At 31.7% G+C, this 62,073-nt stretch overlaps 6 protein-coding genes across 9 annotated transcripts; 5 read left to right on the top strand and 1 right to left on the bottom strand.

Moving 5' to 3' along the window:
- Positions 1-14,096: 14,096 nt before the first annotated feature.
- LOC11415570 (uncharacterized) lies at positions 14,097-15,364 on the top strand. Of its 2 annotated transcripts, XR_005646455.1 has the most exons (3): positions 14,097-14,408; positions 14,488-15,052; positions 15,124-15,364. XR_005646455.1 is itself a non-coding variant. In XM_003613069.4 (2 exons), exons 1-2 carry the CDS (start codon positions 14,246-14,248, stop codon positions 14,994-14,996), a joined length of 672 nt encoding a protein of 223 aa, XP_003613117.1. In that variant the 5' UTR covers positions 14,097-14,245; the 3' UTR covers positions 14,997-15,364. The 2 variants fall into 2 exon arrangements, 1 of the variants encoding a protein (XP_003613117.1); XM_003613069.4 differs by having other exon boundaries at positions 14,488-15,364.
- A 17,077-nt stretch (positions 15,365-32,441) lies between these two features.
- On the top strand, positions 32,442-35,130 carry LOC11409435 (plant intracellular Ras-group-related LRR protein 3). The gene is made up of 3 exons (XM_003613065.4): positions 32,442-33,075; positions 33,980-34,146; positions 34,260-35,130. The coding sequence occupies exons 1-3, from the start codon at positions 32,518-32,520 to the stop codon at positions 34,903-34,905; spliced, it is 1,371 nt and encodes a 456-aa protein (XP_003613113.1). The 5' UTR covers positions 32,442-32,517; the 3' UTR covers positions 34,906-35,130.
- A 149-nt stretch (positions 35,131-35,279) lies between these two features.
- LOC11407874 (protein DMR6-LIKE OXYGENASE 2) lies at positions 35,280-38,516 on the top strand. The gene is made up of 3 exons (XM_024784692.2): positions 35,280-36,031; positions 36,239-36,563; positions 38,147-38,516. The coding sequence occupies exons 1-3, from the start codon at positions 35,586-35,588 to the stop codon at positions 38,369-38,371; spliced, it is 996 nt and encodes a 331-aa protein (XP_024640460.1). The 5' UTR covers positions 35,280-35,585; the 3' UTR covers positions 38,372-38,516.
- Positions 38,517-39,492: 976 nt separating this feature from the next.
- LOC11413494 (protein DMR6-LIKE OXYGENASE 1) lies at positions 39,493-45,543 on the top strand. Of its 3 annotated transcripts, none has more exons than XM_024784691.2 (3): positions 39,493-40,040; positions 40,544-40,868; positions 45,110-45,543. In XM_024784691.2, exons 1-3 carry the CDS (start codon positions 39,571-39,573, stop codon positions 45,356-45,358), a joined length of 1,044 nt encoding a protein of 347 aa, XP_024640459.1. In that variant the 5' UTR covers positions 39,493-39,570; the 3' UTR covers positions 45,359-45,543. The 3 variants fall into 3 exon arrangements, with proteins under 3 accessions (XP_024640459.1, XP_024640458.1, XP_003613110.1); XM_024784690.2 differs by lacking the exon at positions 45,110-45,543 and adding an exon at positions 41,373-42,181; XM_003613062.3 differs by lacking the exons at positions 39,493-40,040; positions 40,544-40,868 and adding exons at positions 42,934-43,492; positions 43,942-44,266 and having other exon boundaries at positions 45,110-45,512.
- A 4,425-nt stretch (positions 45,544-49,968) lies between these two features.
- On the top strand, positions 49,969-51,126 carry LOC11405835 (ATP-dependent DNA helicase PIF1). The gene has a single exon (XM_024784751.1). It carries the CDS (start codon positions 49,969-49,971, stop codon positions 51,124-51,126), a length of 1,158 nt encoding a protein of 385 aa, XP_024640519.1.
- A 4,865-nt stretch (positions 51,127-55,991) lies between these two features.
- On the bottom strand, positions 55,992-57,434 carry LOC11405834 (ethylene-responsive transcription factor ESR2). The gene has a single exon (XM_003613058.3). It carries the CDS (start codon positions 57,316-57,318, stop codon positions 56,230-56,232), a length of 1,089 nt encoding a protein of 362 aa, XP_003613106.1. The 5' UTR covers positions 57,319-57,434; the 3' UTR covers positions 55,992-56,229.
- Between the last annotated feature and the right edge of the window lie 4,639 nt (positions 57,435-62,073).

Below are 62,073 nucleotides of genomic sequence, written 5' to 3'. Positions count from 1 at the left end.
GTGGAGACAATAGCTTAACCCATCTTCGGGCATATTAGGAGCGGCCAGAATCATTCGGAAGTCAATGAATCATCAACCGATGAACCTTTATTTATGTGTTTCTTTTCATATTCAACAATTTATGTTTAGGAAGCATGAGTAGCAAATTCTCTAGGTTAGGTCATTAAGGTTCTCTATAATTGTTGGATCATGTAACTTTTAATATCCTTTGAATACAATTTATTGCTTTCATTTTATTCGACTAAATCTTTAATGTTTTTTATGTGTTTACGGATGTTCGTAAATCAGTCAATGTCTCAATAACTACTAACTCTAACTCTGGGGCTTGACCTAATTTAATTATTCAACCTTTTTATTGGCACAAAAATTGTTTAACCTTAATTAGTTTTAGAAATATTATAATAAGGGAAATGTTAACCGGTGCTCCCGAGGCACAGGTTAAGGATAATAAAAAGGGAAATTATATGTTAATTATTGCATTGAAAATTGTTTAATTAATCCATAAATAAGTCAACAAAACTTCCTTTTATGGTAAGAATTTCCTTTTTTTGTATGCTTAACCGGTGTCCCGGGGGCACCGGTTAGCATACCCTTATAATAATACTGTTAAAAAATATATATATATTATAATAATATATTTTGTGACTATAATTTGGCATTCTTTCAAACCTCTAATGTTTTGGACTCATCTAAGACATTAGGGTCCCATAAGCAGTGGATAATGTTAATGACCAAGACATTGGCCTAACCATTTTATTCAAATAGCGTAAAATCAAGTTATCCATGCAATTATGTTCATTGTGTTTAGTTACCAAATAATTCAGAGAAGGGAATTCAACATGACCTAGTCGTTTAACCTATATTCTTAAACTCATTCTAAGGGATATAAGTCCTTTGTATTTACTCTTATTTGAAAAAAAAATCTCTGGGTTTGAAATAGAGTGGAAGAAAATATGAAATGAGTTCGTGAGAGTTTAGATTTTAATCCATGGGGGATTGAAGTGAAGGTAGGAGGCTGATAAACAAATATGGTTATTACCTTTAATTTATTGTTATAATTTAATGGTGTCTCGAGTGATTACATGGCTTAAATAATCAAATATCTGTATATTTAGGAGTTTAATTAGTTTTAGTTGTTATTTAATTATTTTGAACCGTTGATGCTTGTTATAGTTGGTTGTATGGACATGTTGCATATTTTTTGGGAAGCCGTAAGAAGATGCAACTCTAGAGTAGGAGGTTAAAACTACGTCGCTAGAAGACTTCTAGTATGGGTCATACAATCGTACGAGCTTGGGTTCATTGCTAGCAAATCTTGGGGACGAAGTTTCATGAGTCACCAATGATTGTTAGTATGAGGAAGGATAACAAAGGGGGGTGAATTAGGTTTTTGACTTTTTCGGAGTTTAGCGTTCTTATTATTTTTTTGGAAAATAGTGTTGAATGTATGAACAAATGCCAAAAACTAAAGAGAACGTGAAAGAGAAAAGACACAGAGAATTATAATGGTTCTTGTAACACCATGTATCCCGTCGGTAAATTTAAAAAATAATAATATATTTAATAACAAGGATGTTACACAAATCAATATTATATCACCAAAGAGTCATAAAGTACTTTCATTAGATAAATTCATCGTAGCGGAATAAAATATCCAATAAAGGTATACTTTGTAATTTCTTACCTCGATCTGCAATAAAGGTATACTTTGTAATTTTTTTAATCCAAACGAAAGAAAAATATAACTAACGAGGACAATAAAAGAAATTAAAGTAAAATAGAAAATAAAAATATGATCCTATGGTAGTTTCCTAGACATACAAATTTTAATTTCAAATTTGTTTTTCGAAATTTTGTTTTTAAATTCCAGAATTTTTTATTATTTTTTTTAAGAAAATTCGGTTCTTTTTCGAAAATATATTGTTTTTTACGATTATTTTTAATTTAGAAAATTAATTTTCAGATTTTTTAAATTAATATAATTTCATTAATATTATTTTTTATTTTAAAAAATAGGTAAATTGACACGTGTGCCCTTAAAAAAACTAAATTAATTATATAGTCGGCGTGCCACATAATCAGATATGCACAGTCAGCGTGCCACTCAGCATGCCATGTCAGCATTTTGTCTAGTCAGATGACCTCAGGGTCTAAAACGAAAGAATCTTAAATTACAAGGTTGGAATCTAAACTTTTTTTTTTACAGGGGGCTAAACCGAAACTCACCCAAATTACAGGGGGCTAAAGACATATTAACCCTAATTAAATTTGTGCCGGTTTTTCAATGATCATAAATAGAAAATAGTAGGCTTAATTGATCATTTGGTCATTTAACTTAATTCTTTTTTTCATAATGGTCCCATAACTAAAAAACGTCTGGTCTCATAACTAAAAAATGTCTCAAATTGTCCCTTATGTATTATATCGTTACCTATTTTAGTCCTCTTCGTTAATTTCTTAATGGCTAATATTTTTTATGTAATTTCAACCATTCGATTGCAGGTCCATTATACACAACAGTGAACTTCTTCTTCTTCTTCTTCTTCTTCTTCTTCTTCTTCTTCTTCTTCTTCTTCTTCTTCTTCTTCTTCTTCTTCTTCTTCTTCTTCTTCTTCTTCTTCTTCTTCTTCTTCTTTTCTTCTTCTTCTTCTTCTTCTTCTTCTCTTCTTCTTCTTCTTCTTCTTCTTCTTCTTCTTCTTCTTCTTCTTCTTCTTCTTCTTCTTCTTCTCTTCTTCTTCTTCTTCTTCTTCTTCTTCTTCTTCTTCTTCTTCTTCTTCTTCTTCTTCTTCTTCTTCTTCTTCTTTTCTTCTTCTTCTTCTTCTTCTTCTTCTTCTTCTTCTTCTTCTTCTTCTTCTTCTTCTTCTTCTTCTTCTTCTTCTTCTTCTTCTTCTTCTTCTTCTTCTTCTTCTTCTTCTTCTTCTCTTCTTCTTCTTCTTCTTCTTCTTCTTCTTCTTTCTTCTTCTTCTTCTTCTTCTTCTTCTTCTTCTTCTTCTTCTTCTTCTTCTTCTTCTTCTTCTTCTTCTTCTTCTTCTTCTTCTTCTTCTTCTTCTCTTCTTCTTCTTCTTCTTCTTCTTCTTCTTCTTCTTCTTCTTCTTCTCTTCTTCTTCTTCTTCTTCTTCTTCTTCTTCTTCTTCTTCTTCTTCTTCTTCTTCTTCTTCTTCTTCTTCTTCTTCTTCTTCTTCTTCTCTTCTTCTTCTTCTTCTTCTTCTTCTTCTTCTTCTTCTTTCTTCTTCTTCTTCTTCTTCTTCTTCTTCTTCTTCTTCTTCTTCTTCTTCTTTCTTCTTCTTCTTCTTCTTCTTCTTCTTCTTCTTCTTCTTCTTCTTCTTCTTCTTCTTCTTCTTCTTCTTCTTCTTCTTCTTCTTCTTCTTCTTCTTCTTCTTCTTCTTCTTCTTCTTTCTTCTTCTTCTTCTTCTTCTTCTTCTTCTTCTTCTTCTTCTTCTTCTTCTTCTTCTTCTTCTTCTTTCTTCTTCTTCTTCTTCTTCTTCTTCTTCTTCTTCTTCTTCTTCTTCTTCTTTCTTCTTCTTCTTCTTCTTCTTCTTCTTCTTCTTCTTCTTCTTTCTTCTTCTTCTTCTTCTTCTTCTTCTTCTTCTTCTTCTTCTTCTTCTTCTTCTCTTCTTCTTCTTCTTCTTCTTCTTTTCTTCTTCTTCTTCTTCTTCTTCTTCTTCTTCTCTTCTTCTTCTTCTTCTTCTTCTTCTTCTTCTTCTTCTTCTTCTTCTTCTTCTTCTTCTTCTTCTTCTTCTTCTTCTTCTTCTTCTTCTTCTTCTTCTTCTTCTTCTTCTTCTTCTTCTTCTTTTCTTCTTCTTCTTCTTCTTCTTCTTCTTCTTCTTCTTCTTCTTCTTCTTCTTCTTCTCCTCCTCCTCCTCCTCCTCCTCCTCCTCCTCCTCCTCCTCCTCCTCCTCCTCCTCCTCCTCCTCCTCCTCCTCCTCCTCCTCCTGATCTTCATCATCTTAAATGTTAAGTTCATATAAACTCAGAAAAATTTGAACAAACAAGCCCGGAAAAATCAAGAATTGATTGAATTTTTCACCATTCATTTAATTGTATCCCAAAATTAATATAAAAAAAATAAAAATCACCATCACATTAGCTAGAATTGAAACGCAGCAAGAGATTCATAAAGTTAGAAATTGGATTCAGATTCATTTCTTCCTCCATCATATTAATCTTCTCAGATTTATTTCTTCAATTACAACCACCAACAACAGAGAATTTTTTTTTTTGGACAAAAATAAAGGATATTCATTCATTCAAATTGATATAATACATCATAGACAATAGCATGATCAATATCGCTAAAAACGTATAGGGTGAATCTGCGAACAAACTCACAACACCCAAGTTAATAGCATACAACAGAAAAATGCCTACAAATAATATGATGAAATCTAAATCACCAGAATACCCATGCTTCTGGATCTGCAACGTTGACGTCCAAATCATTGATTGCATTTGTGATTGTCTGAAGCTGATCTTTCAATACGAACCAAACGAACACCGCACAACAAAGGATGCGAAATCAAACAACGCCGCACAAGACGACGAACAACACAATGTCGCACTAAGACGACGAAATCACGAAATAAAAACTTGATGTATGTGAAAATCACTTATTTAGATTGAAAGAAAGGGAAAAAGATGCAGAGGGGTGATTCTAGGTCAAAAATTGACCTAAAATCACCCTCCTCGATGAGTGAAAGAGGAAGAAAACTTAGAGAGAAGACAGAGTTTCTCTCACTAAAAAATTAGGTTTGGCTATTGATGTTTTAATACAAATGAATCACCATAAATTTAGTGTTGCATAAATCACAAAACACATGTGCCAGAAGAACTAAAATTAGAAAAAGAAAAGGGTTGAAAACAGAGGTATGCAACACTCATCTTCCTCCTCTTCTCCCATTTCCAATTCCAAAGATATGCAACACAACAATTGCGATTGCTAACAGTGGAGATGTAAATGAATCCGAATCTGATAGTGTTGATGTGAATGAATCTGAAATCTGAACACATCTTATAAGTGGTTCGAAAAGGGTCAAAGAAAGAGGGGAAAAACAACAAAAGAAGAAGGAGGATTGAAGGAAAATTGATGTGGTTGATTTTGCAAAAGAAGAATTTGTGTGTTGTTGTTTGTGTGTTACTAGAAGGAAGAAGAGGTGTGGACGTCCTATAAGGAATCTGAATCTGTACAACAATGGAATGAGGAACTAGAAGGAAGAAAAGGGGTGGCCGAAAATTGAAGTTTTTTTTTTTTTTTCTGGGTTTGTGTTGCTGTTTTTCTGGGGTGGTATATGTTGAAGATTATGAAGGATAGGAAGGAAGAAGATGAAGAAAGGAAAAAAATTAATTGTAGATGGTTCATTGTTAGATACAATACACTTGCATGATCCAATAATCATTATTTTTAAAAAAGATCAAAAGGTTAAAATAAAAAATTTAATGAGGTCTATGATGGACCACTTATAATGTTAGTTCACCTAAGATATTTAGGGTTAAAAACTAACAGAGAGGATCAAAATAGGTAACGGCAGAATGTCTAAGGGACCAATTTGAGACGTTTTTTAGTTATGGGACCATTGTGAAAAAAAGAATTAAGTTAAGGGACCAGATGATCAATTAAGCCAAAATAGTAATATTTCCACAATCCAACTCAAAAATGCAAATAAAAGTTCAATCGTTGTCCCCAACCATAGTGTTAGAGGAAACAAAACTCGTAGCGACTACATTTTATTTCTGCGAATAATAAAAGAATTAAATGGAGGCATCTCTCGTCTTCACCTTCTAAATCATTTTACGGCTACTCTTAGTCGACCTGAGTATTTGAGTTCATCTTTGCTCCATTTTGCTTAACTCCATTTACTCCTTTTTAATACACAGATGACTGCCATGTGGAAAATCCAAGGGTTGTAATTAAAGGAATTAATATAGTATTCTTTGATACACCAGTACACTTCCATCTTCTCTCCTCATCTTCTTCACTGCTGCCTCTGCCTATTTCTCCTCCTCCTCCGTCGCCGTCGCTGCCCTTCCAAAGGTGTTGTTGTTTCCGCACTTGAGGTAAGACTCTCGGTGTTTATTAGCGACATCCGCAATTGCCACAAATCCAAGGGTTTTTTCGTTTCATTTTTCACTTCAATTTTTCCAATCTTTGTCGTTTAAAACCTACAAAATCGAAAATTATTATATAGTTGAGTTTCATCGATTTGTGAAATTTCATGGAACTAGCTTTGATTTTTACCTTGTTTTCAATTAGATGCTCAAATTTATGGAACCTTGAATAGGACTTGAATTGGTATACGATGAGTTACACTCGCACGTGAACATTCAATTTATGCTGGTATATGGTGTAAGGGAAAATAAAAAGCTAAATCATGATAATCTGTGTATTCATGATTCTTAGGAAAAACCTTTAGCTGAATTGATTCCAGAGGGGTTTAGAGGAGACATTTTAAGTAGAGTAGTTTGATTTTCTACAAAGCTTCTTACACTTCTTGGGAAGTGGTGACGGAGGAGACGAGAGGAAGGGCGATGGCGACGGAAGAGGAGGAGAAAGAGGTAGAGGCGGCAGTGGAGAAGAGTGGGAGAGAAGATGGAAGTGTACTGGTGTATCAAAGAATACTATATTAATTCTTTTAATTACAACCTTTGGATTTATTTTTTCCACATGGCAGTCATCTGTGTATTAAAATGTGCATTAAAAAGGAGTAAATGAAGTTAAGCAAAATGGAGCAAAGATGGACTCTGAGTATTTGTACTCAAAGTACATCCACCACAAAGGATAACAACACAACAAATAAGGGGTGAGAAATCCAGTTATGACATGGTAATAGGGAAAACAAGCACAACATTAAAATATCATAAGAACATGATTCCATCATTACAATATCATCAACAATTATTATCCTTCCTGAACATATTGTACATCACACCATCTCATTCTTTTCGAATTTAATAACATCAAGTACATATATCGTCAATTAAATGCATATAGACTCTTCATAAGACTTTTATGAATGCGGTACCACACCTATCATCACCAAGTTGTCAGAGGTATATTACTGGACCTTCCAACACCATTTTTCTAGACTCAATTCTATTATGCATACATAGGAACGACTCGCCAAGTAAATATACATTAGCACATCATCAACACGTCATTTATTAATGCACGACTCTCCCTATTTATGAACAAAACCACAACAGAAACAAGAACAACATCGTGGCTAAAATCATCATTTCCATCACCGAATATAAATATATCTCACAATTTCATCACCATACTTTCTAAACATCACCGTATATAACCATCAATGTTTACATCACCAATCATTAATAAACAATTAAACATCACCAATCATCGTCACCGTAATTATTTTTAAACCCTTATAGTTTTCTCGTCATTTTAGTACACGCGTCACCATTATTACCTTTATACTATCTAACACCGCCGCGTACTTCATTTTGTTTAAAACACTACACCTACGTTTTAATATCAGCATCTCCGTTCCTCTCACATGCCACCATTTAACATTATTATTATTAACCTTATTACATTTTGATTATGGCCCTCTTGCAAGTCACATTCTATTTAACTCTCCATACCTCTCATCACATCCCTTTCTACTCTCTTAACTCCTCTTACGTATATGTTCTTTTCTATAACATATGTTTGATGAAGCATATTAGGATTGATGACCCTAATTCCATATGAATCCGACAGTAGTAAATTACTTTTTTTTTTTTTTAAAAATAAATTCTTTTAATTGAATCTAAGTATGAATTTAGGGTTATTATTCGTCTTAAGGAAACGCCGCAATTGTAACTGGTTAAATTGCGGCAAGATTAAAATAAAACTTCCATTGATACATCATGTGTCCATGTTCTACTTTCTTAAATCGAAAGACATGTCATAAACTAATGATCGAAAGACACCATTAATAAGCCGGTGAGATCAAACTTAATTAAAATCTCAAAAGAAATATTAAGTTAAAAGCTTTCTAAAATTTATCACTCATCAAGATTCATATCAAAATTGAAAGTTAAGCAAAGTGTGTTTTCTTTACAATAATTAGATGCAATGAGATAATTGTAATATCCAACTGCTAACTGAACTAAATGTAATAAGATTATAAAATTTAGAAGCAAAGAGTTGGGAAAACTCATATGATAGAAGGAGTTGTATGAGATACAATTCATATGATAAGATTATAAATAGTCACTTCCAAAAATGAATAATATTCAAGAGTTATATGAGATACAATTGAAAGGAGTTCCTACATAAATAATTAAGTTTTGGGTGATAAGCCAACATCGACTTAAAACAAAGTGAAATATGGATCTCAACCCATTAAAAAATCTTCCTACAGGATTTTTCAAACCAAATATTGAGGATCATTTGATTCGAGTAAAATAGTGGGAAGCCTATTAAATTAAAGAATTAACTAAATATGTTTAAATCATGATACTTACTTTATTCACATTTTTTAATGTAGACTACCATGACAACAAACACGTCAAATAATATATTGTAATCAATCTTTGAGAAAGATAAGTTGTTTGGAAAAAATTATCTGGACTGACACCGAAATTTAGGGTGTGTTTGTTTCAAGTTTACAAAATTTATTCCTAGGAATAACATTCATTGGAATATAAAGATGAGAATTTTATTTCAAGGAATTTAGGAAAAATATGTTTGGTTAACTTTATAATATTCCTAGGAACCATAAAAATAGGGATTATAATAGGTAAACTATTTATGAATTTATTCCCATCTCCATGGGAACTTTATTCCCACCCTTTTCCTTGGGAAATTTTTTCTATTCCCAGAAACATTTTATACCAAGGAATAAATTTTAGTAAACTTGTAACAAACATAGGCATATACATTTCTATCATTTTATTCCCGGAAATCAACAATTATAACTTGAAACAAACACACCCTTAAGGATTGTCCTCTAAAATGGAAAGAAAAAAAAAAAATCTCATTTCTCAAGGGACTCCTAGGGTTGAAAGAGATCCTTATAAGAAGCAGCAAGATAACGCCCTAAAAGTTGGTTGTCTCGTGTTGATTATGATGAACTCTGAGCTTCAAAAGCAAAATGAAAACATGGAGGTGTTTGATATGATGGAACACCTCAAGATGTGTTATCAAGAGTTAGCTAGGAATGACCGCTATAAACTTTTTTTTCGAGGAGTGATATTTGAACAACCATTTCATACAATTTTTGGTGACAGTTTTTTTTCTCTCTCTTTTCATTGGTTAAAAACAATGGAGAGAGAAAAATGAAGAGAGATAATAAGAGGATAATGTGAGTATGAGAGAGAAAGTTGTCAAAAAATGGTTGTACAAATATCATTTCTCTTTTTTTCCTTCTAGATCCTTACATTGAAATTTCTAAATTCAATATATATTGTTCCAATAGTCTTAAAATTAAGAATATATTATTCATAAACATTAATTTATGATTTTCTATAAAAAAAAAATAAAATAAAATTACTCTTGCAAAAAAATATGAAAGATTTCTTATTTTTTCCTAAATTTCTCTCACCCACAAAACCTTCTCTTCCCTCTTTCTCCCAAACAAAGCACAAAACCCATTCATTCCACTCCCATCCAAACTTTCAAATAAAGCTTTAATGCTAATTTTAAGATTTTCATTGACTATGTAGTCTCCAAGTCTATTGTGTAGTTGATAGAGTATACCCCATGTACACACTCATTGATCGACAGGACCACATGATCCATTCTCCAATTAAAAAACGTTAAATATGTTTAAATTATGCATCCTCTCTTCATCATCTCCGGGCATTATGCACCATATCTTTGGTTTACCTCCGTTTCCTTTTTTGGTATTTTATAGAAGATAATTTTTTAAAGAATAAAGCAGCATCACAAAAAGAGAAATAAAACTAGAAAACGATTCATATTTTCCTTTGAAAAAAATTAGTGTATATATAAAATAATAATAGCATATAATTATGTGTATTATCTGAAATTGAGTCAAGTAATATACTAATAATTTTTTTCGTTACTTCCTTATTAAAAATGGTTACAATATTTGTTCAAAAAAAATAAAAATGGTTACAATATACTAGTAATTTTGCTTCTTTGTCAAACGAGAATAGAAGAAAAAAGAAAAAAAAATTGAAAAGGAAAATAGATTAAGGTACCGTTTGGCCAGACTTTTTTTCGGTCTAAAAGCTACTTTAAAACAAAGTTAAAATAAAGCTCTTTAAGAAAAAAGTTAAAGTTGTTTGGTTTCTTTATTTTTTTTTAGTTCTAAAGTTATTTTTAATTTAAAAGTTGTTTGGCAAAATATTATACAAAATTCTGAATGGTTTGTTTTTTCTTTTTCAATTATATTGTATAAAAATTTTTGTTATAAGAATACTATATTTTTGGTGTCATTTAAAAAGATAAGAATTTATATTATATTTCTTACAGAGTTCGTGTCATTGAAAAAGATATTTTTAGTTTTTTTTTTTTTACAAAGATATGTTTAGTTTTTTAAATAAGAAAAAGATATGCATAGTTTGTTACAATATGAATGTGTAAAATATATATAATATAATTTTTTTAGGCATCTATACTTGTACTTTTGATTAAAATCAAAATTTTATAAAAATAATTATACGCATTACACAACACTAAAAAAATTATATGCATTAGTGTAACAAAAAATAGACATACAGACATAAAGTATTACTCTAAACACTAATGTGTGTGTATATTTGTGAGGTTGAAGAAAAACAATAAAAATATTTGGTGTCATTCAATGATAACATGAATTTTTATTTTTTTTTGAGAAGCTGTGATAATTGAACGATATTAAAATTAAATATATAAGTGATAAAAAGATAATAAAATTTCTTCAAAAATAGATAATAAAATTAAATGGACCTTCCTTTAAAAAAAAATTATATGGAGTGGTTAAAAAAATAAAATAAAATAAAATGGAAGAAAAAAGAAAATTGAAATATAATATTAAAAAATAAAAGAAAAGATTATCAATGTGAGTTGAAAGAGGTGCTTGTGAAATAAATTGTGGAGAAGTAGTTTTCTGAAATAACATTCAACGGGTTTTGATTAAAGCTCATTCCATTCAATATTATGCATTCTAGAAAAAATACTTTTTTTCGAAGATACTTTATTGATATTGTGTTTGATCTAACTTCTCTTTAAAAATGTAGAGAAGTTAAAAAAAACGGGATCAAACGGTATTAAGTCCTTAAAAAGATACTCCTTAAGCATGAGTTAGGAGGGCTAGTGTTTGGCGCCAACTCATAAACGATAGGAAGAGATTGTGAACTATTAATTTCTATTTTCACAAGAATATCCACACAAATATTTCCTTTATGAAGAATACCGTAGATAGACATTATGTCCTAATTTTCAACTCAAAATAAATTACTTTCTTGAAACCTGCCTCCTATCACAAGTTGATCTTAACCAAAAGAGCTTAATTTTTTATTTTTTTTATCTCAACCAAAAGAGCTTAAAAAAATAATTTGGAGCATATTAGACCAACCCACACTCCCGTGGAAATCAAACTCAGAACATCTATCATGAGAATGGATGTGCCAAAATATGCTTTGATTAAGATTCGTAACATGTTGCCCTCGACATCCGAAACCATAGTTCGGGCAGAATGAGTAATGGAGCCCACATTCCCTTGTTCAATATAACACCATAAGTTGGATGTGAATTAATCACCTAAAATATTAGTCACACTAATAATATGGTTAAAAAATACAATCAAGATTATAAGAATCATTTTTTATTTTTTTATTTATAACAGCATTACCAGAGTCATTTGCAATGATTACAAAGGATATGGATATATACATTAAAGATTTGTTTTAACATATAATAGAAATATATTATTATATTAAAAAAGAGGTATGGCATCCAAGAGCATTATTCCATCCAAGAAATAGACCGATGAAGAATCTCTCAGCGCCGGGTCAATGTTATTATCCCTTCAAACCAACTGTATGTGGAACCCACAATATATAGTTCCATCTAAATTGCTAAGCATGAATTGGATTGTGGCTATATATTGTTGCAAAGCAAGACGTGGCCTTACAGTTACACCATATAAACTCATGTGATGGGGTATTATTTACAGTTAAATTCCATATTTATGACAAATTTCATATTCTGCCATCCTCTCCTTATCGATCTTCAAATACTTGGCTTTCACTCAAGGAGGAATTCATGTGGCCTTTAAATCTTCTCTTTTCAATCAAGAATTTGATCAATCTAACTCTTTCTGCCAATATTAAATAATAAATGTTTCATGTCGTTGATCATTCCGCATTATCGGATTTTTTTTTTTATCAAGTCAAAATGAGATATATATTAACACAACAAAAGTGATCCTCTTGCATCATCAGATCATATGACACATCAAATAAAATATGTCACATCATCATCTTTGAGTTCAAAAACATGATAAAGTGACCAAACCTTGTGATTTTAAAATAAATGGACCAATTTCGTGAGTGAGTTAAAATATAAAGACCAAAACTATAATTAGGTCATGTTTCTTTTATTAACCCACCAAAATTAGAGTTTTTGACCCCCAATAGACGGTTTAAGATATCCCTATGACTTTATGTCTTTTGAACTTTCTTTGAAACTAATCCTCGAGTTAGTAGTGAGATATCTTTTTTCCCCTCCGGCCAAATTGATATGCCTCTCAAACTCTCAGATACGAAGATTGAATACTCCAAAAAATGGAACTTATTTGTATATGACATCAATACTTCGTGGATATGTATCGTAGTAGTATCAGGAATTCCTTTTTTTAATTTTTAAAAAATCTTTCATCGGATACTTATAAGATATTTCATAAATACTCTATAAAAGATGAAGGGTATAAAAAAAAACGTGAGACAATGTTGTGAGAATTATGTTGATATGTACACGATTTTATTCGAGATGACGCCAGTCATCTTGAAATCGGTAAAGTTGTCTCTTGATGAACGAGACTTAAAGGTCGTATATTTTTTTTTATAGATGATGGTAATGAAAGAGAAGATACTTAATCGGTCAATAGACAACTTATTTTGAGTTTTTATTAAGGATGCTTTTATTGATATCCTAATGGATGAGATCATAAACTATGATATACACATTGAAATTTGGAAGATCATAATGATCCGGTAAATTACCCTAAATTGAATGGCCGTGATTTACAAGTTTGTTTGCACAACAATTACCTTCTCTGAACACATGAGAATGAATAACCAACGAATTTTTTTGACATACAAGCACATGGTGGTGAATAGACTGATGACGAATTAAAGCACAAGAGGAGACATAACACCAACAGTCAATCAAGCTTCCTTGCAAATAACCCTATCCAATCGGAATGAAACGCTACCAAGACCCAATCTACCACATAACCAAGTGAATTGAGCACCCATAGTTGCCGATGAGAGAGAAGATTTGCATCCGACCAAGCTAAAAAATCACGACAAGAGGTTGCGAGAAGGGGCATCCATATTTTCTCATGCAATTCGAGTACAACATTAAAATTACCAATAAACAATCAAAGACCTTAGAAGCGGCCTAGCAAATTAGTAAGCTCAGCCCAAAGTTGCCATCTATTCAGATAAAAAGTATTAGTCAATCAATGACACTCTTCGATTAGAGTGTTTAAATATTTTGATAAAAATTCAAACGTGCTCTTGTAAATTTTTTAAACGGTTTTTATTGAGAATAATCTCAAAGCTTTGGGAATGGTACCAAAGTCATGTATGTTTTTTTTTTTTTTTGACAAAAAAGTCATGCATGCTTTGAATTTAGGTGTCTTTGTATACCTAAAATGAAAAGGAATATTAGCCAACCAAAAAAAAGAATATTCAATCATAATTTTTTCTAACCATAATAATATTTTTTTTTTTTTAAATTGTAAGTTAATTATGGAGTTTAATTTTGTATATTGAATTTTTTAAATTTCAAAATAATTTTCTTTTTTGACCTTTTAGTTTCTATTTTTCTTTCTTCAAACTTTAAGATTCTTCAATAAGCAACGTCATGTAGGGTACTAATCCCCCTAGAGAAAAATATCCCTATAAATAAGGGACATATGGCAGCACAAATAGATTTGAAGGCGCCATACCAAAATCCACAGCACCTTCCCCTGTTTTCTCCTTCATATACAGTTTACTCAACTCATAGACCCAATCATCATCCAAACCTAAACTGAACCTTTCTCAATCCACATCCGAACCCGAACCTATCATGATCGGACTCTCTGAACCCGCTTCGGGTTCTCCCAAATCCACCATCAAATTCCTCTGTAGCTATGGTGGCAAAATCCTCCCCCGTTACCCGGATGGCAAACTCCGTTACCTCGGTGGCCATAATCGCGTTCTCTCCGTTGATCGCTCTATACAATTCTCCGGTCAGTATTATTAGATGTAATAGTTAGTTACAATAATTAGTTCAATTTGAAATTGATTTTGAAGCTGTTTTTGTTACAGAACTGTTATTGAAGCTGAAAGAGCTCTGCAGTTCATCCGTAACGCAACTTCGCTGTCAGTTACCTGCTGAAGACCTCGACGCTTTGGTTTCCATCACCTCCGACGAAGATCTCATCAATCTAATCGAAGAATATGATCGTACTGCATCACCACAATCACAGTTAAAGATCAAAGCCTTCATTTCTCCACCAAGATCTTCAAACAAGGCTTCTAAACCTCCATTACCGTCTCTGTCAAAATCAGCATCTGTCTCTTCCTCATCCTCTGCATCATCGACGTCATCTTCATCATCTTATTGCAGCGTTAATGGTGGAGGTTCCAGCCAGAAGTACACGACAGAGCAGCCTGTAGTTTACCGATGCGTTCATCATATGTCACAACAGACTGTCAATCATGGAAACATGGAGAGATCTTCTGGGAGGAATGTTCCTCTGCCGCGCAGCGGTTACCAATCTCAGAGGAACACTGATCAAAATTATCTGATTCACAACGGCAACCATTGGCAATAATGCTAAGCTCATTTGAATTTGAATTCTATTTCAATGGAACCACTACGATTAAGTACATCTTTGGTATTACGGTCCATTCCCTACGTGATTTTGCAATGCAAAAGCTACGCTCTATAGCTTGTGTAACATCTTTGTATTACTATGATCCTGATAAACCTACTGCGATATCAAACATACACTAAAATTAAGAAGCATATAATGTTAATTAGGGATACGAATTACGATAATATAGATAAGATTAAATCAAGAAGAGGAGAAAGAAAAAGTTGTGAAGGATATATTTGTGATGTAAAATGGTTGAGAAGGATTGAGGTTTTAGTTTGTGATCCTTGTTAATGAATTTGTCTCCTATTTCGTTTTTGCCTCCATTTTTGTAGTGATGGTGAGTTTGTTCGTCCTTTTCTATTTTCTGTCATCTTAGTGGATTTTTTTATTTATGGGGATGGGTTTAGCTTCATGGCCAAAAAATCCTTGATACATACATATTTTTCATTATGGACATGTTCGTCTTCTTGTGCTTTGGCTATGGTCTATATTCTCACTCTTATCCTCTTCCCCTTCAATCACGGTTGCAATTTTCCCCCTATACTTTTTTCTGATTTTACAATTTTACTTTTTTGTTTGAGGGTTTGTATAAGTTGGATTGATCAATAGTTTGACACTTCTGATTTCAGGTTTTATTGAAGAGTGAAAAATGTTGCACAATATGGCTTTGGTGCGCATCTTTTGTAAGTTTTTCTACTCCACAAAGATTTGGCTGCCCACCCCACCCCCTCTTCCAAGAATTTGGATTAGGTATAGTTACTAATACACACTAGCAACTCTAGTTTGCACCTTAGAATCGTTGGATAAGGATCAAATGATTCAAGTTTGAGGAGTTTTTATTTTTATTTTTATCGAATTTAAAATCTCAATTGTTTGATCATGATCAAACGACTTCAAGTTTAATAACTATGTGTAGTCAACGATTTCTAACTGCACACAAGTTGAATTCATATTCTAAAACGAGTTTAGATACTCTCAATTTAGAGAGATAAATACAAATATTAGCTCAACATTTCAAAACAGAGTTTGCATATTTGGATATATCTTTATGGAATAAAGATATATTAGAATTGATTTTATACTTTTTTCTTTTAAAGGAAATTGATTTTCTATTAGAATTTTTTAACTTGTGGAACGAATTTTAAAATTTGTAACTTTTACTTTCATATAAATTTATTTAATCATAAATTACATTACAATGACGTGCATGCTTTGATTAATATTGGGTTTTATTGAATTACATGTCAATGTAATTTTGATAAAGTTTCAACAAAATCACTGCAAAATCAATGTCCCTTTTTAAACTTATAGTGATCCAACACACATATATAGTCGGTTTTCTCTAATATCAATTTTACAAAATCAATTTCATTTTTCCCTGATTCAAAGTGGCTTTTATAGAATTACATGCCATCGTAATTTTGATAAAAACTATATTTTAAAGTATGAACTAAATCACAACAAAATCAAGGTTTATTACTCTTTAAATTTATGATTCCAAACACGCACATGTATAATCCATTTTCACTAGATAAATTTAATTTGTTTTGGCGACGGTGTATACCTAAGAAATAAGAATTATGTTGTTTTTCCTTCAACGAAGATAATTATGTTGTTTTGAACATGTCACAAAAAAAATGTTTCTTGAACTATAAGCTTTTGTTGTTTGTGGTTGCCTCTTGTCTCTTCAGGTTTCACTCCTTTTGAATAACTAAAAAATTTAGGGTCAGACTCAAAGGAAGTGCTGCAAAGAACTACTACGAGCACCGTAGACATCATGGTTTCTTACTTAATTCTTACATATTAACACCAAATATGAAATAGGGATGCGAGGCCTAAAACGCAAATCATTGGTCATGGGGGACCATTTAATCAGTGTCCATTTATGCCACATATAGAAAAACAATGACCTCATTATAATGAAAATGAGAATGAAAATATAACTTGTTTCGTAATACATGAATGAATAGAACTAACCTAAAATGATGTTATACTTATCTAGAAAGAATAAAAAGTAACACAAAAGAGAGAAGAAAATCTAATAAAAGTAGGGCCATCCCTTCCGCAAAACAAAATGTCCTCCACTCATGTAACATTCAAAACAAAATTCCTCTCACTGTCTAAATTTTGAAAGAGAGATATGTAAGATTTATTCGCATACCCATTCACACTGAATCATTTAATTAACTTTATTAATTGATCAATATAATGCCAAACTAAGCTTGAACTTTTGGAAGAAGATTTAAGGATATTTAAGAAAAGAGAGTGAAAATTTTGGACTATATCAACATTATTGCAGTAAAAGATTTTGACTGTGCATCGTGGAAGTTAACCTGATAAAATATTTTCTAAAAACAAAAAACATAAGAAACCTGATTGAAGAAAAAATATCTGCTAGGGAAAGTGACAAAATGTACATGTTTTTTTTATACCGACATCGTGCATGTGTCGGTAACGAGTTCACAAATCACGCTATTTTGCTTTGATCATTGAGTTCACATAAATTTTGATTTTGTGCTAATTAAGGGATAAAGGAATTTGAGTGATTCGATTCACTCTAAAGTTTTGCTTGGATGGAATATAGTAGAATGGAATGTAGTGAAACAAGGTATTACGAGTATATAGACAATTAGTCCCTCAAAATTGTAAGTTTCGTTAATTATCTTTTAGAATTAATAAAATTTCAATTACGTCTGAAATTGTACTACGTTAATCAATTTACCCCCTCCGTCAAATTCTTAGGTTAGTCAACATGACGTTTTGTAAATACCCCATGATGTTTTGCACTTATATGCAAAATGCCCCTTGAACTTGAAAATTTATATTTTTTTTCCTTATACTTGACTCAAAAAATATTAAAGGCAAACAATTAACAGTTAGTTTTAATAATTAACGGTAGTGATCGAGGGAATGAGGACTTTGGATACAAATCATTTTGCATGGGATTGCAACTAGGGGTGGCAAAATGGATGGATTGGATGGATATGGATTTGGATCTTAATGGATGGATCAAAAAAGGTCCATTAGTCCATTACAATCCACTATTCTTTTTTCTTAATGGATGGATCAAATAATTAGTTTTAAGTTGTTTTGAAAATGAGATTGTAATAAGCTGTATTGCATAAATAAGTTGTTTCTGAAAATGAGATATTAATAAGTTTTTTTGCATAAACAAGTTGTTTCGAATAAGTTGTTTATGAAAATGAGATCATAATAAGCTGTTTTGCATAAATAAGTTGTTTTGCATGAATAAGTTGTTTTTGAAAATGAGATCATAATAAGCTGTTTGGCATAAATAAGTTGTTTTGAATAAGCTGTTTTTGAAAATGAGATCACAATAAGCTGTTTTTGAAAATGAGATATTAATAAGCTGTTTCACATGAATAATTTTTGAAAATGAGATCATAATAAGTTGTTTTCCATAATTAAGTTGTTTTGAATAAGCTGTTTTTGAAAATGAGATCGTAATAAGCTGTTTTGCATAAATAAGTTGTTTTTGAAAATGAGATATTAATAAGTTGTTTTTGAAAATGAGATCATAATAAGTTGTTTGGCATAAATAAGTTGTTTTGAATAAGCTGTTTTTGATAATGAGATCGTAATAAGTTGTTTTGCATAAATAAGCTGTTTTGAATAAGCTGTTTTTGAAAATGAGATATTAATAAGCTGTTTTGCATAAATAATCTGTTTTTGAAAATGAGATCGTAATAAGTTGTTTTGCATAAATAAGTTGTTTTGAATAAGCTGTTTTTGAAAATGAGATCATGATAAGCTGTTTAGCATAATTAAGTTGTTTTGAATAAGCTGTTTTTGAAAATGAGATCGTAATAAGCTGTTTTGCATAAATAAGTTGTTTTTGAAAATGAGATATTAATAAGCTGTTTTGCATAAATAAGCTTTTTTATTTAAATAGTTTAGTTAAAAAAAATAAGGTTATAATCAAAAATATAATTATTTAAATAAAAAAGATTAATATTTTTTGAAGATATCCATTGGACTTTTTTTAATTTAAAGAGGTGATCCATTGGATTTTGAAAATAAGGTGGATGGATTAAATCCATCTATAGTTTTTAATGGATGGATCAAATCCAATCCATTAACAAATATTTTTGTTTGATGGATGGATTGGATGGATTTTATAGTGAATGAATTTGGATCTCATGGATCATATTGACACCCCTAATTGCAACATTGAACAAAATAATTGTGGCACAGCAGAATGTTAAGAGCTCAATTTTGATTTGGGTCCGCAATTTCTGCCACTTTTCCTATAAGGGTGAAAATGATATGAAAATGAAGGATGGCGCTTTACCTATAGTTTTGTTCGTTGTAATATCTACATTCCCTAATCCCTATTCAATCATACCAAGAGGAAAATCATTATTTTCACTCATTTCCAATATTTTTACCAAATGAAAGTTAAAATTTCATATGATTCCTATGCACCACTTCCCCACATCTGAGCTGTTGCAATTTTGTGCCAAATTAAAAAGCTACATACATTTAGCCTATGTAAACTCAGGCAAGTATGCACAATTACTCCAAAATAAGTGGCTTACATACATTGTAATGCATATTCATATATTAATTACTTGCCTTTAATATCTTTTAAATCAAAGATAAGAAAAAAATATATAAATTTTCAAGTTCGGGGGGCATTTTGTACATAAGTGCAAAACTTCAAGAAGATGTTTGTAAAACGTCATGTTGATTAACATGAGAATTTAACGGAGGAGATAAATTGCTTAACGTTGTACAATTTCAGGGGAATAATTGGAATTTTGTAAATTTCAGGAAAATAATTGACGAAACTTACAATTTCGGAGGGGAAGGAGGTTAATTGCCTATTTACTTGAGGTTTTATTGTTTGGATTTTTAATAAATGACTCCAATGGAGTGAGAGATGATGGGATTCACTCGACTTCATTCTATCATCTTCTCATATTGTTCCTCCTTCAACTTGGAGTGTATAAAATGGAATCCAACCTCTAAAATTGTTAGTTATCAAATGACTCATATATATATTATACTTCTTTTTATCTTAATGAGTCTAGCGAGTAGTGATGAAACTCCCATGCGTGATTAGAAATTTAGAATGATGTTCTTTGTTGAGCAGCGACCGACCATATGTGAATTGGGGTACTGCAAACACTATGATGCTCAAGTTAGTATGAGATATAAACAAATTAGGCAGATCGTGTCTACCTTTAATTGTGGTCCAGAGACCTTTTTATGCAACTAGTGGTGTAGCTGTAAAGATAGTCTTGGTGAACTAGGGCGGTCAGATGCTGATAAGGCACAACAAATTTTGTGTTTGGACCCTCTTGTGATTGGGTCTTTCTCGGTGTGGGGTGTTTGCGCCAAAGATATATTTGGGTCTCGTATGTGTCAAGCTTGGACATTGGGCCGGTCAAGAACACATAAATAAGCGGAGAAATGGAAAATTGTGAATTCGAATTCATACTTTAACATATCAAATGTGTCTACGGCCTTTTATTATTTGCACTTCTTTAGTATTTTAATTGTATATAATAATGGAACAAATGAAATGAATAACAAAGTTATAATTAATCATTTTTTCATTCACTTTCCAAGAATTAAAATGAAAATTTTGTTCTATCCCGTCATAAAATACTAAAATAATGAATGAAAATTCTATTCCATTCACTACAAGAAAATAAGGTAATACATACACACGGAATATAGTGAGGATTCATAGATATGGTTTCTTCTCATGAGATATCAGGTAGAGGCAAGTTCATTGAAGGAAGACCGGTACAAAAAGAGGAAACATTACAGCAACATGATCGATCTCACATTGGTTTGTGAACAAAATAAAATAGTGAAAATAAATAAATTATAGGCTTAAAAATGTCTTTCATCCTTGTAATTAGGGGTCGTTTAAAAATTGGCCATGTAATTACTAATCCTGGCAATTTACCCTTGCATTGTTTAATCATTTAAAATTTCGTCCCTCTCCCCACTTAATCACTGCTATGTCACTAATTTGATGACGTGGCAATCACTGCCATACATGAAATTCTAATTTTACCCCTGGGTTTCCAATTCTTTCTTCAATATTTTGTCCTCTTCTTAAGGGCTAAATTGGAATTTCATGTGTGGTAGTGATTGCCACGTCATCGAATTAGTGATGTGGCAGTGATTAAGTTGGTCAAAGGACGAAATTTTAAATGATTAATGATTGCAAGACTAGTTTGCAAGGATTAGCGAATACAGGGACCAATTTTTAAACGACCCCTAATTGCAAGGATGAAATACATATTTAAGCCTAAATTATATTTTGGAGTTACTCACAATGTTGTCGTGGGAAATAAAAGTTACTAGTATAGTGACCCGTGCCAAGCACGGGGAAATAAAAAACTTTTTTAATCAAATGTATAGATTTTATATTATGTTATCTTAAAGTTATAAGTGTAGTTATAATTTAAATTTGATATGAAAAAAAAAAGATCATCTTAATTTTGTTAATTTTGTATATATTTTGAAATATCTAAACATTGCACATAACGATTAAAGTATTTGGATTTATACTTATACTAATTATTTGTAGTATAAGATGTACCCATTGATAAACTTAGCATATGTAATATTTTTGTAAAAATACGCCGACGTACTGTATATCATTATTTGTTGAAATAATGTATTTTATGATTCATAAAAACTAAAAAAAATTGTATTTTTTATATATAATAGTCGGTGTTAGATGTATACACCTAGTCTGTGAATGCAAACGTTAAATTTTTTACGGGTGTGTATAAATATAGTTTGGGCTACAAAAACGCCGATTGTTATTTGTTTTTATTTTTTACGGGTGTGTATAAATATAGTTTGGGCTACATAAACGCCGATTGTTATTTATTTTTATTTTTTACAAAATCAATGGTCTAATGTAAATATTGTATTTTAGGGTAACAACGATGTAAAAAAAAGTTTCGCGTATTGTTATACCTGAAAAGTGCATCAATTAAAAGTCAATGGCAGGAGGATCTGCTTATATAGAAATTGCATGTCATGTAATGACCAGTACGCCTTACAAAGAAATAAAAAAAAAAAGACTTCCAAACAATACACAACTTTAGTTTTCTAAATTATAGCAATAACAAATTCTAAAACATAACTAACGATCATACTTTTTGAAAAACTTCACGAATACACAACATTTGTGGTCTCCTTGCAAACGTTATTATCTTCATCCAAGATGAGCAGCTTCAAACCTTTTCTAGAAGTAACTCGAGAGACAGCAACATAGAGTTGTTCATGCTTGAACACGGGCTTAGGAAGATAAACTCCCACTCAAGATAAACATTGACCCTGACTTTTATTTATTGTCATTGCAAAACAAAATGTCAATGGAAATTGCAAGCGTCTGAATTTGAAGGGTAGTCTTGGATCACTCGGAATAAGATTCATCTTGGGAATGAATACCCTGGTACCTGCCCTTTTTCCTGTAATTACGGTAGCAGCTATCGTGCTCTTCCCTAGACGTGTAACTGTCAGCCTTGTACCACTACACAGTCCATTGGCCTGATCAATGTTTCTCATCAGCATAACTGGACATCCAACCCTTAGTTTCAACCGGTGATTTGGAATTCCAGAGCTCTTAATACCATTACGAAATTCCGTCGTGAACCACTCGCTTTGGACATCAGAATTTTCACCCGATCGACAAACAGAATCAGAGCTTAAATACTCTTTCTCTTCACCTGGAATCAGTGACATCATATATTCGTTAACATGCTCAACTGAATTAAGCGTTGGTGCGAGTATTCCCCTTTCTTGGAAAAATAGCGGATCACCAAGGTTATCATTCAAATCGGGATACACAAAGTCTATAAGTGACATCAACAGATTTGTTGTGTCCGATATGAGCAAATCTTCAGAAATTTCTACCTTCATTTCACCATTCTGATCCGAAACTTCGTTGCCGTCTCCAATTGAGAGTATCCACTTGTCAAAATTAGCAATTTCTTCCTACTCTACAGGTACCGAAGATGCACCCAATCTCATATTAACAGTAAGCCTCAACACATTATAATAAGCCCATATCTTTAATGAATTAATTGGGGCATCAACAATATCCTGCCTCGTTCCTTTTCGGGCAACATGCAATATATGCCTGAAATCACCACCTAAAACAACTGTCATTCCACCAAAAGGTCTAAACTCGTTTAGGGGGATCATTCTTGGACATGATATCACGCATTGATCGGTCAATTGCTTCAAAACACCATCGGTGCACATTGGAGCCTCATCCCAAATTATCAACTTTGCAGCACGCACCAGGTCTGCCCTAGGACTATCCTTTTCCATCGTAAGTGATGATGCCTAATTAATCTCAATAGGGTATGTCAGTGTCGAGTGCGCGGTTGTTTCACCTGGTAATAGAAGAGCCGTTATACCGCTGGATACAACATTTAATACAATTAACCCCTTCGATCTAACAGCAACCGACAATGTTTTTCATATAAAGGTTTTTCCAGTACCACCATAACCATATAAGAAAAATAAACCACCGTCGTCAGAACCAACGAACTCCATGATCTTGTCATGCACACATCTTTGTTCATCAGTCAGCATCAGTAGCATATCAGCGTGTGTCTTTTCCAGTTCATCTTTGTTGTAATTTAGCTCATCAACGATAAGCTTGTTTGTGAAAGTTGGCATGTCTGTTGCGTTTGGCCTGGGCATAGATTTGAAGTCAGTAAGCGATCGTCCGTTTTCCTGAAGCAACATTTCAATTTCAATCAAACACATGTTCTTCAAGTCATCGTCACCGATACGCAGATCTGCATATTAAATGTAAAGTCACGAAATTAATATTAACATCTTTGCATGCATATGTGTGCACGTTGAAGAGAAAGAAAAAATATTAGCTTTACATGAGAATCCTTTATATTTAAACGTATCAGCCTAAAAAATGTGAAAAATGTTGAATGCTATCGTACAGTTAGTGACTCTTAGTTTGTTCTTTACTATATCCTAAAAAAAGTTCCTCTTAACTACTTAAACTACTCTAATCAGCCTTTACTGTATCCTAAAAAAATACACCCCTCGAAAACAACCTTGTCATCAAGGTTGGAATGTGCCAAATTTCTTAATGTGTAATAGTTTCAAATGTATCACCCTTATCCCTATTTTTTATTAGTAAAGTATTGTTTTTCTTCACATCTTCAACAATAACATGAGTAGTTTCTCTCCACTTCCTTTGCATAAGCTTTTCATTTTGAGAAAAAGAGAGATAACTAATCTCAGAACCATTTGAGATAAATTATTTGTCTAAGAAACTTTTATAAAAATAATTGCCTCGTCCATGTCATTTGCACCCTGATGCTAAACTCGTCATCCTAGAATTCCAAACAGTATTTGACTTGTGTTGCTTCAAAAACAACAACAAAGGAGTACGCAAAGAAAAATGCAGTGGAGACAACACTAACAAAGCATATCTCAGTGGAGACATGTTTTTACTTCGAAGTTTTATGTTACCTCTTAATGCATTTTAAGTGCAGCTTTATTTCCTTTTAAAGTTGCATAATGACACGCCATTTGTTCTAATTCTCATCAATGACAATTACAACATGTTATGGCCTATAAAAATATATATTATTATGTCTTGAAACATGCCTATTTTCACTTATGTCTTTGTCATATAAACTAAAAATGATAGTAAGAGAATATATGCAATGCAACAGGAAAATGATATTAAAATTACGACTCAATTCTTAATCGAAAAAAGCTTCTTTCAGCTTAACTCAAACTAAAAAAATAAGCTTATTTGTAAAGGATTTCCCAAGCCGTTCTTTATTTAACGCAAAAATAAATAGATATAGAAACTGCTACAAAATGATGTCATGAATGCTCATTAATCTAGATAACGTGAAAAATTAATCAATTAAAGAACAGAAAATGTGAACAAATTAATCAAGATATACATAGTGGAAAGATATATATGACAGTTTTGTGGCATTGACAGTAGGTCTTGCATTAACCTTATGCTGTTTGCATTATCTGTGGGTGTGAAAATACAATCGGCTATATTTTTGAAGCCTATATTTTTTTCGCATAATATGAACGTGAAAATACAATCGGCTATTTACAAACAAATTTTTTTTTTGATGAAATGACATTAAATTGATTCATATTTATTTAGGCTAAACTGCAGTTTTGACCCCCTAACTTTCATAAAGGTGCGATTTTGGTCCCCTAATAAAAAAATTACAATTTAAACCCCTATGTTTTAGCCCCTTTGCAAAAGAGACCTTTTGGTCAATTTTGACCGGGTCAACGCGCATGTGTCATGCCACATGTGTATTTTCCCATTTATTTTTATTGAAAAAGCCAATTGTGTAATACTTGAATTAAAAAAATAAAAAAATAAAAATAAAATGGAAAGGTTGGCACGTGAGACCCCCAATTCTTCAACCCTCCTTTTCATATTCGACCATAACCAAACCTTGTCTTCTTCATCTTATTCGACCATCTATTCTTCATCTGTTCTTCTCCATAACCGAACCTTCCTCTGTTCTCCCCGTCGTCGCATCTTTTTTCTTCACCGTAGAACCCGTACTCGCCGTTGCCGTCGCCTTTTCATCTTCTTTCCACTTCATTTTCGCAACAAACAGAGATGAACAATCAACTGGAATTTGATTTGTGAAGCAGAAACGAAGTGAACATGAAGTGATTGGGGATTTGTGAATCAACTGAATTTGATTTTCGGAAACTTAGGGGTTTTGCTTTTCACCTTAGAATGTGAAAGAAAGAAAAGAAGTGAAAATGAAGTTCTCTCACGTGCCAACCTTTCCATTTTTATTTTTTTTTAATTCAAGTATTACACAATTGGCTTTTTCAATAAAAATAAATGGGAAAATACACATGTGGCATGACACATGCGCGTTGACCCGGTCAAAATTGACCAAAAGGTCTCTTTTGCAAAGGGGCTAAAACATAGGGGTTTAAATTGTAATTTTTTTTATTAGGGGACCAAAATCGCACCTTTATGAAAGTTAGGGGGTCAAAACTGCAGTTTAGCCATTTATTTATTTCGGTTAAATTTGACAATAATATATTAATTAGCAGCTTGACATGTCTAAATAAAAAAAAAAACACTAAAAAATCAACGTTAAACAAACATCAAAAACAACTTACCAATCAAGTAATTCGTATCATATTGGGATTGAAAGATTTCGCGAGGGTCACCGATCACATAGATGCTAGCTGGAACAAACTTATCATCAGACTATTTTATTTTGGTACCATATTAAAAGTTAATCTTTTAAGGGTGTCTCGCTGTCTTATATGATCCCACATTCGAGGCAAAACCAAAATTCCCAATGGAGATGACACGGTCCTCGCTCAACTCTTTCTCATACTTGTATATGAGTGTACGCCTAACAGACGCATTGATTCGATCACCCTATCAAATAAAAAAGCAATTTTAATATAGATAATAAAAACATTATACACCATACATATGCGATACAATTAATTTACTTAAAAAAATGGATATCATAAAAGATCGCAGTTTGGAGAAAAACATTTTATACCATTACATATGTGATATAACTAACTTACTTACAAAAAAGGATATCATAAACTATCAAGGTTCGGCTCATTAAATTCAAATGCGGGTAAAATTATCGCAAAAAAAAAAAAAAAAAAACAAATGGATCAATAAATATAATAGAAAAGTTGATATTAGATTATAAATAAAAAAAAATGTAAATAAATCAACCATGATTCGACCATCGACACTCCAATTTTCTTGATGCGAATGGGAGATATCGGAAACGAATTTGATTGACATCATTTTTATTGATCAAAATCATAAATAATCTAATATAATCGCGGTTAAAAAAAATAGAAACAAAAAAAACGACTGAAAAAAATAAGACATAATAGAAAAGGGGTTATAAAAATATAAAAAAAGAAAATTAAGTTAAACAACCTTATTGTCCATTAGAACCATTTCTAAGGAGAAAGGAAATTGATCCTTTTTTATATCTCTCACAAACCAAAGGCGAACGACTCGAACGATGATAGTCCGGTTTTCTTTGGAAGGGGATATATCAGAGATCAAGTCAATCTTTGAGGTCATTTCGATTTAATGAAGAGACACAAAAAGTACGCAAAGAAAAAGGGAATTGGATCCTTTCCTTCAAAATTTGTCTCCTTTTCTCTTCTTCACTTAATATTAGCCATTAGATGGATCTATCGATGGATATAATAAAAGAAAAATAAACATAAATAAACATCCTAAAACATCACACTCTGAAACAAATTGGGTGGAGTTTTTCCTTGTGAGCTTAGTTCAGTTGGTATGGACAATCCATAATATATGCAATATCCGCGGTTCAAACCCAGACCACCACCAAAAAACTGGGCGGTGTTTTACTACTCCGGAAGCTTCTTCATCTTCCCTTCTAAAGGTTATCTCTCTCAATCTAAGAAAACTGCGGCCATCGTATTTTCATTTATATATTTGCTCACTTCTTCACTCTCTTGTATTATTAAATATATGCATTCAACTAAAACCTTTCAACACTATCTAATTTTATTTGTCTTAAAATATACAAAGAAAATTCAATTAAAGTAACACTTCAGACCAATATTGCAAAGCTTCATAACTGTATCGTATCCTCTCTACAACTATAACAACAACTCAGCTAGTAATTGAGTAACAGTTTATTAAGTGTGCTAAAAAATCACTTTCTTTTAACTTTTTTTTTGGTTGCCCGTTTTTCCGCTGAAGATTACTACGTGATTAAACTCAATTATATGTCAAATTTGCATACCATGTTGGTAAGACAACACCAAGAGGCCAAGCCTACTCAAATATTGATTTGTCAATTTGTGGAGTTTCACCTTTTCAGATATTTTCTCTTAAAAAAAACAGCAACCCTCTAATGAAAGTTATGCATATTTATGAATTTTTTTTTCATATTTAAATATCTACAACTCTTTAGATTTTTTGCGAAAAACTCTTATTAAATTGTAAAAGTTAAATCGTAGAAAAGTTTATCTTTTTTTGATGAACAACTCTTTTTAGATTGTGTGAATATTATCATCTATTTACTACAAATTTTGTTAGAGAAAATTATTCTCACCTTATTTAAGAGAAGTTTGACCTATAGTTCATTCCTCTTTTATGTTAAAAGATACACTCCCTTTCTTTAAAAAAAGTTTGAATTACATTTCCCTCTTATTATAATACAAAAACATGTCTTGCTCCAAGTCCATATTATAAAAACATTGAATTTTTAATAAGACTTAATTGGGAAAAAGGAATTTACTCGAGATAGATAAGACCTAAAAGGTTTCACATAACATACCAGCACACACAAAAATCAAGCAAAAAAAAAAGTTGTTTGTAAATGCTTTCAACTAACTCTTAGTGCTATCGCCATCAAGTGAGACGTTGAAACAATCAAATAATGAGTGATAAAAAAAAAAACAATGAAAGTGATTAAGAGATAGGTCAATTACATGTTTAAAAATTAATCATGGTCGAATGAATTGAACCTAAATGTCACATTTTTTTTTAATGAGTAAATCAAAGGTATTTTTTTTTTAACAAATCAAAGATATTTTTCTTGCACTACAGCGGAGATTAATCATCTCGAGATACTAAGATTAATTTAAGGGGTTCATCTCCTCTAACAAATGTTTTCAACACGCACCGGTGAAAAGAAAAAAAAAACCTAAATAAAATTATTAAGAAGTCCAATATCTACCATTTATGTCACACTATATATGTTGGTTGAATACCTCATTTTAAAGATATAAAAAATCAATTGAATAAATGGGAATTAATTCCTTTGTTTTTGAATCTCACCAAATCAATTTGAATGAAAGTCAATTAATGGGAATTAAATCACTATTTCCGATAGCACAAATTATGTTGCATGCAAAGTACTGCTGTCGGTATACTTTGTAAACTACAATATGATTCTTGATCTTATGATGTTGTAGTAGCTTTAGATGTTTTTTGAGTTGCCTCGCAAAGTGACATGTAATATTCTAAATTTCATTGATTATATATAAATTATGTAAATAGTTAGAAATTACATTAATTGTGATATATACATCCAATTGAAAATATCAAATATGCTAGTATATCCACCAGTATATGTCCGCTAACACAAAGCCCCCTGTTCTTTTTGGATCAGCTCCCCCACTGTTGCAGTTCTTTTTTTGGATAATCTTTTAAGACTAATATATCTATCTATATCATTAAGACAAAAAGAATAAAGTTAAGCTCAATAAGTCCCAATAGAAAATAAATGAAGAAATCAAAGACGTCCAAAGAATCATGAAGATATAAGAATATAAACGAAAAAACAGATGGATAAAAAAATATAATAGAAAAGCAGATATAAGAATATAAACAAAAAAATGTAAATAAAACAACCATGATTCGACCATCGATACTTCAAGTTTCTTGTTGCGAATGGGAAATATTAGAAACGAATTTGATTGGTTTCATTTTTATTGATTATGATCTAATATAATTGCAAATAAAAAAATTGAAACAAAAAATAAGACATAATAGAAAAGCGGATATAAAAACATAAACAAAAAAAATTGAGTTAACCAACCTTAACTTAATTTATAAGAATGAGGTGAATCTTTGTCCATTAGAACCATTTCTAAGGAGCAATGAGGTTGGTCTTTTTTCATATCCCTCAAAAATCAAAGGCGAACGACTCGAACCCTGATATTTTAGTTTTCTTTGGAAGGGATATATCAGAGATCAAGTCAATCTTTGGGCCATTTCGATTGAGTATAGAGATACGAAAAGGACGCAAAGAGAAATAAATGAATAGAAAGAAAATGAGTTGCGGTGTGAAGAAAGTGTTGGTCAATAGGTCTAATTTATAATACATTTTAGAGGACAATTATGTAAAACAACCACACTTAACACGACCAATCATATTCGAGCTCATGTCTTAGCTATTAAGCAATATATAATTATTATTTTTTTTGATTGAATGATAATCACTAAGACTGTAGCCGAAAAAAAAATAATAGATATAAAGTTGCTTTTTTTTTTGGCTTGGATTGTAAAGAAAGGTGTGCAATAAACCACACAAATTGAAATAAATAAGTCTAAGATTTATTTTTCCTTAAAAAAAAAAAGTCTAAGGTTTATTTTAGAATGTTTTAATATGATTTTAATGGTGATTAGCAAGGAATGTTTAAGGATCCGTTTCAATAATATACCATTAAATCCCAATTAATTCCAACTTTTTTTTTCTTCCAGTCAAATAAAAAAAAATTACACATCATAATGAAATAATATCTTCTCCAATTGCCATGATACTACCATTTCTACTTTTTTTTTTGGTTACACTACCATTTCTACTTTGATTTCATTGCATCGTATTTTTTTTTTCCAATCAGCCAAAACAAAAAATATATTATAATTGAAATATGATATTATTTAAACAATCTGGTTAAATTTCATTTTTTAATTTACTTCATAAAAAAACACTCCTTGATGTTAGTTATAAAATATATAATAATAAAATTGTTTCTCAATATTATTATTACATTACCATCATGAAAAATAAGAATAAAAGTTAGTTTATTTCATCAATTTCTTTAGTTCACAAAAAAAAGGACTGGCCAAAACTCAAAGGATTTGATAGGGTATCAATCTTTCAATGTTACAATAATATTTTGTATTAGAAAAATTATTATTAAAATTATATAATATAGATTTCATTGGTTCATAAAAAAAATTTATGGATTAGCCAAAAAGAAAATCAATTCGATACGGTATCAATCAGTCAATGTTACAATAATATTTTGTATTATAAAAACTATTATTAAATTTATATATTGAATTACATTATAATATAAATAAATAATATAATATAATTGATATATATGTTTACAAAAATTAATATGGAAATCTATTTATGGAAATTCAAATGCTTGAGGATATAAGAATAGAAGAGTGCCACATGTTGAGACTTGATTGAAATTTAAATGCTTGAGGAAGAGTGTCACATGTCAACACTAAAAGAAGAGAAAATTATTTCCATAAAGGGACATGAAATAGGTCCTAAATTTATATTATATAGACAGATTATTCGTTTTACCCATGATTGAACCGTGGGTAAGTTTGATATATTATGGCCTCAATAAACCTTCGAAGGAACCAACATTTTTGCATCAAAATGAAAGGGGGAAACCGTTTTTCTTTTTTTGTTTTTTATTTTCTTGAAGACTTCTTTCTGTCTTGTTGGGACATTCGGGAGAGCATCACTAAGATCAATCATCAGATTTTGTTAACAGCAATAAGACAAATGAGCTTGAACATCATATTCTAACCCAAAATTTCAAAGGGTTCTCTCGCAAAATTCCAACATGCAAATGCATGTATTGTGTTAAAAAATACATTCGTCCAATAATAGAGAGCTACTCCATCCATCTCAAAATAACTGAGTCATTTGTAAAAATAAAAAATAAAAAAATTATCTCAAAAGATTCATTTCACTTTTCAATACAATATTAATTACTTTTTTTCCAATTATAACTATAATTAATATCATTTTCATTACTCTCAATTCAATATATTATACTTACATTTATGATAATGTGGAATGCCTCAATATTTGACAAGAAACTCAAAACTATTTTTTATCTCTCTTTCACTTATACATTTCTTCTAAATATGTGCAAAATGAATAAAAGACTCGCTTATTATCGGAGTATTATCTATTGTCTATCTAATAAATCCACCAATACACAACATAAAATAAAGGTCTACTCTAAAATATATATATATTTTTTTTTCGTTTTCTATAAATTCTTTCTACCCAAGGTTTTCTATTTAAGGGTATGAGACATTAAATGATTTAATGTGAGTACCTCTCTTCATCATGATCCAAAATTGGTTCACTATTTTATGAGAGTCTTAACAATTTTTGTTAAATTCAACTCCAATTAAATGCTTTAAAATACGATTTTCATGAAGCTCTAAATATATAATTTTTCCCCTTTTAATATATATTTATATATATATAAATTGTTTCCTGAAGGTTAAATATTTTGTCAATATATATTAGAAGAGATGAATGCAAGAAACTTTTATATACTTTAAAACTATTTATTATTTTTAAATAAATATATTTGTAAATATTCTTTGAACCTTAATGTAATTGCTCACATTAGGTCAGGAGGACATCATTCTTTCACTCTAAAAATTTTCTATATTAAAAACAAACAAATAAATTCCTTAGCTAATTACAATTTTCTTTTCATTTGACAAGGATTTTCAAAGTTTTTTACTCAATTGTATATTGAACCATGTAGAATTAGTCATGTAACAAGGTTGACTAGTGCCCCCCTACCTACTTCAACGACCAATTCAATTCTCCCTCCATATTAGTCGAACGAAACCAAACACCACTTCACTTCATAAAACAACACACCTTCACTCTTTCTTTCTTCAATGGATCCTAACCCAAACCCAAACGATTTTCCCATTCTATGCTTTCTCTTAAACCATCTCCACCCTCAAACCCACCCACCTCTCCCACCACAGCTCCATCAAAACCTCTTAACCAACTTCCCTCATTTAACCAACTCCAAACTCATACCTTCACTCACACACCTCATCACCAACCTCAACATCACACAAACTCTCTCTTTTCTTACCACCCTCGGTCCTCGCCCTAACCCTTCTTCCGTCGCTGCTTCTCGCGACGTTGATGTTCACGTCTACCAGGCTTTGTTGAGGGTGGAGGATATGCATGATCAGTGTGTGAAGCAGTTGAGGGTTGCTGAGGAGAAGCTGGTGGAGGGTTATGGTGTTTTTGTGGAGAAGATGAAGGAAGAGGTTGGTGATGAGGATGTAAATGAAGGGGTTGGTGGGTTGTTGAGGAAAGGTGAAGAGGGTGAGGTTGTTGAGAAAGTTGATTTTTCTGGGATGAAGTTGAGGATTTTCCCTGAGGGGGTTGAGAAGATGAAGGGTTTGGTTGTGATTAATTTTGCTAATAATCAGTTACAGGTATTCATTCTCTTCTAAGTTCTATTATCTATTTTTCTCTATTTATGTGTTAAACCTTTATGGAGTTTTGTATGTATATGATCAGTGTTGTCAAATAGCATATAAACTCTTTTGAATACAGAACAACTTAATTAAGTGCTAATCAGTATAAGTGTGTAACTGTATATATATATATGCTATTTCTTTAACAAAAATAAAATATAGCAAAACTATTTTTAATTTTTATATAAGCTGTTTTCATAAGTTATCCTGAGAACTTATGAAAATAAGTTGAAAACAATTTATGAACACATGTGGTAAGCTGTTTCTATAAGCTCTCACGAATGGTTTTCAACTGCTTGCCTATGTCAGTATATAAATAAGTCAACCCAAATCATAGTCACATAATACGCAATTCGTTGGGGTGTGAAAAGTCATTTTTACATTACAAATGAAATTAGTTTAATTATTTATTTTTCATTTATTCTAGCACATAAAAGGCTGGTTCGTTGGGAACCCAGTTCAGTGCGAATTTTCTGCAAACCGGTTTGTGAAAGAACCGCGAACTGGTTTGCGGTTCCTTGCTAGTGTCACAAATAATGTGACTATGATCCAAATAGGCTCTATCAACATAGCTGCTGAATTTAAACAAATTAGTATACGCTGTTTAGTACAAAGCGTCGTCAAATAGCAATTTTAGCAGCGCTATAGCTCTATAGTGCAGTGTAGTAGAATTGGAACAACCATGCAAATGAAGTATCTGGATTTCATCAAACTTTAATACATTTTTATATATGAAATAAGAAAGGAAAAATGGAACTGTGCCGGCTCTATTATTCATTTATTCTTGAGCATTACATTTAAAATGATTATAGTTTTATTCATTCTATCTTGTAACTGAACAATTTCATTGCCCTCAAAACAGGTGATTCCTGATTCAATAACAGGACTACAAAAGCTTGCAGAGCTTGATATGTCATCGAATCTTTTACCGTCTCTACCAGATTGTATTGGATTGCTAGTCAATCTAAAAGTCCTTAATCTGTCAGGGAACAAGCTAACTACTCTTCCTGAATCCATTTCTCTTTGCAGGTTCTTGTAGTTTTGAAAACTGAATTTCCCTAGACTTGATATTGATATTCGCAGCACTTTTGTTTCTCTTATTTTGTTGCTTCTGTTAAGTTTATTTTCAATGCAAATTGTAGGTCGCTAGTTGAATTGGATGTAAGCTTTAACAACTTAATGTGTTTGCCAACAAACATCGCCTATGGACTCGTTAACCTCGAGAAGCTCTCGATCCATTTGAATAAGATACGATTCCTTCCTCTATCCATTGGAGAAATGAAATCTCTCAGATATCTTGATGTTCACTTCAATGAACTTCATGGCTTACCTCAATCCATTGGGAAGTTAACAAATCTTGAATATCTAAACATCAGTAGTAATTTCAATGACATGACGCAACTTCCTGAAACAGTTGGTGGTCTGGTTAACTTAAAGGAGCTAGACTTAAGCAACAACCAGATCCGAGCTTTGCCTTACGCGTTTTGCAGGCTTGAAAAGCTAACAAAGCTGAACCTGGATCAGAATCCTATCATTGTTCCGCCGTTAGAGGTTTTAAATCAAGGAGTTGAGGCGATGAAGGAATTCATGGCTAAGCGGTGGCTTGAACACATTGATGAAGAGCGACAGAAAAACATGGCTGAAACTCAAAATCAGCAAGCACAGACAGGTTGGCTGGCATGGGGAACCTCATTATTGAGTAATGTTGCTGGGGTTTCTGAAAGCGTTGTAGAGTATTTCGGCGTTAGAAAAGCTCCTAGAGACACATGGATGGAGCAACAGCTGTGATCTATGAAATACCGACACATACACGAATACTGCACACATCACTGACATTGATACATCGATACCAACCAATAATAATTTCAGAACATGGAATTATTGAATGTATGTAACCACATATGTCGGTGCGGGACATTAGATTCTCCTTTAATAAGTGTCGATGCTACAAAGGTTGAGATATATACATGTACTCTTTGTTGAGTTTCTCTACGAACTTATTATTTACTCTTTCGTCTTAGGTTTAAACTAATAGATTCTGCTGTGAATGGTCAATTGAGTTTTATATTTACATTGAAACCTTTTTCATCCTCTCACCAAAATTAAATAACTCTCTTAGTTATCACAAACATAAAGTAAATAAATAAGACTAGAAAGTGTGAATAGGTTTACTACTCTAATAATTCTCTCTTTCCTTTTAATCAGTGGTGGTGTCCTGCATGTTACTATAAACTCGCTGGCAATGTATATAAAAAATTGTTTAAACAATATTAGAATGGTATAACCTTACCTAAGCAAATGATATATAAATTTTAAGTCAATAGCGTGTGTAACTATATTAATAATTGATCAATACAAAAATGTGCATATGGTTAATAGAAATAAATAAGGATGATGCCAGTACATGTATGTATTCTGGTATTCCCTTTGTATGTTGACTGAACTTCATTCTCAAATTTTCTTACAAGATGAAATCTTTCCAATTTGCCAATGAGTCTTCTCCAGTTTCCTTAACTCCAGATTTTATCCTCCCAGAACACAAAAGACCACACCTTTCAGAGGTTACTTTTTCAGACTCTATACCAATAATTGATTTAAGTCACTTGGATGTGGTTCACAAGATTTCAAAGGCATGTGAGGAATTTGGTTTCTTCCAAATTGTGAACCATGGTGTTCCTGACCAAGTTTGCACTAAAATGATGAAAGCAATTACAAACTTCTTTGAGTTGGCACCAGAGGAAAGAAAACATCTTTCATCAACAGATCATACCAAGAATGTAAGATTGGTCAATTATTTACTTCGAGTAGATGGTGGAGAAACGGTGAAGTTGTGGAGTGAAAATTTTGTTCATCCATGGTATCCTATGGATGATATCATTTCTCTTCTACCAGAAAATATTGGGACCCAATACAGGTGAGAAAAATCACGTTTGTTTTTTTTATTGCGCTAACGTATACGAATTATAAACGATATTTTAAATAAAATTTTGAATTTGAATTTGATTAAAATTATAAGTATACCAAATAACATTGTTATTATAGAAAATCATGTTTAATGGTATAATTGGAATGATATAAAACGGCAAAACCAAATACATATTTATACTTATGCTTTTCTTAGGGAGGCTTTCACCGAATATGCAAAGGAGATTAGTTCATTGGTGAGAAGGCTTTTGAGTTTGATATCAATTGGGCTTGGCTTAGAGGAAGATTTCTTGTTGAAGAAGTTGGGTGAGCAACCTAGACAAAGAGCACAGGCAAATTTCTATCCACCATGTTCAAATCCAGAGTTGACTATGGGTCTCACTGAACATACTGATATCAATGCTCTCACAGTCCTATTGCAATCAGAAGTTTCTGGTCTTCAAGTTAACAAAGATGGAAAATGGATTTCTATTCCTTGTATTCCCAATGCTTTTGTCATCAATCTAGCTGATCAAATTGAGGTATGTGCCTTTGGTGTGTTTTTTCTATACATTTTCACATGTTTTGATAGAAAATTAAATCAATGATATATTTTTTGTTATATTACTATTTAGTGGCAATAATGGCCTTATACAACTGTCCCTAAAATAAATTTAATTTCAACCCTAATGGACATTCCAGCCTTCAACAAAGTTTTCAGTTTCAAAGGCTTTAGCATGATATATGTCACTTGATCTTGTGAACTGTAGTGCATCAATTCAATTACTCCATCTTTAGTCAAGTCTTCAAGAAAATGAAATCTCACATCTATGTGCTTGCATCTTACATGCATCACAGGGTTCGTAGACAACTTTATAGAGGAACTATTATCACAATACACAGCTGTGCTCGATCTCTTGACCCTCTCCTATATGGCTCGTTATCCTTCTTAACCAAATGCCCTAACATGAGCAAGAAGCTGCTGCAACAAATTCAGCTTCAGTAGTAGAAAGAGTCACAATTGGCTTCTTCATAGATGACCAGGATATAGCTCCATTTCCCACCATGTACACATACCATGAAGTGCTCTTTTCTGTCATATGTATCTCCTGTATTATCTGAGTCAGACCATCGAGTCAAGCTAACGTTCTCTTTACTTTTGTACAGAACTTCAAAATTGACAATTCCTTTCAAGTATCTTAAAATTCTCTTTACAGATGATAAATGCATTTATATGTAGGTCTTTCCATTTACCTAGCAATATTAGACAGACTGAATATGTAAGATCATGTCTTGTAGCAAGTAATTACATCAAGCATCCAACCATCTGCTTATACTTGATTGCATCCACAGCCTTCTCAGTTTCATCCTTCACTAGTTTTCTACCAATGACTATAGGGCTATACACCATATTGCAATTTTCCATACCAAGCCTTGTCAATATTTTAGTAGCATACTTGCTTTGACCGATGAAAATTCCTTGATCATCTTGCTTAACTTCTACTCCAAGAAAATATCTCATATTTCCCAAATCTGTCATAGCAAACTTTCCCTTTATAGAATGCTTGAAAGTTTCAAACACAGTAACATCATTTTCAGTATATATGAGATCATCCATATACCGGCTAACAATTAACAGTTTCCCTCCAGATTCATTCTTAACAAATAAGGTGTGTTCATGAGAGCATTTCATAAATTTTTCTTGAATAAAGTAAGATTATGTCTTAGTGTACGTCTCATACCATACATAGCTTTCTTTAGTTTGCATACCTCGCTTGTATCATCATTCTGATAACCTAAAGGTAGCTCCACATACATATCTTCAACCAGCTCTGCATGAAGAAAAACACTTTTAACATCTAGCTGATAAACATTTCATCCTTTGCATGCTGCAACAGCTAGCATAGCTCTTATTGTATCCCATCTAGCCATAGGAGCAAAAACTTCTATAACGTCGAAAAGTTGAAGAAGTTTTTTAAATAAAATAAAAAGTTTATATATTTATAAGGACCAAAAATATATTTAATCTTTTAAATAACAATATAAGCTTTTAATAAATTTGAGAGGTAACGTGAAACAAAAACAAAAAGTGTGAAATGTAATTATTTTTATACTTTATATGTAGGTTCTAAGCAATGGAAGATACAAAAGTGTACTCCACAGAGCTGTAACCAACAAGGTGCATTCACGAATGTCCATGGCAATGTTTTATGGGCCAAACTCGGACACGATAATTGGTCCTATTCAGGAATTGATAGATGAAGAACACCCTCAAAAGTATAGAAATTATCGCTTTTCTGATTTCGTTGAAGAATTCTACTGCCACGGAACAAAGAGTATGTTGAATTAAGTCTTTGACTTGCCACATTATAATTTAAATAATGTAATTTAAATTGTATGTATTGATGGTGCAAATACGTTTTACACAAATCTAACCATTTAAATGTTATAAATTTTCTAAAATTACTTGAATATATATGTAAAATTATTTTGCACTATGATTGTATAGAAATTAAATCCAAATTATGTTGGATTTTTAATAATATATCTACTATTATTGGATTGAATTGATGATATATGTTGGAAAATTGTTGTTCCCGCTCTAAGGAAAGCTAAGAAACACCAGAAAATCATCGATTTAATGGCTCAGTAATTTTCCTAGTATGTTTTAACTTTCTTTAATGTGTGAACAACAATTTTCCAGTTGAGCCCCAATCGCCTATGAAAGGTATATCGATGAACAGGGACTTATTTTTGACAAAAATGATTGCTTAAAAGGCTAGTGGAGGTATGCGGGGTTGTACCTTGACCGGATACGTTGAGCAGAGATCTCCTTTTCGCTGTGATCAATTTGATGAGCTTCAATATATCAAAAAATTTAAAAGTTTTTTACTTATGTATTGGTTAGTCAAAATAATAACTCTCTTTTATATGATATGATAATAAGTAAATATTTATTGTCCCTCAAAAAAAAGTAAATATTTATAGGTATTGAAACTACAATAAGTGAGATATTGAACGACTGATATGACGATATTAACGAACCTTTTAATGCAAATGTTCATTTTGATTAACAGAATGTATAATAATTAACGGATATTTTAAAAATTTGATATATTCAGAGACTATTGTGGCTACTCCTTCCAATCAAGATGACTATTACCCTTCGTTTTAATCGTCCACACGCTAACTTGTCTAGATGACCGTTGCCCGTCGTTAATTATCATCGCTGAAGCAAAAGATTCCCATGTGTTAATTATCATTCTCAATTTTTCTAACTAGATTCAGTTTAAATTTTTGTAGGAACTAGTAGATTTGGTTGTAAATTGTTGATTGTGTAAATAATTAGTATTATATACTTATGCAAATAATATGTAAAAATATACATATTGTGTAAATAATTAGTATATAATTAGTATTATATACTTTTTTTTTTTTAGAGCAATTAGTATTATATACTTATGCAAATAATATGTAAATTTTTAGTGAGTATACAATATTCCCTTTGTTTGTTCAGTTCCCTTCAATCTCCAAATTTTCCTACACAAGATGAAGTCTTTCCAATTAGCCAATGAGTCTTCTCCACTTTCCTTAACTCAAGATTTTATCCTTCCAAAACACAAAAGACCACGCCTTTCAGAGGTTACTTTTTTAGACTCAATACCAATAATTGATTTAAGTCACTATGATGACAAAAACCCTTCATCCATGGAAGTGGTTCACAAGATTTCAAAGGCTTGTGAGGAATTTGGTTTCTTCCAAATTGTGAACCATGGTGTCCCTAACAAAGTTTGCACTAAAATGATGAAAGCAATTTCAAGTCTTTTTGAGTTGCCACCAGAAGAAAGAGAACATCTGTCCTCAACAGATCCTACCAAGAATGTAAGGTTGATCAATTATTACCTTCAAGTTGAAGGTGAAGAAAAGGTGAAGTTATGGAGTGAATGTTTTGCTCATCAATGGTATCCTATTGATGATATCATTCAGCTTTTACCAGAAAAAATTGGGAATCAATACAGGTGAGGAAAATTATAAATTTAGTTCAACAAAATGATAAACTAGATGCTGTCAATGTGACCAATAGAGTGCATCACATCCTTTGATTTTGCGGAGAATCACAATCAAATGTGGTTGGCACAATCTCAACGGTGTTCGCGGTCACGGACATTTTTTAGAAATAGTTGATCTGATGCTAGTATATTTAGTCTACGCTTGATTTTATTTTTGAAGAATCTAAAATTGATTATAGAAGTATACCATTGATTTTGACGTGTTTAGATGTATCCACTCACTTTGAATTTGTTAGTCACTATAATTGATTTTAGAGATTGAATTTGTTAGTTCTACTCGCTTATAACTATATTTTACTTTAAAAAGAACACTCAATTTTGTATAAACATATCCAAACATAAATCATTTTACATTTAGCTCATATTTAATTAGAATCAATTAAAATACATTCATTCAAAATCAATTTTGCACCGCATAACCAAACACGCACTAATACTTTTGCTTTTCACAGAGAGGCTTTCACCGAATATGCAAAGGAGGTTGGTTCATTGGTGAGAAGGCTTTTGAGTTTGATATCAATAGGGCTTGGCTTAGAGGAGGACTGTTTGTTGAAGAAGTTGGGTGAGCAGCCTAGACAAAGAGCACAAGCAAATTTCTATCCACCATGTCCTGATCCAGAATTGACCATGGGACTGCTTGAACATACTGATCTCAATGCTATCACAGTCCTATTGCAATCAGAAGTATCTGGTCTTCAAGTTAACAAAGATGGAAAATGGATTTCTGTTCCTTGTATTCCCAATGCTTTTGTCATCAATTTAGCTGATCAAATTGAGGTATGTGTCATTGGTCAACCAAGTCATAAATCCTAGATATACCAACACTTTCTCTAATGTTCAACTCTATAATCAAGTCCCACAAAATTATAGGATTAGTTTTTTTAGGCAACAATCAAATTTTGTTGCTCATACCCTTGTAAGGGCATCAAAGCTTTAAGCTAGTCCCAAAATCCTTGATTTGAGCCTATCCTCTAGTTCAAACATTTTGTGTTTGGAAAAGAAGTAAGCTTGTTACTGTCAAAAGAAAAACTCACATTTTTTCAACACATTCGCATCTACACTTTTGGGTAATATCTTAAACAATAGCAAATTGACATCTGTGTAAAATATAATTGGATGATTGTTAAATCGCTTAACACTTTTGGTACACAGTTCTTAAACTCAGATGATTCATTTAGTAGCCCTGGTCTATTTAAATAACTGTAAAAATTTATAGAAATTTGAGAGATAACGTGAAACAAATAGAAAGTGTGAAATGTAATTTTTTAACATTATATGCAGGTTCTAAGCAATGGAAGATACAAAAGTGTAATTCACAGAGCTGCCACAAATAATGTGCATCCACGAATGTCGATGGCAATGTTTTTCGGGCCAAACCCAGAGACAATAATTGAGCCAATTCATGAATTAATAGATGATGAACACCCTCCCAAGTACAGAAGTTATCGTTTCTCTAAGTTTCTTGAAGAAGTCTTCAACCATAAAGGAACAAGGAGGATCGTGAAAGAAACCTTTGAGTTGCCACGTTAGAAAATAAATAAATAGGGCAGACGACTCTTTGGCTAATATGTACCTCTCTGCCAGACTAGTCTCTGGCTCAAGAGAAAACATAAAATAGCCTCAAACTTTATTTTGTCTATTCAAACATAAATCTGATAGTCATTGTGGCCCGTGACTTTAGTTTTGGACGTTAAGTCTACAAAAAAACTGAGCTGATACTTTTTTTGGAAACGATTAATATGACAGAAACATACATGTCTATTCAAATTATTTTAGTCTTTTTACTTTGCAATTGATGCTCCTTGAAGATAAATTTTAGTTGTTTTGGCTTATTGCTTTCATGTTGATGGGAGTTTACATTTTAGCTATGGAATGGAGAGTCAAATGATTTTTGCTAACGCTGAACAGTTAATAGTGGTCTGCATTTGGAACATGTGTGAAGTATATATGAATACATTCACAACACAAATCACAATCCAGATGGTTACAAACTGCTTTTCGAAAATTAGTGCGGTTTTGATTCTTCCTCCATTACTGTGATGATCACAATAGTGTATTGCATTTATCTAAATGTGCCTTGTTATTTGGTAGCTGCTTTGGTTTTCATTTGACAATCAACATTATATGTTTGTAATTTGGAAATTCTCAAACTGAGAAAATGAACTTGGCTCACATAACTTTCATATGCATTTTAGGGATTTATTAAGAATAGACATGTGTGTTTCTGTCATATTGGTGCCTGATGCCACCTCACCTCCTACTTGCACTTTAAGAAAGAGATGAATTAATAGATAAAAGTAATGGTTTGTGCTTATAATCCTTTTCAAAATAATAGGGGTTATCAACCTCAAACATGATTAGGATGCTTGAGTAGCAGCTATTTGCATAACTGTTGAATTGAAAACTTGATTAGAATATTACAAGAATTGGGAACCCTTTTTAACTAGCAGATTCAGTTGTTAATGGTCGATTGCGTTTTATATTTACATTGAAACTTTTTTTAACCTCCCACCAAATTTAAATAACTAACTTAGTTATCACAAACATAAAATAAATAAATAAATAAGACTGGAAAGAGTGAAAAGTCTACTTTCCTTCTGGTCAATTCTGGTTGGCTGGTGGTTGTGTCTTGCATTTTACTTAACCTAGTTGTTTTCTTCTCGTTGACTATGTTTATAAAAATACTTTTTAAACATTATTATAATTGATACAATCTTTCATAAGCAAATGATATATAAATTTGGTCAATAGCATATGTAATTTAATCAAGACCAGTAATCAATCAATAACAATATTAATACTTAATACTTAATCATTAATCTGTTAGTAAAAATGTGCACACTGTTAATAAAAAAAGAATAGGTTTAATTACATGTCATATATATTTTTTGTTTGTTCAATTTCCTTCAATCTCAAATTTTCTTACACAAGATGGAGTCTTTCCAATTAGCCAATGAATCTTCTCCCCTTTCCTTAACTCCTAATTTTATCCTCCCAGAACACAAAAGACCACACCTTTCAGAGGTTAAATATTTAGACTCAATTCCCATAATTGATCTAAGTTATTGTGATGGCAACAACCCTTCATCCTTGGAAGTGATTCACAAGATTTCAAAGGCTTGTGAAGAATTTGGTTTCTTCCAAATTGTGAACCATGGTGTTCCTGACCAAGTTTGCACTAAAATGATGAAAGCAATTACCAACTTCTTTGAGTTGGCACCAGAGGAAAGAGAACATCTTTCATCAACAGATAATACCAAGAATGTAAGGTTGTTCAATTATTACCTTCAAGTGGATGGTGGAGAAAAGGTTAAGTTGTGGAGTGAATGTTTTGCTCATCCATGGTATCCTATTGATGATATCATTCAGCTTTTACCAGAAAAAATTGGGACTCAATACAGGTGAGCAAAATGATAAAAGAAAATGTGGTTGACCGATATAATGCATCGGATCCTTTTATATTGCAGAGAATCACAGTCAAAGTTCTTGATTTGTGGATCAAGAACCAAATATTGGTCACAAACATTTTGTTAGAAAAACTTGATCTTAAGCTAGTATATTTAGTCTATACTTGATTTTATTTTTGAAGATTCTAAAATTGATTCTAGAGGTGTATGATTTTAATTTGAATCTATAATTTAGAACTTTTGTCACTAGAATTGGTTTTAAACATTGAATTTGTTAGTTCTACTCACTTTTAAACATATTTTACTAAAAAAACTTAGTTTAAGATAAATGCATAAATCATTCTACATTTAACTCACTTTAAATCAGAATCGATTTAAATGTCAAAATCAATTTTACACCGTAAAACCAAACACACTCTTCATTATACTTTTACTTTTCACAGAGAGGCTTTCACTGAATATGCAAAAGAGGTTGGTTCATTGGTGAGAAGGCTTTTGAGTTTGATATCAATAGGGCTTGGCTTAGAGGAGGATTGTTTGTTGAAGAAGTTGGGTGAGCAGCCTAGACAAAGAGCACAATCAAATTTCTATCCACCATGTCCTGATCCAGAATTGACCATGGGTCTCAATGAACATACTGATCTTAATGCTCTCACAGTTCTTTTGCAATCAGAAGTATCTGGTCTTCAAGTTAACAAAGATGGGAAATGGATTTCTATTCCTTGTATTCCCAATGCTTTTGTCATCAATTTAGCTGATCAAATTGAGGTATGTGTCATTGGTGAGCTTTTCCTATACAGTTTCACATGTTTTGGTAGTAAAAAATTACATCAATTTTGGTAGTAAAAAATGATATTATTACTTGACTCAGGACAAGGTACGAACTCAACACACCATCTAACTTGTATGTGTCCTACTAGTCTAATCCACCGGTCAACCAAGTCATAAATTCTAGATATAGTAACTGAAAATGCTATCAAACATTTTTTTAACTCACATTTGGTTACAAGATTTGAGTATCCAAAGAATCTCCATTGAACTACATTGCAAAGCGGTGTGATTGATGAGAAGTCTCAATTATGTTATGGTTTTATGTCACATTTTTGTAAAGAAAATTATTGGATTAGTTACAATAGGCAAAAAACAACTTTGGTTGCTGATACCCTTGCAAGGGCATCAAAGCTTTATGCTAGTCCCAAAATCTTTGATATGAGCCAATCCTCTAGTACAAACATTTTGAGTTTGGAAATGAAATTAGTTTGTTGCTCTTAAAAGAAAAACACATTTTTTCAATACACTCATTTTTATTGATTAATAGTCATTTGAATTTTATTAAATTTATATGAAATTCGTATGAATTTTAACCAATAAAAAAATTCTATTAAAAAGTGTGTAAAAGAATGTTTTTTCTTTTGGGTGGTATCTTAAACAATCACAAATTGACATCTTAGTAAAATCTAATTGATATACAGTTCTTAAACTCAAATTATTCATTTACTAGCCCTGGTCTATTTAAATAACAATGTAAAATTTTATACAAATTTGTGAGATAACGTGAAACAAATAGAAAATGTGAAATATAATTTTATTATTTTTTTAATTTATACGTAGGTTCTAAGTAATGGAAGATATAAAAGTGTACTTCACAGAGCTGTGACCAACAATGTGCAACCACGAATTTCGATGGCGATGTTTTATGGACCAAACCCAGAGACAATAATTGGACCAATTCATGAATTGATAGATGAAGAACACCCTCCCAAGTACAGAAATTATCATTTCTCTAAGTTTCTTGAAGAATTCTTCAACCAAGAAGGAACAAGGAGGATTGTGAAAGAAGTCTTTGAGTTGCCATGTTAGAAAATAAATAATGTAGTTTAATTTTTATGCAATGATCAAATTTAATCATTTAAATTTTATAATGTTATTTTCTAAAATCATTTGGATATGTGCAAAATTGTACTATGATTGCAAAAAAATTAAATTCAAATTAATGCTTGATTTTCATAATGTATCTACTACTTGTAGATATTATTAAACCGTAATGATAAGTGAGAGTATATAGATTACTTTTGGAGGAAGTTAGTTAACAAACTAACTACTTGTAACCATTTTTCAACTAGAGTTAGTTGTGAGTTGATGACACTGAAGATCAACTGATTTGGAAGCATGTTTCTAATGGAAAGCTAACCTTAAAAGATGCATATTCTTTCAAGAAACACCCTGTTCCGAAGAAACATTGGGCCTCTACAATTTGGTGCAAGGATATTCCTCCATTCAAATCTCTGCTAGCTTGGAGATTAATGCATGACAAAGTTCCAACAGATGAAAAACTCATGGAAAGAGGATGCAACCTTCCATCAATGTGTTCCCTTTGTTCTGTCACCACTGAAACAACTTTTCATCTTTTCTTTGAATGCAGTTTTGCTTTTAAACTTTGGTGTTGGCTAGCATCAATTGTAGATTGCAACCTTCATTTTCAATCCTTAAAAGACATATGGACCCTTTGTGACAGATCATGGTCCCCTCAGTGCAAGACTGTAATCCTTTCTGCAATCATCAACATCTTTAGCACAATCTGGTTTGCAAGAAACCAATACAGATTCCAAGGGAAACCTTTCAACTGGAAAAAATGCACATGATATAATTATTTAAAAAATACATATTAATTAGTATATTTGTTTTCTACAAATTTCCTTTTTTGTGGTGTCAAAAAGATGTGTAAACCTTTGTTTTCTCATAAAAAATAGTGTGAGCTACCGATGGACTTAAGTGCAACTAGGGACAGAAAGAATCGAGAAGTGTAGTTTGCTTCGATGATAATTTCTTAATACGCTCCCAAAAAACACCGGGGATTTACCATAAGTGTGCTTTCTATTAATGTATTTTGACACAAAAATACACAATGGAAAGCATGCATTTTAACAAATTTGAGCATATAGAAGACGGATTGAGAAATTGTCTCAGCACAAGCTAAAAGAAAGAACCTAGGTTCAATATACCTTGCAACTCTTAATTCGCTCCCAAAAAACACCGGGGATTTACCATAAGTGTGCTTTCTATTAATGTATTTTGACACAAAAATACACAATGGAAAGCATGCATTTTAACAAATTTGAGCATATAGAAGACGGATTGAGAAATTGTATTTGATACCACTGTTGGGGAATCCGGGGAGCCCCAGGAGCGGCAATGGGACAAACTTCCAAAACCTTATCTTACCCAAAACTTTAAGGCAATGAGCTTATGGGTTCCCTCTCTTATATATCCTTTGTTTCCTCCATTCCTAGTCGATGTGGGACATAATCCCTTACACTTGATTATCCAACAATCTCCCCCTCAAGTATGAATCATCCACATCACTAGCATGATCCACACTAGAATCCTGTTCCCGCTCCCCACTAAGCCTAACCACGGCTCTGATACCACTGTTGAACCAACAACGATTTAATCAATTCAATATGGTTCAACAAAATTGTGGCATCGTGCAGCCGAGATCAAACCAACCAACAAACTAAAATCTTTTGGTTTAGTCCAATTTTTAAAACAATGAATTTTTCACAAAGTTTAACATAATGTTTTAGGCCTAAATAAGATTCTTAGCATGTATTTTGCATAATAGTTTTCAAGAAAAAAAGCTACTTGAGAAATCAAATCGAAGCTGTGGGATAAAATGAAAACATAACAACAATAATAATAAGATCGAAGAATATGATCTTCTAAAAGACTGTTTGGGAATAATCCGTACAGAAATCTGTGAAACTCATCAATTTTACTCAAAAATTGAGTTAATGTGTCCTTAATACTTTTATGATACTATTTTCAGAATCTCAGATTTAATCATCTTCAGGTGGCATTTAGGGTGGGTCAATAGAATACTTTCCCACCATGGTTCAATGGTATTTAACGATTGGATCAACTAAAGTACATTGTTTTATCATAGACTCACTTACACTCTATTTTTCTTTACACTATCTTCTACCTCCATTCTCTCTCCTCCATACCCCACTCATCTATCACCACCACCAACATCAAACCCACTTTTCCAACTATCCTTCTTCCATTGTATGTGTTTCTTTATTGTTGATTTAATTTTCTTAAAATAAAATAAAATAACGTGAAATTCATCCAAAATTGTAATCCCCAAAAGATAATAGTGTGAAAAAAGAAGCAAAGAGACGGGAAATGGGATTTTCAGATCCAGATTTCGACACTGTTCTACTTATCTTTATGTCGCCGTTGTTGTTCCGACTCATAATAGTTTCGTCGTCGTAGGGGTGCAAAGGCTTTTCTTGTTACCATCGCTGATTAGCCTTCTATCTTAGGTATATCATAGGTGGGTGTCAATGGGTATGTTTATCCCATATAAAATTTGGTCTGTTTATGCCTCAATTCATGTTTAACCCATTAAAAACTCAAAATTGAACTTTACGCATTAAACTATAATAGAATAATTTTAAGGATTAAGATTGAACTTTACGCATTAAACTGCAAACACAACACAACAGTCACATATAAAGAGGAAATAAGTTTAGATGGGAGACGACAAGTGGTTGTAAGCTGTGATAAAGCAGTCGGCGGAAACAGGTGAAGGGCACAGTGTCGATGGTGAAAGGTTGAAGATGAAGGGTGTGTTGTTGAAGATAGTGTGGAAAAAACTATCCAATGTAGCGGGTCTATGATAAAGCTATACTCTTTAGTTGATCTCATGGTTAAATACTAATTGGGCCATGGTGGGAAAGTATTCCATTGATCCACCCTAAATGCCACCTCATCTTCATTGTAATCAATTTAAATGAACTAATTTACCTTCTTAAAAAAAACTTTTTGATACTATCCTTAATCCACTTGATCCTAATTACTATAACTATAAGCAAAACATTAGAAAGATGAAAAAGAACTAGTGAAATTATTTTTGTGGTCCCTTTTAATTTCATGTGAGCTCTCGGTCATATCTTCAAATATGGGTAGCACTTGATTGACATAAAATTGGTGACATTGACTAACCACAATATTACAAGTGCTTTTTTTCTCTCTTTCACAAGGATTGTGACATTGTGATTCGTCAAAGTCACCAATATCATCAATTCTATATCACCCAAGTGCTACCCCTTCAAATACATAGTCATTCATCTATGTATGTATATGAATCTAAGATTTAAAGATTGAAAATTCAAATACAAACATATCAAAATGACCGAAATGACATTTGAAAAAGATAAATGACTAAATTAATATTATCGTCGCATGAAATTAAATTAAGGGACCAACAATATAATTTTACAAAAGATTGATTTTTATTGTCAACAAATGTAACTCTCATTTCAAATTAATAGAAAAATTTATTATTTTTAAAAAATATATCTCTTATAAATTCTATTAAATAATTTATTTTGTGTATCTAAATACACTACCTATGTTTTATAATATATGTTAAAAAAAATATCCTATAAATTGTGACCGGTGTAGTATTAAAGTAAGGGAAATGTTAACAAGTGCTTCCGGAGTACTCTTTAAGACCTTTAAATATTAATATTATATGAAAATTATTGTATTTAATGCATTTGAAATTGAAACAATTGACCTTTTTTAGTGGACAATTTCTTAAAGTAAAATGCTTAAAGAATATCCTGAAAGCACTCGTTAACAAGACCTTAAAGTAATCGATATTGTTGGAAGATTTAGAGTTTACATCCTCTGAATTTTCATACAGTAGATTGTTCATTGAATTGGCTAATCTCTAAAATTATGTAGTAGTATTCAACGAATTATCGGGTCAAAATAATTTCTACATTTTAAAATTTCAACCGATTACAATTCATTGATCTCATGTCTACATGTTAACCCTCTGGTTTGTACGGAATGAGGACGCCGGTAATTCAAAGTTTGATCATAAAGATAAATAAAGTTTATCAACGATTCCTCTTCGTGGAAGCTTATTCTCAATCACTTGTTTATCCTTAGTTATTTATTAATTTTGTTAGGTCTGCAGTAATTTAACTTAATTTTTTTTTCAGTCATTTGCTTTATTATGTTTGCAATTATTTAACCTAACAAATTCCATTTAAAAAAAATGCATCGCATCAATTTCATTCCTATCGTCTTGCCTTTTTTTTTAAGGAAATATTTTCTACATTTATTTGATGTTGCGCGTTTGTTCTAGAAACTATGAGCATATCAATGATCACGTTTAATGTCTTCTATTTTATACTTTATTTTTTACAATTTTTTGTACACTTTCATTTTTAAGGAAATATTTTATACACTTATTTAATACTAAAAAAATGCATCGCACCAATTTCATTCATATCCTCTTGCCCTTTTTTTTTGTTATCCTCTTGCCTTTTTTTGACAGTATTTTGTACACAATACTAGAAAAATTCATTGCATTAATTTCATGCCTTTTTTTTTTACAATATTTTGTACACTTTTTTTTTTAACCAATTTCATGTCTTTATTTCATTCCTATCATGTTGCCTTTACCGGCTGCGATACGGTTAAGAGGGGAAATAGTGTTAATAGTTGCTTCAAGTGGTATAACTGCATTATTAATACCAGGAGGTAGAACCGCACATTCGAGATTTGGCCTTCCCTTTATTATCGATGAATACTCCACGTGTAATGTCAAACCTAATACCCCGTTGGCTCAGTTGGTAGTCCAAGCAAGATTAGTAATATGGGACGAGGCTCCGATGATGCACAAATTTTACTTTGAAGCACTTGATCGTTCTTTTAGAGACGTTAGGAAGGAGGTGGACAAGAGAAACAAATACATCCCTTTTGGAGGTAAAGTCGTTGTATTTGGTGGAGATTTTAGGCAGATATTACATGTAATTCCTAAAGGCACAAGACCAGAAATCGTTCACGCTACTATCAATTCTTCAAAACTATGGAGTTATTGTGAGGTTCTTACCTTGACTAAGAACATGAGGCTTTTGTTTGGTGCGTCGGTATTAGACATTGAAGCAAAAAGAAAATTTTCAGAATGGGTTTTAAGTTTAGGCGATGGACGAATAGGGGAAGACAATGAAGTGGACAACACCATTGCTCTTCCGTCAGATTTTCTCATTGAAAGCGCAGGAGATCCTCTTGCTGCTATTGTTGAAAGCATGTATCCTAACATCTTGGAGAGCATGAGTGACATTTGTTACTTTCAAAATAGAGCTATATTAACAACAAAAAATTTCATAGTCGAGAAGATCAACGACTATATGTTGGACATGGTTCTAGGTGGGGAGAAGGTTTATTTGAGTTATGATTCACCTATTCATCGTAACTTAAACGATGATCATATTGACGATGTTCATACACCTGAATTCCTCAACACCATCACTGCTTATGGACTGCCTAATCACAAATTAAGGTTAAAGGTTGGTGTTCCAGTGATGTTGTTGAGAAATATAGATACACGATATGGATTATGCAATGGAACCAGATTGGTTATCACTAGGATGGGAAGATACGTCATTGAGGGGAGGGTCATTTCCGGAAGTAATGTTGGTGATCAGGTTTTTGTATCCAGACTATCTATATCGCCTTCAAATGTAAGGATTCCCTTTAAGTTTCAACGAAGACAATTTCCTTTGAATGTATCATTTGCAATGACAATTAACAAAAGTCAAGGGTAGTCGCTTAAACATGTTGTTGTATATCTACCAACACCTGTATTTTCTCACGGACAGTTGTATGTTGCTGTTTCAAAAGTTACATCCAGAGAAGGACTAAAGATATTGATCGCTGATGAAGATGGTGAAGATACCAATGTAACGTCTAATGTCGTATATGAGGAAGTATTTTGCAATGTGTGATGAAACTACATGCCAATGTACTAAAAATTTCATATTTCTTTTACCGAATTATTGATATGATTACCGAATTTTCTTTTATAATATTTTCAGATTTCATATATTTTATGAAGTGTTTTATTTTGTCTACTATGGATTATCACGTGTTATTTTTTTTCACCGTTACCAATTATATATTGCATTTTATTATTCATATGTCAATCCTTTTACAATAAACCCGAACGGAGCACGGATCAAAAATCTAATCACATATCTAAATTTTAGAGGTAGTGATCAAGTTGTTTACTACTTTAAATTATTATTGATCTAGATGATAAAGTCCTAGTTAGAATAAGATGTCGATTGTTCTAGCAACCCATATGCAAGCTTTTATTCAGTTTCGGCACATTACGTATAGTACCGTGCGTTGACATTAAAATATAGTTGGGTAGTAATAGTAGTAGGAACTTACGAGTAAGAAGAGACAAAATATGGATGGAAGTAAGAAGAGACAAAATTAGACAAATTATGCAAATTCCAGATGGACCCATAGCCTATGTTACTAATCACTACTATGAATCAATTAATTAGGCTAAAAATGAGTACGTGGTAACATGAACATACTCCTTATATAAGTACATATGAATATGATGATCATGAAGTCATGGAAAGCTCTATGTATAGGATAGTTAGGACCTTAATTGTCCTTTACTCTTGTGTACTTGCTCTAATGCTCTCTATATAACCAAGCATAATTATTTCTCTTTAATTTAATTAAGGACTTCTCTTGTTAGTTTTTGCCGGAAGTGGTAGGAACAAATTCTGCCCAATACTAATAGTTTATGTAGTAGCAATTATTATTTTTACATTATAGTTTTGACTTTTGATACGCATCCTTATTACACATGCATAATACTAATAATAGTCATATAGATCGGAATCTGTTTTAAGGGAGGGTGAAATAATAGGAAAATGTTAAACTAATCACCTTGCATTTTTATTTATATAAAAAAAATATCTCCATGAGGGGTTAATATTGTGTTCATAGTATTAGTTTTCCCATTATTTTCTTTTAGTATAGTTTTCTCTTTATTTTCATTAATATTGTGTTAATATTGTGTTCATAGTATTAGTTTTCCCATTATTTTCTTTTAGTATAGTTTTCTCTTTATTTTCATTATTACAACTTCTTTAGAAAGAAAGAAAAAAACATTTGTGAAGGAAAAAAAACATATTTAAAAACCTTTTTGGTTTCTTAGCGCATGTCATTAAGACACCCATTATTCTTTTCTTCCCAAACCAAAATGTGCAAACAATGTAATTATTTTGTTGATGTGAATTTATAGTCAATAAAACGCCACTCATGATGTAAATATAAATACCACTATATATATATATATATATATGTGTGTGTGTGTGTGTGTGGAGAGTATAGTTTTTAATATAGATTACCTTCTTTTTTTTACGAGTTTAATAGATTACTTGTATAGATATTTTTATGATAAATGTGAAAATTTGAGATTGGGTCACATTTTTATAAAACAAGAGACATTTTTAAATACTCACTAGACTGAATTGGAAACTACTAAATATCGGCTGTTTCTAAATGAATAAATTAATAAGCATGGCTATGTTTTTTTAGTTTCTCATGGATTCCTTTATGTTAGAATAATTTTATTTAAAACATGTCAGATAATAAATATGAATATATCTTTAAACGAAATTCAAACATTAGTTTGAAACGTGTCCTTACCATTTTTTTTTTTTTACTAGGGAGTAATGCAAACAAGTGTCTCATTGACACCTGTGAAAGAATTAAAAAAAGGAAATATTTTAAAACTTATGTACTCTAACTTTTAAAAGTTGAAAAAGATTGTTTTGAATATAAAATTGTCGTTTCTTTCTAAATTTAATTCTTTAACAAATTACACTTAAAAAGTGTCTAGAGACACTTGTTAGCTTGACCTTTTTATAATGAGATTATATATATTGTGGGAAGTAGGAAATATCTTTTGCACAAGAATTTAAGGCAACTCTCATATCATAAATGGAGGTTCAACATATAGCCAAGTTCTTTCAAGTTTCAAATTCTAGCATACGCAATTTTGAAATGCCAATTATTATTAGTTGTCATCTGCCAATATCAATGTTACGTGAGGAAACATATGCCTTCTTCATGGTGCTACATTAAGTTTCTCCCAAGTAATTAAATTGTGTTTTAAAGTACTCCAGCTCACTTTCCATTTTAATATTGGAGGGATCAAAACTTATTTAAAGGCTGTAAAATTGAATTTATCATGTTGGAGGCATTTACATGAGAATCGATTTGGTTTATAGAATTGAATCTACAAAGTTAAAAAAATTTGTACTCCTTCATCTTCAAAATAAGTGTCGTTTTAGCAAAAAAAAAAAATTGTATTAAAATAAATGTCATTTTAGGTTTCTAATGCAATAATAATTTTTTCTTTTCAATTTGTACCATTCAATTAATACTATATACACTACTTCCAAAGTATTATTTTTTCTTTAATGAAAAATAAACCAGTAGTTGTTTATGATAATTTGATAAAATAACATCCTTCTTTCTTTTAATTAATGCATTTCTTAATATGTGTGCAAAAAACCTTAAACGACATTCATTTTGAAACGGAGTGAGTATGCTTTTTTCGCATTCCAATGTGGTCTCTCCGTGATTTTAAGAGGCTAGAAATCCTAGCTTTTGCTCAATCGCATGATATCATCGCTAAAACAAACAATTGCTTTGTAGTTTTTGACTTCTACACTTTATTTTTAGCCTTAAATTTATTTTTATTTTTTTTAAGAAATCAAAATGAGATTATATTAAACACCAAGAGAGATTCAACTCGCACAAGGTGTGCAGAAAGAATCACTCTACAAAGATATAAAGTTAAGTGTCTGATGCCAATGAAAAAAGCACAACAAACGAAATAATTAAAAGAGAGCTAGTCTCTAACACCCATACATAGAATAGGGTCTCGCCACTAGTCAATGTAACTGAAGGCAGAAGTAAGCTTATTAGCTTTCAACCATAAAAAAGACGTTAACTTAACACTGTCCAACAAAATAACCACGTCCTTGGTTTTGTGATTAAAAATCATGTTGTTTCTTTCCTTTCAAATGAGCCAGACACAAGCATGTCAGATCAGCTGAAGAAAAAAGTGAGTAAACTGCGGTAATCCCGCTAAATTACCAAACTGATGAAGATTGTCACGAACCAGCTCTAGAGATATGAAAGAAATGTCGAGCCACTTGTAAATACGATGCCACAAGCCGCCAAAGATATCACATCGGACAAAGAGATGTTGCGATTTTTCCTGGCAGCCACAACCTTAAATTTATTGTTAAACATATTTTTACATTAATACATTCAAACATAAATCATTTTAATTACATTATTATAACGTAGTCTTAAACTCGTTTTACTTCAATAATATAATACTAATCTAAATCAAGTCAAAGCATGTGAGAAAGTAGTACAATAAACAAGATTCAATATAACCATTAATTACCCTATAATCCATCAAAATTATTTCTACTTTCTCACATTATACTTTTGATTAGGGATGAAATTTGTTGATTTTTGAACTCAATGTACATATATGTTTGGATTGACATTGTAATTTTGATATAAAAGAAAAACTATTCTTAGAAACTTCACAAAGTCATGGCATCAATATAGTGTAGTTTAGCCGATTTCACCATCGGTCCAAACATGTACATATATGTTTAAATTGACAATGTAATTTTGATAAAAAAAACACTTCTTTAAAACTTCACAAAATTATAGGTGTCAATATAACGTAGTTTTGTTGAATTCACCAAACATATTCATCAATTTCCTCCTCTGACTAGTTGATGCCTCCTTGGACACCAAATCCAAGTGTCCCAACTTAAGATCAACTGAATAAACCTCGTTTCTGATCCTCCTACCATAGTAGCCAGTGTGATCAGTCAATTAAGTAACATTAAACAAAGACAAATTTTTATGCAAAGTAAAAGGTACACATACACATGAACTAGTTATAAATGTTAATCAACATAAATGTTTATGGGTCTATTATTCTTTGTGATCAAAGTATGAGACAACTTGGCCCATATGGGCATAGATAGGCCTAGGTAGCACCAAGTTGATGATGAAATCAACCAAACAATCCTCTGCTACTCTGAAACAAACACTTGCACTTGCACAACCAATAGTAGAACCAATTTTTCATTCTTCTTAGTATTGAATTTTTTTTATTCTTTGAGCCACAACACAAATATACATACAAGTATAGTAACTAAAAATCCTCACATCCTGCATGTTGTTTCGTCGTTTAACTAAAAATCCTCACCCTGCAGCTTCTATTCTACACTTTTCCCCATATACAATTTGGTTCAATTTTTTTTGTTGCTAACTTTATAAATTCCACAACAATTCAAAGAAGAAAACGACAATACAACAAGGCATTACTCGTCTCAAACCAGACCAATATGTACATTCTCCAATTAAACAAAGCATGAGAAAAAAGTGGTATTTTCTAGTTCCAAGGTCAACCACATATAAGTCATGATTATTTTAGCAACTGAAGACAAAGCAAGAAACTCACTTTACCCTCAGAGTTTGTCTTTCTCATTAAGCCCTTTTCATCAACTATCCATTTTCAGAACAGAAAACAAAAACAAGGCATAAAGTAGAAGAAAAGGTAAAAACAATGCTTGCCCAAAAGCATTCATAATATATTTATAATAAGACTGTTACAAGATTATCCAATATTGCTTTTCAGAACATAGTAGCTAGAACCAAAAGTACATAGTAGTAACATAGTTTAACCTAGAAACATCAAAACCCTAAAAATTCAACAGAAACTGAATCAACAAGATATATATAGAATTAACCTATAGATACTGAACTTGTAATATTAATCCCAATTAACTACTAACTAATTAAGCATTTTGCATCCTAAGTGCAAAAGCATTAAGAAGCTCTTGATACTGAATAACAGAATTCTCAGTATGATTCACCATTATTTGTTCATTTCCAAGAGGTAGAGACTGAAAAGATCCATTATACCCATTGTGAAAATTCTCAAACTGCTGCATATTGAAACCATTTTGATCAAACCCAACACCTGAAAATTCGTTCTTGGTAACACTTTTTCCTAACGTGTGATCAAACACAGGTGCATTAGGAACAAAAGTGTCACAGAAAGTTGTCTTTGGTAGAATTTCTGTCTTAATCTCTTGTTTAGGTTTTGGCAAAAACCTATTCACAATCTCTTCCAACAATCCAGAATCAGATGATTCTTTAGGAAAAAACTCAAAATCTTCATCAGTTGAAATTTTTGAACCATTATTCCCATCTACACCGGTGTTTTGATGATTGCTATTTGCACCCCCTCCGCAAGAATTTGCCATACAACAACCAGCAACAAAACCAGAACCAGAGCTAGTACTACTTTTGTTGTAAGAATAAGGAAAGTTATCATGAAAGTGATTATGAGCAGAAGAAGAGTTGGAATTTGAAGAGTTGATAAATTCACGAAACAGAAGCATGTCAAGTGAAGAAGTTGAAGGGTTTCTTTGATGAGTAAAATCAACACCATGTGGTTCAGACCAACCACAAGAAGCCACGTGGCGGTTATTTGTAGAGGTTTTTTCAAAAGCTTGAGAATGTTTAGGGAAGTTGAAAGAAGGAAAAGTAGTGTTAGGAGGAGGAGAAGTAGGGTAAACAAAGTTTGTACGAGCTTTGAGACCTCTCATGGCACGTGCAGCACAGTCATAGGCACATGCTGCTTCTTCAGCAGTGTCGAAGGTTCCAAGCCAGCGGCGTTCTTTGGACTGAGGGTCTCTTATCTCAGCTGCATAGCGGCCCCATGGTCTGCGGCGAACTCCGCGGTAGCGGAGTGCACCGCCTCCGCCAGCAGCGGAGGCGGTGTTATCACGTGAGGTTCTTTTGTTGGTGGATTTTTTTGTGTCAGGTTCTTGGATTGTTGGAGGCGTTGTTCCATTGAGACGGTTGAGTGCTTCCTCCATTTTTTTTAGTTGAAAGAGTGAGAGTGAAGTTGATGAAAGGGTTTAGAATTTTTCTTGGTTTTGAAAGGGAGCGTTAGAATGGGGAAATGGGTTTTTTAGTGTCTTGAATTTGGTGCGGTTTGGGTGGTATTTATAGAGGTGTTTTGTGATGTGGAGAGTTATTGCACTCAGCAACTAAAGAGAGATTTGTTGTGGAACTAATTATTTTTTTCTTTTTATTTTGTTTTCTCTTGTGAGTGATAAAGAGAGAGGATGTTAGGAAAGTGATTGATTTGATCATGGAGTATAGTATGTCCTACACAATAACCATAATCATAAGAGAAGAATACCAAAATAAAAGAGAAGAAAAACAATTGAGTACTACTTTTGTGTAAAAGAGAAGAAAAACAATTGAGTACAACTTTTGTTATAGATTTTATTTTATTTTCTATCTTGAACTATTGGTGTTTAATTATAATTATTAAAAAAAAGGCTTGAGGAATGATAAACAAATTCTTTAATCAAAGTGTCAAAAGTTTCCACACAAAAAAGTCATATGGGTTTGATCTTATAACCATAAGAAAAATGTTTTTTTTTTTTAAAAAAAAACTTTAGCTATTTTAAAAGTCTTAAATGTTAAAACTTTATGAAAATATATATAATTAATGTTTTGAAAATTGAAATATTTAATTTTTTTAATAAATAAATTTTTAATTTATAATGCTTGAAAAGTGTTTGTGGACACTTATTAGTAACACCCTAAATTTAAAGGATAAAGTTCAAATTTCATCTTTAACTATTGTGAAATAAATGTTATCTTCAATTAATAATCTTTTGTTTTATTTTCATCTTTTTTTTAAAATAGTATAATAGTGTATCTTTTTTTTGTGAAATGTTTTGTTAAAAGATTTTATTTTATGTAATATGTCAAACAAAACTTTTATGATGGATTGTTGTACAATCATTATTTATAGGTAGCTCTCTGTCTCTTGTGATGGAAATCAAAGAGGTAGCTATCTGTTTGAAACAACCCATTGTTTATTGTTTCTGATTTGATGATGATGCCAAAGTTTTCATAATCCTAGCATGATCAAATCAAGGGACCGATATACAACTAAGACAAAATATGGCAATCATGTACTTGACGGTTAGTACTAAATACATTTTGATTTTAGAAATCTGAGTTATGGCAAATGCTTTGAGAGTTAAAGAGCTTTCGGGAATGGGAAAAATATGAGGAATTAGAGAAATTTTTCATATATTTTGAAATATTTGATTTTTTTTAGAATAATAAATTAATGTTTATGATTAATATATTTTAATTTTAATAAAGAGAATGCTAAAGTATTGGTTAAAGTTGTAAAATAAGTAAGTTTGCATCAATAAGTGATGTAATTATTGATAAGACAAAAGTAAAAATTTGTATTTACAAGATAAAATTTCTATTAAAGGATTCATTAATCAATGTCTTTAGGACACTTGTTAGCAATCATTTTAATAATATTATAACAATATAGATCAAATTTAAAAATTCATATAACCTCCCAAGACACTCCTCCAATACAACTTTTGAATTCATCAAAATGAAAATGATGTTGTTTTACGAAGAAAAGAAAATGAACCCCTTAAAATCATCTCCTCCTATTATCTTTTATTTCTTCCACTCTTCTCACTTCAAATTAGTAAACAAAACCTAAGTGTCATTAAGATATTGGTTAAGAAATATAAAAATCATATAATTCATTTTAAAATAGTGCATTCAACATTTTTAAATTAACTTCCTAATGAATACTTGTAAACTACTTGCTCGTGACTCTTTTCAAAAACGTGCTTTTTACCTTCTTTTTTCTTCTAGCATCTATTAATTTACTCGGTTGACCGAGTAATATAATATAGATAGAGGCCGTGCTTGTTTTGATTAACATACTTTTTGAAAATAAAATGACAGCACCTAAACGTACCATGCATAGTTTTGCTTAAAATCCAAAGTTTAATATAAAACGCGTTTATGTCCCATTTTGTCTGTTTTTAGAGTTTAATAATCACTGATTTTGTATTGTAGAGTACAATACATTCTGTAAGTTTAAGAAGCGACTTTGTCTACTGTGCATGCATGACATGATGACAATTTCTTATTTGTCATTACATTATACTCTACAGTGTTCTATTCTGATTTATGTGGATATAGGTTACTTAGATGATCTCAAATTTCAAAAAAAACATTACTATCCAATGAACTTTTTGCGCATCTCTACCTTAACTAGGGCTAGTATTGCCGGACCACTATCGTCCTACATCCGAAGACTTTTAAAAGGCAACTGTTGCCCAACCCCACTTGTCTCCTTCCTGCTTTTTCAAGTCCTATATGTCACCTCAATAAATATTGTAATATCATCATATATTATCATCAAATAACCCAAATTAATAACCATATTAATATTGCCCCTATTAAAATTTCAATTCAACTTATTTTTTTATGTAAATCGGATATGATATGGATACTTTTATAAGTATGTATTCTTATATGTATAACGATATTCCACAAGCTTTAATGATGTTGATGACGAGTTTGAGGACCCAATATTGTGATAATTAAGTCAGATAATAGAAAGTAACAAGTTTTTCGATAACTAATGTATACTTGAGAGATAATTTGAGGTCCCTTTTAATCGGTTGTCGATATGGTTGTTGGAGAGAGTCATGTAGGAGTTGTTACGAGTGGTGGGTTTGTAACTGTCGAACATTATCGGTCATTGATGGTTGAAAGCGTTATGGATTATCAGGTATCCTAAACTTTTTATTTTTGAGGATCGTCATTCGATGAAGACGCGCATATGCATCAATTGGGCCTTTAGAAAATTTGGCCCCTGTTCAGTAAAGTTTTTTTTTAGCTAAAGACATGTTTTCGGCCTTTTCGAGATTGGGGTTCTACTTAGTGTTGGATCGTCAAAAATAACCTTTTGGTAAATCCAAAATTAGAAATATTTTGATAAAAAAGAAAAACTGCAGAGATTAACTCTTGGAGATCAGTAAACATGTTAAAGATAAGAATGTTGCTATGAAACTGGATATAAGTAAGGCTTATGATCGTATTAACTCGTGTTGGGGTTTTCTTCTCAATGGATGCGATGGATTATGGTGCGTGTTGAATCTGTAGACTATTCAGTTCTAGTTAACAATGAGTTTGTTGGGCCTATTAATTATACTGGTAGAAGTTTGCGGCAGGGAGATCCTTTATTTGCGCTTATTCGACAAGCAGAACAACGAGGAGACCTTCATGGCATCATAATATGTGATAATGGCCCTGTGATTTCTCATTTGCTACTTGCGTATGATTGTTTCTTATTTTTCAGGGCGGTGAGCGTGAAGCGCAAGTGATGTAGAATGTCTTATCAGAGGTGTACTATAGTAGCAGCCTCCCAACACATTTGCATGATGATATTACTGATATCCATGGGGTCAAAATTGTCATGGGAACATGAAAGTATCTTGGACTATTGATGGTTGATCGAAGTAACGAAGCGACCTTTAGTTTTATCAAGGATCAAATATGCATAAAATCAACACATTGAGCAAGAAGTGTCTTTCTAAAACTAGAAGTGAGTAATGATTAAAAGAGTCCTTCAATCTATTCTTTCAAATATTTCTCCTTATGAATTCTCAAATTGATGCTATAGAAAAAATGTTGAATGCCTTTTGATGGGGGCATGGAGGATCCTCAAGAGGAGGTATACACTAGATGTCATGGGAAAATTTGTCAAATAAAAAAAAACATGGGGGGATGAGGTTCAAAGATCTTGCTTCGTTTAATGTTGTTATGCTACAAAAACAGGGCAAGAAATTCCAAATAGATCACAATAGCCTAATTACTCTGTTATTTAAGGCACGTTATTTCCTAAATTGTGATCACAATAGCCTAATTGTAACACTTATTATTTAAACAAATTTTAAAAAATTATTTTGAAAAATGAAGTATTCAAATTAATTCAAGCTTTTAAAAGTTCAAAATTTGTTTTTCAATGCAAAATTTTCGTTTCTTACTTTCTCAAAGGCATTTGTTGGTTTAACTTTAAAATAAAAGAGAAATGTTAACAAATGTCTTTAAGATATTCTTTAAAGGCTTTATAAGATAAATTTTTACATAAATTCGTATATTATTATACGTTAGAAATTGAAATATTTAACTTTTTCAAAGATTAATTTTCAATTAAAAAGTGCTAACTAGAGCCTCACTGACATTGGTTAAAGAATCAAATGCACCATATGAGTAGTATTTATATTGAAAGTTGTTCAATCAATGCATTAAAAATTTAAAAATTATTTTATTTAAATTAAAATTTTCTCTTTTAACTTCTTTAAACCGTATATAGGTCATCGATTAACATGATAATTTTCAATTTAAAATTAAAAATGTTCGATCACTCAAACAAAATAAAATATGGTTAGTAATTAATGGAAGTGGCAATTTGATTGTTGGTGATTTGTGACAGCTAAGCACACTTCACTGGTAGGAATTGATTGCCATCAACTATTTCCAAGAGAGCAAGAAAGGATACAAATTTGGGGCGAGATTGGGGAATGAACCATGCCTTTTTGGGTCGTCTAAAAGTTTATGATTGAAAAGAATTTCCCAACGAAAAAAATAAAGACCTTGTTACTTACACCACCGTTCATTAATACTCCCTCCGTCTCAAATTGTATGTCACTTTAGAAAAAATATTTGTCCCAAATTGTATGTCACTTTAAAATACCAATGAAACATTAATGTTACTTTTC

This window comes from Medicago truncatula, chromosome 5, assembly GCF_003473485.1.
Source record: "Medicago truncatula cultivar Jemalong A17 chromosome 5, MtrunA17r5.0-ANR, whole genome shotgun sequence".
Taxonomy (NCBI): Eukaryota; Viridiplantae; Streptophyta; class Magnoliopsida; order Fabales; family Fabaceae; genus Medicago; species Medicago truncatula.
Note: the sequence above shows the minus strand (reverse complement) of the source record. Positions and strands in the feature narration are given on the sequence as shown.

Bases quoted from the DNA above. Each gene is read 5' to 3' on its own strand.
- LOC11415570 (XM_003613069.4), top strand. From the start codon at position 14,246: ATGATCGGACTCTCTGAACCCGCTTCGGGTTCTCCCAAATCCACCATC. The intron at 14,409-14,487 runs GTCAGTATTATT...TTTTTGTTACAG, and splicing joins TCGCTCTATACAATTCTCCG to AACTGTTATTGAAGCTGAAA.
- LOC11409435 (XM_003613065.4), top strand. From the start codon at position 32,518: ATGGATCCTAACCCAAACCCAAACGATTTTCCCATTCTATGCTTTCTC. The intron at 33,076-33,979 runs GTATTCATTCTC...CCCTCAAAACAG, and splicing joins TTGCTAATAATCAGTTACAG to GTGATTCCTGATTCAATAAC. The intron at 34,147-34,259 runs GTTCTTGTAGTT...TGCAAATTGTAG, and splicing joins GAATCCATTTCTCTTTGCAG to GTCGCTAGTTGAATTGGATG.
- LOC11407874 (XM_024784692.2), top strand. From the start codon at position 35,586: ATGAAATCTTTCCAATTTGCCAATGAGTCTTCTCCAGTTTCCTTAACT. The intron at 36,032-36,238 runs GTGAGAAAAATC...TGCTTTTCTTAG, and splicing joins AATATTGGGACCCAATACAG to GGAGGCTTTCACCGAATATG. The intron at 36,564-38,146 runs GTATGTGCCTTT...CTTTATATGTAG, and splicing joins ATCTAGCTGATCAAATTGAG to GTTCTAAGCAATGGAAGATA.
- LOC11413494 (XM_024784691.2), top strand. From the start codon at position 39,571: ATGAAGTCTTTCCAATTAGCCAATGAGTCTTCTCCACTTTCCTTAACT. The intron at 40,041-40,543 runs GTGAGGAAAATT...TGCTTTTCACAG, and splicing joins AAAATTGGGAATCAATACAG to AGAGGCTTTCACCGAATATG. The intron at 40,869-45,109 runs GTATGTGTCATT...ATTTATACGTAG, and splicing joins ATTTAGCTGATCAAATTGAG to GTTCTAAGTAATGGAAGATA.
- LOC11405835 (XM_024784751.1), top strand. From the start codon at position 49,969: ATGTTGCCTTTACCGGCTGCGATACGGTTAAGAGGGGAAATAGTGTTA.
- LOC11405834 (XM_003613058.3), bottom strand. From the start codon at position 57,318: ATGGAGGAAGCACTCAACCGTCTCAATGGAACAACGCCTCCAACAATC.